The 72,089-nt window shown below is 32.0% G+C and overlaps 4 protein-coding genes across 4 annotated transcripts; 1 reads left to right on the top strand and 3 right to left on the bottom strand.

The window, feature by feature from the left end:
• Window positions 1-4,683: 4,683 nt before the first annotated feature.
• On the bottom strand, window positions 4,684-11,269 carry LOC145319944 (glutamate receptor ionotropic, kainate glr-3-like). The gene is made up of 14 exons (XM_080162345.1): window positions 11,228-11,269; window positions 10,481-10,524; window positions 10,295-10,392; window positions 10,133-10,194; window positions 9,048-9,148; window positions 8,509-8,549; window positions 8,240-8,306; window positions 7,707-7,825; window positions 7,389-7,468; window positions 7,235-7,287; window positions 7,030-7,122; window positions 6,108-6,787; window positions 5,285-5,339; window positions 4,684-4,813 (listed from the first exon to the last, which is right to left on the bottom strand). Exons 1-12 carry the CDS (start codon window positions 11,267-11,269, stop codon window positions 6,637-6,639), a joined length of 951 nt encoding a protein of 316 aa, XP_080018471.1. The 3' UTR covers window positions 4,684-4,813; window positions 5,285-5,339; window positions 6,108-6,636.
• Window positions 11,270-23,525: 12,256 nt separating this feature from the next.
• Window positions 23,526-26,138, bottom strand: LOC145318829 (uncharacterized). The gene is made up of 2 exons (XM_080160468.1): window positions 26,047-26,138; window positions 23,526-25,398 (listed from the first exon to the last, which is right to left on the bottom strand). Exons 1-2 carry the CDS (start codon window positions 26,052-26,054, stop codon window positions 23,526-23,528), a joined length of 1,881 nt encoding a protein of 626 aa, XP_080016594.1. The 5' UTR covers window positions 26,055-26,138.
• A 9,080-nt stretch (window positions 26,139-35,218) lies between these two features.
• Window positions 35,219-48,497, bottom strand: LOC145318828 (uncharacterized). Its single transcript, XM_080160466.1, has 17 exons — window positions 47,859-48,497; window positions 46,905-47,005; window positions 45,636-45,682; window positions 45,229-45,256; window positions 44,451-44,511; window positions 43,774-43,881; window positions 43,161-43,265; window positions 42,047-42,094; window positions 41,297-41,359; window positions 40,971-41,032; window positions 40,529-40,623; window positions 39,494-39,545; window positions 39,369-39,413; window positions 39,171-39,241; window positions 38,737-38,802; window positions 38,298-38,383; window positions 35,219-35,681 (listed from the first exon to the last, which is right to left on the bottom strand). Exons 1-17 carry the CDS (start codon window positions 47,918-47,920, stop codon window positions 35,630-35,632), a joined length of 1,152 nt encoding a protein of 383 aa, XP_080016592.1. The 5' UTR covers window positions 47,921-48,497; the 3' UTR covers window positions 35,219-35,629.
• Window positions 48,498-56,601: 8,104 nt separating this feature from the next.
• On the top strand, window positions 56,602-58,921 carry LOC145318802 (uncharacterized). The gene is made up of 2 exons (XM_080160389.1): window positions 56,602-56,754; window positions 57,116-58,921. Exons 1-2 carry the CDS (start codon window positions 56,697-56,699, stop codon window positions 58,816-58,818), a joined length of 1,761 nt encoding a protein of 586 aa, XP_080016515.1. The 5' UTR covers window positions 56,602-56,696; the 3' UTR covers window positions 58,819-58,921.
• Window positions 58,922-72,089: the final 13,168 nt, after the last annotated feature.

Below are 72,089 nucleotides of genomic sequence, written 5' to 3'. Positions count from 1 at the left end.
CAAGGTACATGAAATCTTTGGTCTATCTATTAAAACTCTATTATATAATAGAAATGATTTATAAACCAAGGTACAGGAAATCTTTGGTCTATCTATTCAAACTCTATTATATAATAGAAATGATTTATAAACCAATGTACATGTAATCTTTGGTCTATCTATTCAAACTCTATTATATAATAGAAATGATTTATAAACCAAGGTACAGTAAATCTTTGGTCTATCTATTAAAACTCTATTATAAAATAGAAATGATTTATAAACCAAGTTAGAGTGTTAATCTTTGGTCTATTTATTAAAACTCTATTATATAATAGAAATGATTTATAAACTAAGGTACGTGGTAAATCTCTAGTCTATCTACTAAAACTCTATTGTATAATAAAAATATTTATAAACCAAGGTACATAAAATCTTTGGTCTATCTATTAAAACTCTAGCGTATAAAATAAGTTATTTATAAACCACGGTTCAGGAAATCTTTGGTCTATCTATTAAAACTCTAGTGTATAATAGAAATTATTTATAAACCATGATTCAGGAAATATTTAGTCTATCTATTAAAACTCTATAATATGATAAAAATGATTTATAAACCAAGGTACATGAAATCTTTGGTCTATCTATTAAAACTCTAGTGTATAATAGAAATGATTTATAAACCAAGGTACGGGGTAATTCTTTGACCGTTTTATATCTTTACATGTTATCTTTCTATCATACTTTCTCATATTATTATAAAAATATTCATGATTTACTGTTTGTCTGTTAAGATCTCACTAACCACTGAACTGATTGAGTTCTTCATTTTAGGAAATCTTTTTCTAGATCCTCAATTGGCTTCTGAGCTTTTTCATTTTTAGATGGTTTTGAACATGTTTTCAGTCCTCTACCTCATCTTTTGATTACAAAGCACCTAAATGCTAGAGGCACAGTTGCTAGTCTTCTTATGTCATATTACCTGGTAAGAACGAAGTACTATATTGAACTTTAAGATAATTCATACTAGGAACTTTTTTATATAAGATTTTTTTAAAAGTAAAAATCCTCTTAAAAACTAACTTTCAACAAAGATGGTGGTCACTGGTGGTAGGTAAATGGGTGTTAAACCCCCCATTTTTTACAAAAATAAATTATATTTTGCCTCTTCTAAAATTCATGTTAAATTTAGAAAGGTATGAGAAATAGTTGTAATTAAACTAGATTGACAAAGTTTTCATATTACCTTGTGAGAAATTTGTCTAACTAATATGTTTTTTTGTAAAAGCCAAGCTACCTTATATGTAAACCTAGTCTGTAAATGCATTATTATTATATGATTCGCAGTAACGCCCCTAGAGGCCTCTAACAATATCCTTCATATGAACTTGTGAGAAATTTGTCTAACTAATATGTTTTTGTAAAAGCTAAGTCACCTTAAATGCAACTATGTCTGTGCAATTACATGCATTATTATCTTAGGGAGTAACGCCCCTAGAGGCCTCTAGCGATATCCTACATATTACCTTGTGAAAAATTTGTAATAATCGTGATTACACCCATATAGAAGCCTCTTGGGGCACTTGAGGGAAAGGGGAAGTAAGTTAACTTTAAATTTTAGATTTTTTAAAATAAAATTTTCATTTTTCATGGCAATATTTTCTTTCGCGGGCAATTTTTTTGAAAGAGTGGAGGTTCCCTTCCCAAAATAGTTATAAACCTTACCTGTACCAATAAAGAAGAACCATATTGGTTCCGCAATTAGCGAGATCTTACATAGCTCCGCTATTTGTGATGTTGTCATTCTTGTTCAACTAGAGACATGTTGTCAAGAGGAAACTTGTGATTATGTTTCAATTTTGTTCTCAATATCTTTATCATGGTTTTTTTAGCCTATTTTAGCAATCTGTAACCTGTGAGCAAATAGTTCCTTTAAGATACTTCAGATAATTTTAAAATTTTTTGGTTAATTTTTTAGGGGTGATTTCTCTTGGCAGGGTGACGTTACCCTTTCCCAAAATAGCTATAAGCCTTCACTGATAAGGAAATCCATATCAGATCAGCAGTTATCGAGATACTATTGTACATACACACACACACAAACACAGATCCTGTTACTCTTTACATAAGAATAACATATACATAGAAAAAAAATATTAGTTAGAGATCAATAAATAAAACATCAAAATCATTGCAGATAAAACAATACATAACTTTTTTTAGGAAACGAAATATTTTGTCAGCTTTCTTTTAAAAAAAACATGTTTTTGGGGAAGCTTTGGAAATAATGACGTAATACTGGCCTACCATTGGCCAATAAAAAATGTATACTGCTATTCATAATTTAGTCTGTGTATTGACCTATAATTGGTCATTTGTATTGTGTGACTTCATTTAGCTTTTAGAATCATTGTCCCAATTCAGAAATCCTTGTTACAAAACCTTTGACACTCAAACTCACACAAACACATATACACACACACACAAATATCACACATTCACGCACGCACACACACACACACAAACTATGCATATAGACAGACAGAGAGACATGAATAAAGCATTCAAACTAAAAAAAAATATGGAATTACTCTAAACAAAAAATGAACCCTACCCCGCCTTATTAAACTTTAAAGAATCTTGTGTATTATGGGAAGCTCAAAATAATGAAAAAAAACTGTTTTTTAAAAAGACAATAATCCAAAAAATGTTGTTTAGTGTCCACTTTCAATTGTGGGGGAATTGCCAAATTTTCTCCAACTTTAAATGTAAAAGTTTTCTATTTAAATTCTGTTCATACCAGAACCCGTAAATCAAGTGTGGTGCCCTTGGGTTATCTATCCATCTATCCGACTGTTTATCCATCTATCTATCTATCCATATATATATATCCATCTATCTATCCACCTATTTACCTACCTGTCCTTCCATCTGTCTATCCACCTATTTATCCATCTATTTATCCATATATTTATCCATCTATCTATCCATCTATATATCTATCTATCTATCTACCCATCTATATATCCATCTACCTATCCATCTATCTATCCACCTATTTATCCACCTATCCATCCATCTATCTATCCACCTATTTATCCATCTATCTATCTATCTTTCTCTATCTATTCATTTATCTAGTTATATACATATCTATCTTTCTCTATCTATTTATTTATCTATTTATATACATATCTATCTACATATCTGTCTAAATTCTGTTTATACCAGAACCCGTAAATCAAGTGTGAAGCACTATTATTATTTATCCATCTATCTATCCGTTTATTTATCTTGATATCCATCTATTATCTACCTATCTATACATCTGCCTTTCTCTCTATTAAAATAATGTTCATACCAGCAATTCATAAAAGAGTGGTACACATTTACATCTATCTATCTGCACATCTATCTGTCTATCAAGTTATTTATATGTCCATCTATCTATTCATTTTTCTGTTTATCTGTTTTTTCTATTTATCTTACTCTCTGTCTTTATTTCAGTCTTACCTTTTCACCTTTCTAAATTATCTTTCTATCTATCTATTAAATTATCTATTATTACAATGTACATGCATTATATCTATCTTTCTTTTTTTTTGCATATATATCCCTTACTTTCTTAAATATCTTTCTTTCATATTTTTTATCTGTCTATCTATAACTATCCATTTATACATCTGTCTATCTGTCTTTGAATGTTCATAGTTTTCTATCTAACTCTATCTATCTATCTATCTATGTATGTAATCTTATTGGATGATCAAATCAAAATAGAAAACAAGTTTGCAGCCAATTTTGAAGAAACTTTTGTGTTAGAGAGTTTTATATCCTCTACACATGGTAAAAACTGGTGTGATATAAGGGCAGGGTTATAGGACAATGGATTATAGATTTATTTCCTCCCCAAAAAATGAAAGTATGAAAAATATTTAAATATATATTTTTACAAAAAAAGTATTATGCATATCCTACTAAATAAAGTAACATTATATCTGTTTGTTTGTACCGAATGATATCGCTAACCCCTGAACCGATCGGGTTCTCCTTAACAGGGTAGCTTCTCATCCACTGGTCCCGGATATGTTTATAACTATTTTGGGGGAGGGTACCACCACCCTCCCAAGAGAAATCACACCTAGAAAAAAATGATCCCCCTCAAAAAAAAAAACATTAATCTTTTTTTGAATTTTTTTTAACAAAATTTAAAATGAGGGGGAGCAACCCCCCACGCCAAAAAAAAATTTTCCCACCAACATTTTTTTTCTTCTTTTTCTTTTAAAATCTAAAATAATAGATTGGGTTATCAAATTCGACTCTCCCTTCCTCAAGTACCCCCAAGAGGCCTCTAGGGGCGTAGCCGCTAGTAAAATTATAAAGAGTGTCATTTTTTTTGTAATATTCTGTAAACAAGCTTTTAGTCAAATGCGCTTATTAGGTCAAACTTCACTTAATTTTTACCAAGCTCATAGTTTGGCCTAATAGGCAAATTTGACTGGAATCTTGTACACAATATTACAGAGTATTGAGAATAAAATGACGCTCTTTAATAAATTTTGATTGGTTGATTCCAAACTAGTAATCTTGATACTTTTGAACCAATTATCTCAATCTACAGAAAGGGGAAATTTTGTTCTTATCTTTAGTAATATTATCGTTCATTGTCTTATCCCTTATAAGATCCCAGTCAAGTCAAATTACAAGAATTTTAGATGTTTAGAATTACATTTTGTATTTAACATTTATTTATTAGTACAATACAAATAGATGAGATATATGAGTTGAACAAATAGACCAAGAACTACACCAGCACCGAGCACAATAAAAATTCCTAAAACAAGTAAAATTTTATCTCAACCTAGCAAAGCCATACAAAATGAGAATGACAACATATATAAAGCAAAAGTATTTCACTGGATGGCTTTAGGCTATTAAATTCTTATATAAGTTTAGTTTTAGGCTATTTATTTACTTAATTACTCCTTCAATTACAGAGCTTCTAGATGATCAATCCCTTAATTGGATCAATAGAAACATGATTTAAATTATGACCCCCCCAAAAAAAAAACAAAAAAAAAACGTCTACCAGTTGGACAAAACAACAATGAACATTGAAAAATATTGAGTATCTACTCTCTACTTAAAATTTTATCCTAAAATTACTTGAATCCCTTATTTCAGTGTATTTAAAAAATAAGACACTTTGATGGAAAACACCATTCTTGTACAAATACATATAAACTTTTCATAATGACTAACATAAAATCAAACAAACAGTTGACAGTGAATTATTATCAATAACCTGAAACTTGTGCAAAAGTAAGCCGTCCACTTCCATTCAAAGCTCCATTTATACTCTTAACAAAGATGACACAAAAGTGATGAATGAATTTTTATATAAGATATGCAGTTGTTATACAGTTAGGGAGTTGAATCCATTTTTATAGAAGCAGAAATATAATCTATGATTATGGTTTGGACCCTCTAAAACTGTAATCTACCTTTCCACTTTCCCCTCTCTTGGTGAAGATATCTTCAACGCCGATACGATTTTTGAAATGTAAGATTCTACTTTTCCTCTTCTTGGTGAAGATATCTTCAACGCCGATACGATTTTTGAAATGTAAGATTCCACTTTCCCCTCTCTTGGTGAAGATATCTTCAACGCCGATACGATTTTTGAAATTTAAGATTCCACTTTTGCCTCTCTTGGTGAAGATATCTTCAACAAGAGAGACAAAAGTGGACTCTTATATTTCAAAAATTGTATCGGCGTTGAAGATATCTTCACCAAGAGAGGGGAAAGTGGAAGGGTAGATTACAGTTTTAGAGGGTCCAAACCATAATCATAGATTATATTTCTGCTTCTATAAAAATGGATTCAACTCCCTAACTGTTATAAGTAAAGAAAAAATTTAAACAAAAATCACAAAACCCTTCTCGAATTTTATTTCAATATGATTGACTGACAAAGAAGGGAAATTACATAATATGCACATTGGTTAAGAGGAAAAAAGCAGTAAAAGTCAAGAAAGTAAAAAAGTTTTCTAAAAATCTTATTTATCAAAAAGTTTTCTCAAACAGTATACAGCTTTGTTATATTTCATCAAATAGTTATAAATTACCTTGCATTTTTTTTCCTTTTTAATCCATTTATTGTACAGAATATCTATTTCATTACTTTTCTATAAAATAAACAAATCAATTATTAAGCTAATTAAGTTGATTTATAACTTATTTAGAGCTATGCTGTAAAATCATTGTATTTTAATGCTAACAAAATTGAAGTTAATCTTATATTTTTTTATTTTACTATCTGCAGAAAGCTGTTCATAATATAAAACAATACATAACTATTTTTGAATTCAAGAGGTACCTACCATCATATCTTGAAAATTCAATTTTACAGACATATTCTAATTTTTAGTGGAAAAATAAAAATAATTTCAATAAATGATTCATTAGGAGTATTATGCAAAATATTTTTATCTGTTGGATGTGAGCTTGGGGCTACCTATTTTTAAAAAAGAATATAGATAATTATTTTTTTTTATATTAAAAGTGGACTTGATATTCCTTGTTTTTGTGTTACAAATAATAATTATTTTTCTTATTTTATGTATTTTTACATGTTAAAGTTGAAGAAATGTTATATTATAAAGAAAATTGAATTTGTCTGTGTAAAATTCCTAGCAAAGCATCATTAAGTGGTGTAAGCAAAGAGGATCCTTTGTTCACAGCTATACCATAATACACTGTGTTAAGCTTCTCTCCAAGCAACTTCAAATCACAGTCTTGACTTGCCCTGAAATATTTTTTGTAAAAATTATATTTTATATTATTTTTTTTTATTTTAGTCCCCCAATAATCATGTAAAAGTTTGATGGTCTAAAACAACTAAGCTAATGTTGCTTGCTTCACTTCTTCAATTTTACTTTTCAATTTAGGTAAAATAATTCCATATTCAATCTACTAACAACAAAAATCATGGTCTTATAGTTGATAATATATTTTTATATTTAATCAAAATTGCTAAATTATTCTTACTTATATTCAAGATAAGTAGATTCACTAAGAAAGATAAATTTTTCATTCTTCATTTTCTTGTTTGCTTCATTAAATGATGCAACCTGGTTGTCTCTAGGATCAAAATCATGTAAATATCTGTAAGAATTAAGGAGGAGTAAAGGAACTATAGATGGTATAACAACATTATAAACATCAGCAAAATACAACATAAATAATTTTTTACTTTGAGTTGTATATTCTTTTGTATACTTCATTGAAGTCTCTGCGAGCAGAATCCTGAATTTTTATTACAATTTAACCTTATATGGAAAAAAAATATTGAATTTATTTGATATAACAAAACTTTTACAAATTATATCTATTAGAATATTAATTACTCTAAAAACACTTAGTGTGTTGCTGTTTTGTATACATCCAAATTTATATTCTGTTTGGTCCAAAAGATCCTGTACACTTCCTTAAAAAAGATAATTTACATAAATTCAAAAATACTTATAATAACTAAGATAAAACATTTTCCAATATGTCTTCAAATTGATTGACAACTGCCAGATTAGAACTGGTTATCTGCTATAATAAGCATGTATAGCATTGTTTTATATACAATTTTCTACAAATAGTAATATGAAAATTCATAATATTAACACCAGTTTTGTTAACCCTTGTAGCTTTTTCTATCCGAGGAAAGTTGTTACCTATGTTGATAGATAACCTTGACACAGTTTGAAAAGCAGCCAGATTTGCAGTGTAGGAGTTGACAATCAAAAGAACAAATATCCACCAAGAAGCCACAATAATTTTGACTCCTGGCGAACTAAAAAAGCAGTTTTTTTAAAGTCATTTTTACTAAAAGACTATTATTATAAACTCCTGGAAATTTTATGAAAAAATATAGGTTTAATGTTTATAGCCATTAATTATATGACTATACTAAGAATACAATGTAAATATTTTTTATTATTCCAATGAATCATTTTAATTTCTAAAATATAAATCAAAGAAATAATTCCTGTTTTATTGCTTGAGGCCTTTAGCATTTCTAGACCAAGAAAGCAGAAATTAATCCTTTTATTTTTCATAATATATTTGTGAATAACTGTATATGTTCAACAATTTATTAGGCTAATAGAAAATAACTCTTGTTTGGTACCTATACCTATCAAAATTTAAGTTTCAATGATTTAAACACCTCCAATTACTTGCATTGTTTTTGAAAAATTAATCTTACTTGTAGATGATATCAGACCCTTGCCCAACTAGAGATGAGAAAGAAAACCAAAAACTTTCTTCTATTCCTTTAAAACATGTACATTTTTTTTTATTTCATCTCCTGCTGATGTTATTTCTGATGATATATTTTAATTTCCAATACAAAAACGTAATCAATTTGCCCATTTGTTTAATCAGGCTAAACTAAGCAGTGAAAAAGAAAATATAATTAGATGCCATCAAATAATTTTGTTAGTTTGAAATAATAACTGTAGATATTTTATACACCTGATGGTGATGAAGGTTTTGTTGTTTTCTTATCATTGCATCTGATAAATAAATGATTATATTTTAAGCATAGAATAACTTCTAAGTAATACTGAAAACTTTAGAATATAACATTTTTATGACAGGATATTTCAGGTTTTAATGTAATGTGATATTATCTATATTCAACTGAAGGTCAGTAAAGCTTTCCAATCAAAATTTATTATTCTGAATAGTTATTGTATTAGTCAAATGCCTGTGGGGGCATTGACATCAATACAGAACATGAACTACGTAAGTGAAAGAACAATTATTTCTCGCATTGCATTATAAACAGCTTTCTGCGGATATAAAATTTACAATTCTAAGATTAAAACCAGTTTTTTTATCACAATGGTGCAGAATGCACAGGCTAAAAAAACTGGTTTTAATCTTATGATTGTACATTTATTATGATTAAAACTGGATATGATACAATGCTGGAAATAGTTTTTTTGTATGGATTAGAAATGGCTCTAATCCATGGGATTGTAATGAATACAAAAATATAATGTTCTTACTTTGATAAAACAAAGATGAGGATAGATATGAGCACAAATGCTGCTCCAATGCTGAACCATACTTTATCATCCAAGGGTAATGCAAAAGTAAAAAAATCTGCCTAAAAATAAAAAAATAAGACAGTTTAGCAGGCCTGATTTTTGTATTTTTTTTAGTTCTATATTCTGCACTACCAGTATCCTAAGAAAGCTAATAACTTATTATGTATGGATGAAATGAAAAAAATAATTGCCTTTTGCACATAAATGTCTACATGATTTAACCTATACTTATATCTATCAAAATAATTCAAAGAATATCACATTATTTTTTCCAGATTATGGTAATATGGGTAAAATTTAAATTCCTCCTGTTGATCAGGATTTTTGTAAATCATCATATTTCCCAGTGTAAGATAGGGAACTGTGAAATCCAAACTAGACAATCTCTCCTGAAGAAAATATGTTTGTCATAAAGCTTTATTTTATAATTTTAATAATTGAAAAGGTCTATAAAATACTATACATCATACTAGCTGCTGCGCCCCTAGCTTCTAGGGGCTTTGTATTTCAATGGGTAAAAAATAGCAGAATAGTCTAAAACCATTCCTAGACTTAAATTGAAAATAAAAAAAGATGCCTCAAACCATCCTGTATCTATATGAAGGTTCTCTACAATGGGGAACCTAATCGGTTCAGCGGTTAGCGAGATCCATTATTACAGAGAAAAAAAGCTTACTACTTTATATAATTCTAGCGGCTGCTCCCCTAGCATCTAGGAGCTCTAAATTTGAAAGGATTTGGAAGGGCAGAAAAATAGGTTACAACCATACAAAGACTTAGTTATAAAAATAAAAAAATAGCCTAAAACCATCTCTGGGCCTATACAAAACTTCCCTCTATTGGAGAACCATATCAGTTCAGTGGTTAGCGAGATCCTTTGATACAGACAAAAAAAGGTTAGTACTTTATATAATAGGATAAATCAATACATACTCGTACAGATTAAGTTTGGTAAGGAAATAAAAAAAAATACTATTACTCATCAAAATTGGTCAGTACAAAGGTCACATCCAATCAAAATTTCAAAACATATATACACAAACCTTTGTCATTGTTAGGTCTGACAAGATGAAGGTCGAATCTGAGTCAGATATCTTCAATTTTTCTGATAAATGGATTTTTGGTGTATTTGAGACTTTTTTATTGATTTTTCCAAAAATGTTTGTCTACTTATGAATTTGTTATAAAATAATGTGTGTGATTACCTATTGCTGTATTGTGACTGTCATATAATTTGAATTGATATGTCCAATTGTATTTAGCAGCAATTGTGTCAGCAATATCATTCAGAAATCCAACATGACTACAACAAAACATAAAACTAACAATTGTCAAAGCAGGAGTTTTAGTCATATATAAACACAAGTAGAGATCTGAAAGAGTTTCTTTACCTTATTCCATTTTCACCCTCAACTTCTGTCAAATATGGACCATCCTAAAATGTAAAAATTAAACACTCAATATTAAATTTTCTAATATTGATAAAAAGCCATTATAAGAAGCAGATTCTAACATCCAATAAAAAAATTTTCGTTCTTACTGTAGATGTCCAAATTGTAATATTCTTATTTAAAGACATAATATAACTAAATGTACTTTTATAACTCATATATTTGCTGTGGACTAACTAAAAAGCTTATTTACTTTTATGCCAACAAATTATTAATTTACTATAAACAAACATTAATTAACTGAGTCCAAAACAAACATTTATATTTATTTTACTTGTATTTTTGGAGAAGGGCTTTTTATTGCAGTAAAATGGGCCACATCACAGACATGCCAAAAAAATACAAAATAAGCTCTTTTTATAAAATACTACAGGTAGATTTGCTTCATAAAATAATGTTTTTCCTCTGTCTTGTTTTGTAAGATGATATTGGCCTTACCCACCACCAAATGATGATGGAAAATTCACCTTTCTATAAAGAAACATCCTTTAAACTGTAGAGTTAATACAAATACTTTTTTTCCTTTTAGAATAGTGTTTTACCCATTAAAAAAATAGTTTAAAACAAACCCAAAATCTGTATTTAATTTCCCTAAACAATAGAGCTTAATCAGTTGCTGAGATCTTAAGCTTCAGACAAGCAGACATAAATCATTATTCTACTTATTAAGATAGATATATAACATACCAATCCTCCTGCTAATATTTGAATATCCAATGCAGAACTCATTTTGTGACCAACTAACAGAAAGGTTTATTCAATACTAACCAACTGTCAAATAAAAAGAGACACACCTAAACCAATATGGGTAACATTCGTCCAACAAAATGAAACTGGTTTTAAACACAGGCTTTGTGAAAGTGTACTTTTATAAAGTCGAAGAAAGCTTCTAAAAAAATAAGTATGTGACGTCATCAATATGGGGGATTATCCATCTATTGTTTAGGGGTTTTCTTTCCCACTCCTCCTATCCTAATCCCTCATTTTATGACATCAGAATTTTTTTTGAGGGAATTTCTTCGTCTTCACTTTTATTGATTTACTTTTTATAACAGGACCATTAAATAAACTTCTGGTGTTTATGTTTCACCTAGTTTTAATTGGATTTAATTGATTCTTATTATTTTTTATTATAGTGAAGTTGACAAACAGAGTTATGTGAACAAAAGCACTTTGCTCTGTACATAATATAAGCATAAATATGATAGAAATATTCAAAATTTGATTTTAAAATTGCTAATAGTCTGGCTAGGTATTGTAGATCATTTGTACATATTAGATAGCTTCTCACTATACAAATAGCATATGTAAGTTTTATTGAAACATTTTGAAATCCATCCAACCTAGCGATCACATGAAAGATGCTTACCACTGAGCTGATAAGGTTCTCCTTCACAATGTAGCTTCGTATAGGTCTTAAAACCATTTACCATGCACAGTTAGGACTTCTCAGACAAAGGTTGTGCAATCAAAGGATGGTTGTCTGATGGGTGTTACTTAACCTAATACCCCAGGTGTTTGGACAGAAAAGGAGATATTCGGCTCCTCCTGGTATCATTGGTTATCCTGGCATTTGAATGTAATGGACAGCATCCCCGCCTGTATGAGGTAATTGACGAGACACCACATATTATGAAAATTTTTATGAATGTTTAGCATGGCCATCTCGTATAATCATATTGTGACAGACAGACATTACCTGAACACAGAGTAGTTACACTACTTTATTAAAAAAATACAATAATGTTTATCCAAACCAAACATTGACATTTACAGCTTAAACCATCCAGGGAGGGAGGGGACATTGGGCTGTTTATTAAACTAGTCCTCCAAGTTTTATAATACAGATTTTTCCTTTTCAATGGCTCAACAACTTTAAGGACTTTTGATTAGAAGGTTCATTAAGTTGAGTGACCAAACTTTTCAACTACTAGTTGCGATCAATATAAATTGTGATTTTGTTTATCATCATTGGGGATGTACATTAGTTTATTGGTCATTGTCCTATCCCTTTAGATACCTGGCTTAAACAAAACAATGTTCTAATGTAAATTAAATGTATAAAAAACGAAATCAAATTTTACAAAACTGTATCACAACATTTTGATTTTGAAAATTAACCCAAATATAGATTTTTATTTTGTTCAACCAACCCAGTACCCAAATTGGAGTAATAAAACTTTAGGTACAAGTATAATTTACAATCCATGTCCCCTCCCTTCCTGACCTGCTATACAAGTATTCCTAAAACTTTTTTACAAGTCAATACATTTCTGATATAAAATTTATAGAATAACTCATAACCCAAACCACCCCATATTTTAATATTGGTTGATATAGAGCCTCCCCCAAAATAGATATTTTACCAAAATACGTGTTTCAAACTAATAGGATAAGCTAGAATAACGATCGCAGCTATCTGTTAAGGACATACAGATGGGTGTAATCAAAGAAAAGCCTTGTTTTAAAACTTTGTTTAAGCACTAGCGGCTTCGCCCCTAGCCTCTAGGGGCTTCGCCCCAAGAGGTTTAATCAAACTAATTTGTCGTATTTTAGATTTAAAAGAAAAATTTTTAAAAATAATTTGGGGGGGAAATTTTTTTTTTTGGGGGGGGGTAGTCGACCCCACTATTTTAATTTTATTTTAAAAAGAAAAAAAAAATTAGGGGGGGGATTTTTAATTTTTTTGTGGGGTTGGGGGTTTCCCACCCCCCAAGAAAATAGTTATAAACCTTCCCGGGACCTATGAGAAGCTACTCTGTAAAGTAGAACCCGATCGTTTCAGCGGTTAGCGAGATCCTTCGCTAAAATCAAACAGACAGACAGACAAACAAACATCGTTCTACTTTGTATTATAGATTATTTTTAATGTAAATAACTTCTAAATTAAAGAGCACTTTAACTAATTAATCTTATAAATCTAAGAAATTAGGGAGAGAGCAATGAATGGGGTATTCCTGTCCAGTTTTTTGTTTAGGAATGAATATTTTTTACCAGTGGGAATAAATGATGGACCGATAGGTCATCATTTATTCACCATTCCCATATAAACAAAAATTTATGCTAAAATGTGGTTTAATTTTGGTTTTTAATTTTCATTTATTTCCCTGGTTTCATTTTTCTTTCTTTTATTAATTTATAAAAATTCTAAAATCTTCCAAAAAAAATTTAAAATCTTCTAAAAATGATACCCGGGATATAAATGATCATACCCGGGAAATAAATGAATATTTACATCCACTATTTAAGGGGTCGTTTATATGGGAATGATAAATTAATCTACATAAAAATATCAACAATTACAAGAAAGGAAGGGGACATTAAACTTAAATCTTACTGGTCCTCAAAGTTTCCTAAAATTGTTCTCTCCTTTCTTGTTTTGAAAAAAATAGTACTTTTAATATATTTAGATTGGATAGAAAAAAAAATGAGGTTAATCTACAGTAGGGATAAATAATCATCACTTGCCATGTACATTTTACATGTCATTTTACACAAAATTGATTATAGGTATAATACTTTGGGTACTAGCGTATTTTAGATTCCAATAATATACCCTTCCTCCCTGATATCGAAATATAAATTATAAAATTAAAACCAGTGTTTTTATTAGGGCTGACAACCGGTTCTTATTCCAGCGGATAAAAACGGTTTCGAAGCCATACTGGAAAAGATAGGCTTTGAATAAAATCCTCAAATTGACTCTAGACAGATGAAGGAAGATCTCGATCATAACTATTCTCGGATCTCTTCAAACTAGATTCACCCCCTCTCACCCCCTCTCTTTCTGCATTCCCTTTGAACTGGATGGTTCTGGATTATCTATTTCAAAACTTGTCAGCGATAAGGTGTTTATACAAGTGCGCCAATGGTTTTTTTTTTATAAAATTGTTAAAAAATGACATCTGTTTGGTTTTCCTTTGCAATTAAGCTTTTTTTAGGTACAGGGAAGGTTTTTAACTATTTTGGGAGAGCGTATCTCCACCCTCCCAATTTAAAATCACACCCCCAAATTTTTTTTCTGAATATTTCTTATTAAAACTCAAATTAAAAAGTAGAAGGGCGGTTGACTTATCCCCCTCCCACCTTAAGAACACCTAGAGGCTTCTTGGGGGCGTCCGTTGCCCCTAGTCTTTCGTAAAATAAAAGCTATGTCTTACATTTTTTTTCAATTAGGTGTTTGATCACGAATTTCATATGGTAAAAATATTTTTCTTATTTAATTGTTATCCTAATAAGATAAAAGTTATGCTTGAAAATTGTTTTAATAGCTATTATTATATGTTGCATTTTTAGATAAACGTGAGAATTGCGTTCAGAATTTGCGTCAGAATTTGCGTCATTTGCGTCATTTCTATTTTCAGATTTTTATTACCCGTCATCCTCTAGACAAACATCTCTAATTTACTGAAGGTATCTAAATAGATAAGACAATAAATGATAGACTATGATAAATTAAATTAACCCTCCTGTAGATTAAGATTATTGCTTAAAAGTTTTAATACTATTAGTATATAACCAAACAATCAAAATTCAATAAAATTATCCAAAGTTGTTGAGCTATCGAATAAGATTAACTTGTATATATAAAGCATTAGGTACAGTATGATTTACAGTCCAATGTCCCCTCCCTCCCTGAATGCCCTGTGCTAATCTCAAAAGGCTCATGAATACAGGGATAAGACAATGGACAATAATTAAACCTTCCCCAAATTTGCAATATCCTATTATATAAAGTAGTAAGCTTTTTTTCTGTAGCGAAGGATCTCGCTAACCGCTGAATCGATATGGTTCTCCTTTAGAGTGAAGCTTCTTATAGGTCCCAGGGTGGTTTTTGGCTATTTAATTTTTACAAAAAAAGTCGTTGTAAGGTTTTAAGTTATTTTTCTGCATTTTCTTGTCCCTTCTAATATCCCTAGATACTAGGGACGCAGCCGCTTGTATTGAAAAAAGTGAAGCAATTATTTTTTTTCAACATCCTTTATTACGTAAAAACTGAGGCTTTTGAAAAATTCATGTTTAATAATCATTTATTGTCCAAATGCAAAAGTTAATACAGTCAAAAGAATATATTATTAGATACATTGAAGTGCTCAAGGTTTTGCTGGGAGGTGTGTGTGCGTAAATCGTGGGGTATCCTTATAATAAAGTAACAGGATATTTGTCTGTGTGTGTTTGTAACGAAGGATCTCGCTAATCACTAAACGATCGGGTTCTCCTTAACAGGGTAGCTTCTCATAGGTCCCAGGAAGGTTTTTAACAATTTTGGGGGAGGGTACTACTACCCCTCCAAGAGAAATCGCATCTAGGAAAAATCATCCCTGAAAAAAAATGTAATTTTTTAACTAGAATTAAAAATGGGGAGGGAGGGTGGCACCAAAAAAAAAAAATTCCCTACCCCAAATAAAATTTTTTTTTTTACTTTTAAAATCTAAAATAATAAATTGGGTTATCAAATTCGACTCTCCCCTCCTCAAGTTTCCCTAGAGGCCTCTACGGGCTTAGCCGCTAGTGAATGTATGTAGAATAAACATTTTCTTATTAAGATTTTGTTGAAAATTAATTTATTTTCTGATATCTATTCCCTGCCTGGCGAAAAGGCTAAAGCAAGAACAAAAAGCTTATAAATAATTCCATTAATTTAACGCTTAGCCATTTCCACCGCACATGTATATCACATTATGAAATCATCAGTAGTGTATTCTATTACAACAGTTCTCTTGATAAGGGATCTAAAAGGATAAGATTATGGCCCATACATTGATATACACCTCCAATGATGAAACACAAAATTATCATTTATGTGGAGTACAATTAGTGTTTGAATCGTTTGCACATTCAACGTGATCAACCAACCAATTGAAATTTAATTAAAGGCCTCAAAGTTGTTAAGTCTACGAATAAGAAAACATTATTATAAAACTAGTGTAATAAACAGACCATTGTCCCCTCCCTTTCTGACTCTTAACTCTTGTCATTAATCAATACCTCCAAATAAATTTGCTATTTTACAAATATGAAACACAATGTAGATGTATGGAGAAAGGGGACATTGGGCTGTTAATACACTTGTCCCCAAAGTTTAGAAATAACATTTTCTTATTTGTTAGCTTAACATTTTTGGGAACTTCTATTGAATTTTGATTGGTTGTTTCATTAAGCCTAGTGACCAAATCTTTCAACCACTAATTGTATTCTAGATAAGGATTATTTTGTTTATCATAATAAGGGATGCACATTACCAGCCACTGTCCTATCCCTTTAGATCCTTGATGCAGATCTAAAAAAAATGGGGAAATGATAGGACACCTCATTTAGCCCAACTCTTAATCTCTCTTTCCACTTTTTGGATGACTTACAGCTAGTAGACAGAGAATGTACGCAATTATAAAATAATATATAAGGGCACATCCTTATATGAAAGTGACAGAATGCCAACTTAGTGTCTGCCTGTACCGAAAGATCTTGCTAACCACCGGACCGATATGGTTCCCACATTATCAATTCAAATTACTTGCTAGTAAATGATGGTTTCTAAAAATATTTGTAAAACTCGATAAAATCCCGATTGTTCAAAATAAGTAGTGTACAAAAAAGGAACCTTGACGAACTCATTATTTCTTACTCTAAAGAGCACCGCTCCTCTGTAAATGACATAATATCAACGGTAATATTTAACCTTTAGTCATTAACACTTTTTTCAAAAGCATAAATACATTAACTGTTTAAACTGTACGTCAGCAATTTACATTTGTTGTTTCGTCCCCAGTCGCTAGAAAAGGGCGGAGAAGGTCAGGAAAATAGCCTAAAACCCTTTCAAATCATTTATAACGCTTCCCTGAAAAGAACAATCAACTAGGACAAGTATTTTCTGAGATCTTTCGACTCATACAAAAAAAAACCCTATATTATAGGATTGAGTGTTCTAATTAACTGGTGAGCTATTTAACTCTCCCTCTTATGAAAGGAAGGGCTCTTATAAAAGGTTTTATCCCTCTAAAAGACGTGTGGACCACCGAGCCCTCTATCCTTAAATAAAAGTAAGAGAATATTGCTAGCTACATAACCGATATGTTTCTTCTTTAAAGTGCAGCTTTTCATGGGTCCTGGGAAGGTTTATAACTATTTTAGGGACCCCCCCCCCTCCCCCTAAAAAAAATAAAACATTGAAAGTAGATGAGACAATCCCCCCCCCTCCAACACCTCTATGGGCATAACTGTTTGTATCATTATATTTCAAATTTAAAAAGTTTTTTAAGTCCTTAAGAAAGCCAATAGATGATAAATTGATGTCCATCCCCAATTATGACAAACATAATTATCCCTTTCGTAGATGAATATTATATAGTTAAAAAGATTTGATCAACATACCCAAAGTTTTAATCCAATTGCAATGAGACAACATGTTTATCAAACTTTGGGCACTAGTATAATTTACAGTGCCATGACCCCTCCCTCCCTTACCTTACCATAACCATACAGGACATACTTCTTTACCGAACCTAACCTCAACAAATTAATCATCAAAATGCATTTTCAGAAAGTTTGGTTTTGGTCCAATTCCTGTTAAAGGAAAATTACTTGGCTCTTTAGAAAATAATTTTGTATGAAGCTGTATTTAGTATAATTTGCTCTCAATTATAACAATTCCTTGCTATACAGCTAACATAAGAATACAGCACAAAGTATAAAGATTTTAGACAAATTCAAAAATTGTGCTAAAAAACTTTGATTGGACGACCTTTGGCTTTATTAAATTTAATTGTTGGTTCCAAATTTAAAAAGAAGTGCCCATACTTCTCAACAAATGATTTTACCTGTATAAGGGTTAATTTTGCTTAACATCAATGGGGATGTATATTAATTCAGTTAACTGATTAATAAAACAACAAAAGCGCACATTTTAAAAAAAACCTATCTGACGTAACAGGATGTGTATCTGTCTATCTGTGCTTACAGAAGGAAACCACTGAACCGATATTTTTCTCTTTTACATTGTAGCTTGGAATATATCATGGTAAGGTTTATAACTATCGCTCCTAAAAAAAAAAACCACTTTTTTTAATTAAAAAAATACGAAACTAAAAATGGTGGGGCCGACTTCCAGGGAGTAAGGGAGGGGACAATGGATCGAATATTCAATCTTTAGGAGTCTCAGACTTTGGGGACTGGCTTAAAGGGAATGTGCAAGAATTTAGCAGTTTCTGACTGAGGTTGGGGACTTGCGCAAGAAATGCCGTTACTCGCTATGTTAGTTTGGAATATATATAGTTTTGCAGACAGAGAGTAGTTCAAATATAAATACACGGCCCCCCTCCCATACTATATTTCACTCCCTTCATCCCCACCTCCTTTTTAAAAGTAGACGAAAAAGGGAAATGGAGAAGGGAGGTGGAAAAATAAACAGGATAAAAAGGGGCAGGAAGGCGTGCGGGTCATATACTTGCCCATCCAGCTACACGCCTGCCTGCCCCTTTTTTCCGTGTTCACATCACTTGCCCCCAAATCTCTTTTCTCTTTCCCTGTCATCTGTAGAGTTCCAGGGAGATATTTCTAGTAATTAATTACAGAATGGTTATGTCAGCCTGTAATACTGGTAATCTTTTTTCTTAGTTTATGGTTTTCTAGATTTAATCAACAATCACTTTACAATTTCCACCATATTTTCGGGATTATTCTGGTTTTCATGGCCTTTCTTCAAAAAACTCTTAAATTGAATTAATTGCCCATTGTCCCCTCCCTTACTCCCTGGCCGACTTCCCTGAACTCAAATCCCCTAGAGACATATTGGGGCGTAGCCGCTAGTAATAAATAGAGGAGCTCACTACTAAAAAAAATAGGTTTATCAGCTGTTTTATATGACAATCTAATCTTGAGTGTTTGACCAGAAGAAATTCGCTAAGGAATTAAATAATTCAAGAACTCTTACAGATCTTAAAGGGATAAGACAATAGATGATAAATTATTGTATTTAACCCCAATTATGATAAACAAAACTACCCATTATGCAGATTAAATAAAAAGCTTCGCCTTTAGTGCTTAGTGTAAAATGCCAGTCTGCTACCCCATCAAAATTTTAATATTTAAATTTATAATATAGGATTTAATTTCGAGTATGGCTTTGAAAATGATTGATCTCCAGTGGATTAGAGCCGGGTCTCAGCCATACTGAAAAAAATATGTATAGCATTGTATAACAGACAATTTTCCACGAATATTAAAAAGAAACATTAAATCAATACCAGTTTATTCTTATAATTTTCATTTTGATATCCGCGGTAAGCTGTCTATAAATAACTATTAGGGAATTAATGTTTGCCCACAAGATGTAATTTACTAAGGAATTTAATAATTTATTAACTTTGAATTTAGTAATAGGATCTGTTTCTGTCTGTGTGTACCGAATGATATTGCTAACTCCTACACTGATATGGTTTTCATTTACAGTTCCTCAAAGGGCCCCTAGTTTCCTCCTGGGGCGTAGCCGCTAGTAATTATACAGTCTTTATTTTATTACTAGTTACTTTTATACATAAATATCTAGATATAAGCATATATAACCAAAAAGATAATCTATTTCTTTTATAATTTTCAGGAAAGTTTTGAAAAGTTTCAGAGCAGATTTTAGGCCATTCAGAACGAATTTAATGATTAAGTTTTCCATTTAAGATAAGCTTCATATAGGCCTTTGTATGGTTTTAGGCTATTTTTTGTCCCTTTTCTCTCATATCAAATGCAGAGCCACTAGCATAAATAGAATAAAATGTAAATACTAGCGGCTTCGCCCCTAACCTCTAGGGGCTTTACCCCAAGAGGTAATTAAAAAACCACCACAGTTCAAATTAACTGCCTAAAAAAATTGGGTTGGGGATTTTTATTTTGGGGGGTTGGGGGTGTCCCACGCCCCAAGAAAATAGCCTAAAACCACCACAGGACCAGTAGGTATATTCCCTGAAGGGTAGAATTCGATCGGTCCAGTAGTTACCGAGATCTTAAGGGACGGACAGACGGACGGAGAGACAGCATTCTAGTTTTTATTAATTACTAGCGGCTTTCACCCCTAGCCTCTAGGGGCTTTTTCCCCAAGAGGTAATTTAAAAAAAAAATTAAATACCCCCACTAAGGTACCCCCTCTACTTTCTATTTAAAAAAAAACAAAAAAAATGGGGGGATTTTTTGGTTTTTTGGGGGGTTGGGACGGACAGACAGACATACAGACAGACGGACGGACAGACAGACAGACATCGTTCTACTTTGTATTATAGATATTTAGATTACATTAATCTATAATTAATTATCTAATTAAAAGCCTTAATCTAAACAAAAGACTGAAGAGAAAAATTTGCAATCCAAATCTGTGCAAATAAAATAAAAATTCTGCCTGCAGACAATAGAGATACTGACGTGTAGTAATAGCAAGAACAAACAGCTAAATATTCTTATAAAGTGTATTAATTCAAGACAAGATTAACATACAATAATAATATTAATATTAAGACAACTGTTCACTTTTATGTTCGTGTCGTGTTGCAGAGCAATGTCTTGCTCCGAAACGGTTGACACAAGAACTAAAAGCTAAACTATAAAATACATGCATTGCTCTTAAGTCAGGAAGAAAGGGACTATACATCACAATTCTCCCTGGCTTTAACATGAACCTGGTTTTCAAACTGTAATATTTCAGATTAAATATAACAATAGGTTTTTACATGTTAATTATCATATATATATTATAAGTAGCGTTGAACGCTTATTAAATAGATTATAATTGATCTGGTATGACACCTGCCATATTTTTTTGTTTTTTTTTATATTTATATTTTTATTCCAGATCTTTAAACACTTCGTATACATTTTTTTTTATTTATTTTGGTTCCTTAGAACTCTTTTGTGTTTTTTTTATATTCCTTTTTTCTTTATGTGTTTTTTTTTTCTTTTTAATATTTTTTAAGAAAAAAACATTGATTAACATATAATCATTAAAAAATGCATTGATTAACACCTAATGCATTAATTACATAGTTATCATAAATGCATGATATAAAAATAACATTGGTTAACATATAACCATCAGATTTAAGCATGGTATTATAGAGCATTAATATGAAACTTTTTTTTGAGACTACTACTGCCTCAACAAATATTAAATACATAAAATAAAATAAAATATGAATTAATACACATAAACTATAATTATTACTTTCTTTTTCCAGACGTTCTGCTCTTCTTGCCAGATTCTTCAATATCCATGGGCATAATAGCTTCATCATCATTCACTTCAAGTTTTGCGGTCTCATCACACAAGCCGTCTTGAGACATCCTTGCCTCAGTATCACCAAGCATATGAAAACATCTTTCAAATCCACTAGTAACCGCAACCGAAATCGAGGTTGCAACGTTATCAACCTCCTCCTGATTATCCAAAATCTTTTGATGCTTACGACTAACCTCCTCTCCAAATTTATCAAGCATCATCAATATTCCAGGCGTGTGTTCCATCCTCATTTCCTCCCTCACTTGTTCATCAACACGCCATTGCTGATTTGACAATTCAAGGTCCAGACAAACAGGAATGTTTGGATTTAAGGGCTGATCCATCTGAACACAAACAGGATCCCCAAACCGAGTAACCAATTTGAAATCACCTTCGAACCACTCATTTACTTTGTGTTCAGGATTAAACTTCCACTCAATATTGGTTGTCAACAAACTTGTATAAACTTTTCCATCCAACTCCAATCTAATTTCCTTTACTACATTCTCTAAAGTGGTATCTGGATCACATAACAATATCTGCTTGGCTAGAGTCGGACGGAGACGCTTGCAGCGCATCTGCATTTCCCAGGTCAAAACTCTTGCGTCTACTTTATCATTCACCAGACTACCTGCATATGTGGCACTCACCAGGTTATCAATTATTTCTCTTTGACCATCCAATCTAACATAACGTATCTCAGCTGGCATCTCTCCACTGGTGATTAGACTCACCGAATTCACATTTACAATGCGTGGAATGTAGACTGATAAGTTCATGTATTCATTCACTTGAATAGAGTCAATAAACACTTTAGCACTCAAATCCTGTTCAGACTTTCCATCAAGCCAATCTTTCTGTAACTCGAACAAAGTTGTGGATGGCATTTGCTTCAGAATAAAGCTTACTTTATTCACGACATCTTTCCAATGTGCCAGGAGCCGGATAGCTGACACAACCTGCGTCTTCAACCTCAGATCAACGCTATTACCCACCGTTCTCAACACCGTCTGAAGGCTCATTTTACCATCTGCAGGTATGACGTCAATTTTTGAAAGTTGATGCCAATCCTCAAGTTCCCCCATATGTTTGATTATGGGTAACAATTCGCCCAACGTTTGACAGCTTTTTCTCTCATCTCCATCCAGGTATTCAATCTTAGCAAGCAACACCAAACTTGGTAAAATTTCGCAAACAAGCTTAGAGAGAAATATGGTTGCACTCAACTTATTCAAACTAGTTGTCTCGTTCCATGACAACTTTCTGTTTATAGCTTTAGAATGCTCACCAGCCGCCATCAGGTTGAGGTGTCTTGAATTCTGGCTGGTAAAGATAGGGATCCTGTCCACAGGCCAGTCTATGGAGTTGATGCATCTCCCCATCTCTAACTGCACCGATAACATGTTTACTAAATTCAACTTAAACCTTGGTTCATTATCAATAAGACGAGCTAAATCTGCCAGTGGCATGTCCTCACTGCTCAAAAATATGTTCCTCGTCGCCCTGCCCACACTCAACGTGGGCAGCTCAACGCGCGACATTACCAACACCAGCCGAGATGCAGAGTTGCTAACCAATGCAGATACCGGTAGACCAGGTTTGACTTGATTTCCTTCATTGACAGATTGTTTGTGGCGGCCATCTTCTTCGTTGCTCAATAACTTTTGATTCATTGTTGCCGCCGTAACCAACCTGCAAAAATACAATATAATTAAATTTCAGCATAAGAATTTAAGATCTAGCATTAAATTCTTCCTCAGTAAATCTTTTTTTATGACACCATGAACAACAACAATACAACAATGCCAACATTGGAATTATACCTACCAACAACATTAACACAATCAAAACAAACTTGGCAAACAATGGTAGTATATCTTTGAACAAATGTTCTAAACCAAACCAAGGACCTGTAACCTGTTCGAAAAATGACAACTTATGATCAACAAAATCCAACTTAGAAGCTTGTCCATGAAAATCCTCAAAATCCTCTAACCCCTGATATTTAATAGTCTTATTAAAATCAGCAATAAACACCTTTTCATCGTTCAGAAAAATCTTTTGTCCCACATGTTCAGATTTTTCATTGGCAATGTGCAGAAGTTCGAGTCCCTGCCCCTGATTCCCAAGGAACAAATTGGCTGTCAACTTCAAAAATACAGGACTTTGCGAACAATTTAACAATTTTATATCCTCTACTGCAACAATCATTCTACTATATTCTTGTATTCCAACTGTCTCACCTTTATAATCCACCATCAAATGTCCTACTGCACATCCATAATCCACACCTAACTTTACTGGAATTTCAACCGCTGTACACTTTTCATACTTAGCAATTTCTCCCAGGTATATAATTCTGAACCCATGATGCATCTGTACATTTGATCTAACTTCTGTTTGAGCACATCTAGAAATACTAAAAAGTTCCATCATCCTCTCATTCCTTTCTCTACTAGCCAAAAACATAGCATTCAAATCAAATCTAGCTTCCTGTTTTAACAAATCCCCAAAATAACTTCTAACAGCCGCCTTCGGTTCCTCTAAAAACTTGATACCCTCCAATTCTGTTACAAAAATGTTGAAATCCAGATGCTGCAAAGTAAGTTTCTCTGTTCCCATAATTTTAACTAAAATATTCCTTTCCAAGTTAGAAACAAAAAGTTGTTCATTCCACGTAGTTAAATTAAATGTATCTTGAAAAACTACCTTAAAATTACTGGCCGGTTTTCGTACTACATACGGAAAATATGGAGAAGTTGATGTTGCCCACAAATGATTTTCTTCAAAATTCGCCACAATCGTCTTTTTATCATAATCCATAACAACATTTCCCTTGATCAAAACGGGTGTATTTTTTACTAAAATATGCAAAGTCCCAACAGCAAAACCTAAATTGAACCACATATTGTGCGCGTATATTCCCAGTGTCTTGCATTGAATATTTTCACCACCAACATCCCAGAAAGGTGACAATGTTCCATTAACTGTGAAACTGTGAACAGTTGGCAAGTCTATGTTTACTTTAAAACTAATACCATCATGCTGATACTTGCCAGAATGAAAAATCCTTCTACATTCGTCCATACTCAACTCTACCTGTTTTTCATGTGGCACGTCTAGTACGTGCACATGACTCGCGGTGCCGCAAAACCAGCGCTCCAATTTTAGTCTAACCTCACAACTAATGGCTTCCGACAGTATAAAATCGGTTTCTGCTAACCCCAATAATTCCACAGATCTGACCGGTTCCATCCTATCATGCAAACAGGCAGCTGATCTAAGTTCAACATTACTTATTTGAGAACAATCATAAGCTGCTAACCGTGGATCCTGTGACGTATACATACCACCAACAATAATCAAACAATAAGCCTGCATCACAACAACAAATAACAAAATATCCAAGTACCTGACTCCTCTATCATCCTTGGATTTCTTCACAGGTACTGGTCCAGCACGTCCACTCTTTGAACTACAAGCGTCAGGCGACCTCTTGCGCATACCACGATCTCCATCTCGTCTATTCCGGTCATGTCTATCACCACCGCCGCTTCCTCTCTTGTCATCACGCTCCCGACGGTTTTCGTGGTAATCTCTTCTCCTGCAAATATTATACAAATTATTACAAATATTATTTTTTAATCAATTTTGCGAGGTTCCTAGTTACTACATCTGCTACTGAATAACGTTCTAATCTGTCTTTTTCTCTGTTTTGTCTATCCTCTTCCAATTTTTGTAATTGTACTTCATTTGTAGAACCTTTAGGACGACCTTTAACAGGAATAGTCTCAGACATTTTTTGCAATTTTGCATTATCTAACGATCTATCTAATTCATCCTCCTCAACATCTCTACCTCGTTTAACACTTCCCCTTCGTTGTTCCAAGTTTACAATTTTACTTTGCAGTTTTGGAAAAGTGTCCTCTAAAATACTCATCCGAGACTCTAACTCTCTAGCAGATTCCATGTTAACATCCTCTACACCCAAACTGTTGTCTACTAAACTATTATCAGAGGCATAATCTCCATGAAAAACACTATCCTTACTAATAGTAGAATATGTAGAGTCTAACTTAGTTTTGTCAGTCGTATCATTCGTCTCTACACTATCAGAAATATGAGTACTTTCCAAAGTATCACTAAGATCCTCAACTAAATCATCTAAATTTTCATTATCCTGAGATACATTTGACCTTTGCTGTGACAACCCAACACCCAAAAAAGATTTCTCCAAAAAATCTGGTGTTACCTGTCCATCCTTCCGCCTTCCAACCACCTCTGGACTAGCGCCACAACTATTCTCCTCTTCAGAAACGCCTGAACAAGTTAAATTTCTTAAAGTATTGGGAAAGTCATAGTTTACTTTCAAGGTATTATCCACAGAGAAAAACTCATCTGTAATCACTAAGTCAATCTTTTCATCTGGAGTCAAGTCTAAAGTACTCTCAATAACATATATTTTATCTCTTGGTACAATTCTTACCCCTTTGTCTTTCAATCTACACTTTTCTAGGGGTTGAACCTCGAATAAACTATCAGAAATTACTTTTGTCACTAGACACGGACCCACCCATAGCGAGCAGAGTTTACGAGCTACACCAATCGTTGTGACGTCATAAAAAATATAACAATAGGAATTTATAGCTATCGGCCGACCTATCCTTTCTGTATTTTCTACCTGTAAATACTTCTCAGTTCTCTCTTGTCCAGTTCTCCAATTTTTGTCAAGGCACTCCAATAACTCAGAAAAATTCATATGTTTAATTTTCGAGCGGGTTAACGGATCAAATGAGTCAAGCGGAAGCTTAGGGTTTCGTAGAAACATCTTAAAATACGGGGAACATCCTAACCTCCGATTGAAAGAAGTGTTCATACAAAATTGTGTAGCTTTAAGTTTATAAGCCCAATCTCCATCTTGAAAACGTAAATCAGTCTTAAGAAACGAATACACCGATTGGTTGTATCTTTCACTGTAATTCGAATTTGCTGATCTTGGAGGGATAAAAATTTGTTCAATTCCCAACCTTAAACAAACTTCCCTAAAAACTTTTGATTTGAAACTTTGTGCATTGTCAGTCCTGATTCTCTCGCATAGTCCCCAAACAGAAAATAAATTAAACTTCAAACATTCAATAATTGTTTCAGCTTTAACATCCTCAATAGCAAACAACCACACATATCTAGTACAACTGTCAACTACTATTAAAATGTGCTTACAAATGACTCCATTATATTCACACTCATTCAAAGGACCTAAAGCATCTATGGCCAACTCTGCCATAGCTTCCCCAGCCAAAGGAGAAAATTCTATATTATGATTATGTTTTGGTTTTTTACGTCTATTCAAACAAATGACACAATTTGCAACTGCCGCCGCTACATATTTAGACACATAGGGAAAAATGAAGTGACGATTAATCCTGCTCAAAGTTTCCAAATAACCCCTATGCCCCGCTGTAACATCTGCATGAGCTAACAAGAAAACTTTATTGTACATTCCAATAGGTACCACTACCCGTTCAATAAATTGAAATTCTTTCTGGAGCCGCATAGGTGAAGTCAAGATAATTAAACCATCTTTATAACTCAAATGTTCAAAAAATCTTAATATTTGTTTACCACGATAAGGCATTTGAGACAATTCTCTGGACGTAGGTTTGACATTATTTACAATAAATTTCCTCACCTCAACTAAAACAGGATCCTTCTCCAGGCTACGACTGAATTCTCTCGCCCTCAATCTGGATGATATTTGACTGGCCGTCTCTGCTCCAATTCCTGCAATAAGACATAATTTAGGATCTTCTAATTGATATACAGTATCCAATATTAACTCTCCTTGTTCGTCTGTCGATAATTTAGATATCCTATCTTTACTATCCTTTAATGCAGTACGTGACAATATATCAACATTAGTATGCATCTTGCCCTGCCTATGTACAACCTCATAACTGAAGGTGGATAAAAAGTTTATCCACCTTATGGTGAGACCAACAAAATATCCGTTCTGCCTCCAAGTAGATAGATGTTTCAGTGCAGCTGAATCAGTTCTCACGATAAACTTCTTGTGTCTCAAATAACATTCAAATCTTTCAACAGCATTTACTAATGCACATAATTCTCCTTTATGCGCTGCATAATTGGCTTCATGAGTTGAACAAACACGTGACCAACACGATATCATCTTCTCTTGTCCATTTTGTTTTTGACTTAACACCGCAGACATAGCTGTAGATGACCAATCTGTATCCAACACAAATGGTTCAGCCTCCATCCTCCAATCCGGGAACGATTTACTTATTTCTTCACAGAACAATTCTCTAGTCTTTGTAAAAGCTTCCATACTTTTTTCATCCCATTCTATTTTACTACTGTTTCTGAATTTGTTCAATGGTGCCGTAATATCAGAAAAATTCTTGAAATATGAACCATAATAATTTATGAAACCAGTAAATCTTTGAATATCTTTACCTGTTTCAGGTACTGGCCAATTCTTAATCTTTTCAATATATGCTTGGTCCATAAATATGCCTTCTGCATTTATAATATGGCCCAGAAATTTCACTTCCTCTGCAAACAATGTACATTTTCCAAGATTAATCTTGAGGCCTGCTTCACAGAATGTTCGTAGTAGAATATTCAAATGCTCCAGATGTTCCTCCACATTCATACTATATACAAGAACATCGTCCAAATAAACTAGGCAAAATGCCCTTAATTCAGGACTCAAATCCATTACTCTATCCATCAACTTTACAAATGCACTTGGAGCATTGGTCAATCCGAACGGAAGCCTCTTGAAGCAATATTGCCGTCCATTAGAACAAAATGCTGTATATTTCCTGACAGATTCCTTCAAGTGCATTGAATTATACGCTGAAGTTAGGTCAATAGACGTAAAAATCTTCTTTCCTCCAAGTTTGTCAAATAGCTCACCAATATTAGGCAAAGGGTAACAGATCTTCTCAGTTATCTCATTTAACGAGCGGTAGTCCAGGACAAAACGGACTTTCACCTCGTTAGTATTTCCAACCTTTTTCTTAACAGCAAAAATTCCAGAATTAAACGGTGAATTACATTCTTCTATCACATCTGTTTCCAACCATAAATCAATCTGTTCTTTTAGTTTCTCTGCATGATGAGGATTGAGTCTAATCATCCTATTTTTGAAAGGTTGAGCTCCAGGAACCAACTGAATATCATACTCCTCCAAAGTACAAGATCCAATATCCGTAGGATCAATCAATAACGCCTTGAAATTCTTTAAAAACAAACCAACTATTCTTCCTTTCAAAGAAACATTATCTTTTAAAAACGGAACTTTATCCAACTTCAATTTATCCTTAATAAAACGAATCTTCTTTAATGTTGTTGACACATCTTCTTTAACTCTGTTCTCTTGCAGCATTGCTATCTTCTCCGCCAAAAACAAATTTCCAACCAAAGTACCAGCAGGAACAGATTTCTTAACAGTTTCAAAATTCGTGATTTTAGTCATAATTTTACCGTTCTTTCCCACCTCAGTAATTCCTTCGTTTATCAACAAGTTGTTTCGGCTACAGTAACCTTGTCTAGGAGCTATATAACACAACTGTCCTTCAGGCATATTTCCCTTAGTTGAAACTTCTACCACCACTGTACTCAATGCAGGAATTTCTATTCGATTTTTCAATGAGCAAATCCATTTTTGGTCTTGTAACTCAGCTACATTAATCTCAGGTTTCTTAGTTCTTGCTTTCTCCATTTTCTCCAAAATTGTATGAACCAAATTCTTCACTACAATTTTCCGTTTAGCTACTAAATTCACACTGATTCCATGCATCTCAATCCTGTTGCCGTCTTTGGCAAATATCGTCTTCACGTTATTTTTGTTCAGCCAATAACTGCCTAGGTTCATAGGTACAGTCATGCCGGAAATAACAAAGCAATCTTCTTGAAAACTGTGACCTCCAATCTGAAATTCAACATTCCGAACAACACCATCAATCTTGATGCTGGAACCCTGCACGCCTGTTGCTTTCGAATCCGTTTCTTCAATCACACAATCAAGCTTTCTAGCCAACACTTGAGATATCAGGCAGCCTCTTGCATTGCCGCTATCAATTAAGGTCAGGATTTCCATGCCACCAATCTTCGTTGGAACATAGACTTCAGCCGCTCCAGCCGCCATCTCAGAATCTTCATGAAACTTATAAAACAGCTATCTAACTAACACCAGCAGTTATGAGGTTGTAACTATCCAATTGTCTATCAAATAACTATCTATCTGTCTACAACAAATAACAAAATAACTGAATAAAACAATTCACTCACCGACAATATTTCATCCACCAACAGAAACGTCCAAAATATCTCTTAATCCACAATCAACAAAACTTCTCTCCGGCCAACAGAAACATCCCAAACTATTTGTTAATCCACAATCAGTAAAACTTCTCTCCAACCAATCTAAAATATTACAAACTTTTAGATGCCAATTGATGGATAAATCACTGTACATAAGAATTAATATCGATATTAATATATATATATAACAAATTTTACAAGACTATTTTTCGAACAGCAATATATATATATATAATGGTAATCAAATGTTAACAACATGAAACAAAATCTTAACAACTCACCATCAAATAAATAATGATGACAGTATCTCCCAATCACCACAAACACTCTTCTCAGCCAATCTAAAATAAAATACAATTATTTTAGATGCCATAAATAAATGTTTTCACTGAACAAATAAACTTGTAACACAATAAAAGAAGTTGTATTAAGAAATATGACATGATCAAATATTATCAATCACCAAGCAAATTAATCTTTCCAAATACCATAAGTTCAATTCTTTTGTAATTCAATAAAATATTACCTAACAAAACTATTATTGTCAGATTAAAATTGAGATGTATAAAAGGTTTAAAAGTCGAAATTCAACTAACTATATATCTCAATACCTGAGAGCACCTTCTTGCGCAGCTTTGCTTCTCTGCGCAGCTCAACTTTCTGCGCATGGCGCGCTCCACGCCCGATAATCATTGCAGCTACCTCTATACACCACCCCATTTTGCGCATACCAGCTCTGAGAGATAGTGCAAATTTCTTTGCAAATATGGTCACTCCCCCTTTTTCTCAAACAAAAGAGACAGCTCCCCCATATCTGCGCATACCAACTCTGAGAGGTAGTGCAATCTTCGTTGCAAATATGTTCACTCCCCCTTTCTCCTCCAACAAAAGAGACAGCTCCACCATATCTGCGCATACCAACTCTGAGAGGTAGTGCAATCTTCGTTGCAAATATGTTCACTCCCCCTTTCTCCTCCAACAAAAGAGACAGCTCCACCATATTTGTGCATACCAGCTCCGAGAGACAGCCCCTCCCTTCCTTCATAGAAAGAGACTTCTCCACGATTATATCTAATGCATTATAACAATTTTGCTTCATGAAATTCTAAACTTCATTAAAAATTTTGCTGAATCAACATTACTAAATCGCAATATAATTGTTTTAAAATCGAATACTTTAAATCACAATAACTGACTCAACTTTTAAAACAATTTTCCACATTTCATCAAAATTTAATACTTTTCAAATATCTAATTTCACATTTTTATCAAATTTAATTCAATTTAAAATTCAATTTAATATTTTTCAATAGCAATTTTACAAAATTGTATTCCTAATTCGTTTTTCATTTTCGCTTTTTATTATTCTTATCTCTGTTAGACTCCACAACAGTCTGAAACAAAAATGAATTTTCCTAATTTCAACAAAACATAATCAAAAACTAAATTAATTATTTTGATTTCCATTATAACATAATCTCATAATTTCATATAGGCTTATAAACAATATGTTATCTTTTCATAATTCAAAATAAACCATCAAAATAAATTATCACAAAATTAGAGTTGCTTCGTTCACTCTTTATCATTAATTTTGTTTTGTTGTTGTTTATTTACAATGCGCATAAATCAAAACAATGCCGCGTAACAAGTAGAAAATGGAATAAGGTTTTATGATTATAATACATACAAAACATTAAAACCATAAAATGTCATCTATAATAGCATTATTCCATGCCTCGACTTCCGCTACAAGATCGTCTTCATAATCGCTTACCCCTAAACCATCGACATGCGCCACTTCCTTCGTATCCTCCCCTTCTTTCACCTCTCCTTCAATTTCACCAACCAATTTCTTTTTATCCATACTATTTTCATTCTTTTTAAAACTCTTTTGCCCCGTCTTATAAGGAACAAAAGGCTTGTTTCCCCACCGCAAAAAGTATTTTCCTTTAGGATTAGGCAACTTTTTATCTCTAATATCAAAACAATCCCTCATCATGTGACCCTTTCTGTTGCAATAATAACAAATAAAACCACCTTGAATTGCGCCAATTAAAGGAATAAGTTCAGCTGGTCCACCAAATTCATCAGCTAAATCAATTTCACATTGATTTATTTCATATGACAAATTATCTTCATCACTAACCTGATCAATAGTTACAGGATTTGACTTGGAACCAACGCCACCAACCATCGTTTTAGCCAAAGCCATCTGGTTTGTTGTACATCCTCTAGCCATTGACCCTGAAATTTGATTAAATTGTAGCCCTTTAACAATCAATTGTGCTTTAACTATTAACTCTGTCCGAAACTTCGTTATCATTCGCACTTGTCCGTCACGCTCCAAATCCAACGCAAATTGACGCATCTGATTAGCCAAAAGTGGAGATAAAACCACATTACACACTTGAGAATAGAAATCCATGAACATATCATCAGTTGGTTTCGGATACGCACGTTTCCAGAAAGATAGTATCTTATCAAAAAATGCATCAATCTTATCATTCTCATGTTGCTTAACACTCAAATACGCATCTTTACACACATTTTTCATGTCGGGTGGTAAAAATGTCTCTCGCATCTTACACAAGTACCCCTTTAATGTTAATTGTCTATTCTCCATATCAGCAGGTTTTAGTGTATAACCACAAGCGGTTCTTACACCCACACATTTATCAAACAAAATTTCCTTACACACTTGATGATTAGTCATATGATAACGTCTAGTAGTCATCCAAAATCTCTCCAAATAATCATCAAAGAAAATCACATCATCGTCAACCGCAAATTCAGGCGCATTTTTTCTGAACTGATCATCAAGTTTAGCACACGTTTCATTGTACCTATGCACATTCTCCTCCCCCTGCGAAACATACAGAGATCTATCTGGTACATAAACAAGAGATTTACACCAACTAACCTGCGAATCACTCAGTCCAGCTTCAAAGAAATTGAGCGTATTAAAATCCTCCGCATCAACCTCAGAAAGGGCTGGCCACCACATGAGAACTCCATTGTAGATATTATCCACAGCATCAACTCTAGACAATTCCCAAAGTTTTATGATCTTATCTTCATTTCCCTGCATACCACCAAAAATAGGCCGAGAACCACCAGCAAACAATTTAGGCTTCTCTTCTGATCCTCCAAATCCTCCAGATCCACCAGCCGTCCTCTGCCACGGCATAGAGTTATTTAAACCATTCTGCTGGTTATTCGACCCATTCTGCTGGGTATTCTGCTGGTTATTCGACCCATTCTGCTGGGTATTCGAACCATTCTGCTGGTCATTCAAACTATTCTGCTGGGCAATCTTTTCAAGAATTCGCTGCTGGCCAGTCATAAACTCATCCACAACAGTCACATTCTCAGTCTTGATATCATTATCAACACTAGGCTCCACCACCTTATTAAGACGATCTTCTAAATCGTCCATCCGAGTAGCCAGTCCAGTAACCGCAGCAACATTAGTATCAACATTATCCGTCAACTCTTGAATTTTCGTCTCCAGTGGCGCTATACGCCCACCCAGCTCCGCCGCCACATTATCAATCTTAGTCCCAATAGCATGAATCTCATTCTTGACCGTACCCCAAAAAGTAATCATGTACTCATCCTTCTCCACCTGAGACATCTTCCTCCATTCAGAAATGTCCATCCTGGTCACTACAAATATCCTGAACAAAAACCAAAAGCAAAGAAATAATACAATTAAAAGAAAATCTGAGCTATAGATTCGTACTACACTACTGCGCCAAAATGACGTGTAGTAATAGCAAGAACAAACAGCTAAATATTCTTATAAAGTGTATTAATTCAAGACAAGATTAACATACAATAATAATATTAATATTAAGACAACTGTTCACTTTTATGTTCGTGTCGTGTTGCAGAGCAATGTCTTGCTCCGAAACGGTTGACACAAGAACTAAAAGCTAAACTATAAAATACATGCATTGCTCTTAAGTCAGGAAGAAAGGGACTATACATCACAATACCATGAATAGAGGTATATTAATAATTATCATGGAGTAACATTTACGATTATCAGTAAATTATACTAGTACCGAAAGTTTTATAAACTTCGGTTGTAAAAACCTTCAGTGTTTAAACTATTCCACCAATAATTTGGATCTACAGTTACGGAATAATCATAATTGTAAGTGAAAATTATTGTTATAATACTCCAATGTATCTCTATAATATGAACTATATGTGTATTCACTTCAACACATGAATCACAAATCATCAGAACTACATATAATTAAACAGCACAAACTGTCCCTTCCCTTTTGTCTTACTCTCATGGGTCATAATTAAACACCCCTTTTTATTGGTAGGTTCCAAGGTTTTCAAACAATATTTTCAATCTACAATTTGGCAATTTGGTTGATTATTGTTGGGGATGTATATCAATATGTCGTCCATTGTCTTATCCTTTATGATTTTCTGATATAAAACACACTCTAATGATATGATTATATGTAGAAATGTGGAGACACCAGAATGTTTTTATCTATTCAACTCATGCCCCACACACAATATAAATCTCATTCCAGTCATAGATAGATAGATAGATTTTAAAAAGATTGCCATACTGTAATTTTTCCTATAATTTGGAATGATTTTGATTGCAAAATTATCAAAAATTTAGCCAGCAAAATTCAATTCAAAAATAAACTTAAAGCACATCTAATTGAATCTATTAATATTGAATGTTCAAGACTACTCTGTCCTGTATGCCATCTAAACCTTTAAAATTTTATTGTTATTTTTATTTTTTTCTTAATTTTTCATTTTTTTCTCTTTCAACTGAAAGGTTTTCAGTACTAAATTTTTTTCTTTTTTAAAGAACACAATATAAGTGTAGAAAAGGGGGGAACTGAAAAGCTGCACGTGGGAAAACGGGACCTGATATAAATGTGCATATGTACATTTTTCTAGCTTCAGAAACCATAGAAGTTGACTTTTTTTCAACAGCTAGAGACAACACCGCGACATCTTAGCTGCCAATGTAACTGCAGAAGCAACACAAATATGAAATTATATAATTATAAATATATGTATGCTTATTTTTATCGTATATTATTTTATTGTCTTTTTTTATATTGGAAAATAAATCTACTACTACTGCTACTACTACTAGTTGAAGCAGCAGTAAAACCAGTTGTAGCAGCAGTAGAACCAGTATAAAATTATGTTGTAGTTGTCTCCTCAACATCTTCTGTTGTTGAAGGCTCAGTAGAAGTGGTTGGTGAATTAGGTGATGTAGTAGCAGCAGAACCAGTTGTAGCATCAGCAGTAGTAGTTGCTATAGGCTCAGTAGAATTGGTTGGATTGGTGGGTGAAACAGGTGATGTTGAACCAGGTGAAGAAGATGGAGCAGGAGTAGAAAGTGAAGCAGTTGGAGCTTTGGTTGGGGATTCAGTTGAGGCTACAGTAATTGATGAAGCAGTTGAGGAATCAGTTGGTTCAAAAGTTGTTTAAGCTTTCATTAAAAAAGAGGCAGGAACTTTGACAACTCCATGTCTCACCCTAAATAATCAAATTGTAATTAAATTTTACAATTTCAAATGGTATTGGTTGTACACACTTATTCAATTTAACCAACCAAAGAATTTTTTATCCAATGTTAACCAGACAAATGCCATCTAGCTAAAAAAGATGCGTAGATTTCATTTCTGGCAACCAGAAAATCCGCAGAAATCGAATTAACGAGATCCAAAAAAGTTTCATTAAAAAAAAACCTTACACCAAAAATAACAAACAATAATTATAACGACGACTTAGTTTCTTTTTCCTGTTTAATTCGAATATTGAAACTAATTTTCAGGTATGCATGTTTGTTGGTATAGTACTTTTTTTAGAAACCAAAATAAAGACATATCTAAAACTACGAAATTGTATATTAGTTACCAGAAAGATTATATTTATTTTCTTGCTTTAAAACAACTTTTTGTACATAAAAACCCGTAATGTCTTAATTATTGACACAAACATGCATGCTGTATAGTTTTTAAAAATTTAGTCAAATAAAATACCTGATTAGAATACAAAGCAAGAAATAAAGGTTATCAATTTTTTGTGTTAAATAGAATTATTAATAAGAATAAAAGAGTTTCAAAAAATAGTAAAATAACAAAATGTTAGGTGAATTGTTAATATTAAATCAATCAAAAAATGTTTTACATTCTTATAATTAATTTCAATAAAACATATATATGCTCAAGAAAGGTTATTTATAATTATGAATTCTACCAGACTAAAATATAAAAGGGGAAATAGTTTATGAAGACGACACAAAATGATTTTAAAGATTACTTATTTTTATCTTTTTTTTTAATCTTTAACAATTTTAATGTTTTTATTATGTAAATATATAAAGTATTATTCAAACTTAAAGGATTTAATCTTTTTCTTTGTAATTTATATGTCTAAACAGTGTAAAAATGAAGTTCTTAATTATGAATTTTCAAATCATTAGATTTTAATACAGTTTATTATAGAAACAAAGAATAATTTCAACAAAAAAAAATTGCTACAAAAAGGCTTACTGTATTATTAAACTGACTTAATTGTATAATTGCATTCATTTTTTTTTTTACCTTGAAAAATGAGTGTTTAAGTGCTGCATTGGTTAAAATCAAACCTAAAAGTGCTCTTTATTCAGTGACAGAGTGAAAAAACATATACCTTGTTTTATAGTTTTTGATCTCTTTTTTATATATTTTTATCTGATATGTATATCAAAATTTAAAAGTATCTATTTCATTAGATATTCATACTTTGCTAAAACGTCTTGGTTACTTTTTGCACTATATTTGCTCTAAAAAGGATTCTTTATCTAACTTCTACATTTAAAATGAAAGATTTTATCCCAATTATTATGTTGACTGTAGAAAAAAAAAATTATTTTGTTTATATGCAATTTTCTATAATAAAATGTGAGAAATGCCTTTTTTCACATGTAGGGCGAAAAAAGTAACACTGAAAATATTTTTTATGTCTTAAGCATGTCCTAAACTCATAGATAATAAACTTGAATAAAAGATTTATTTCAGAATATGTCATTTAGGGCATAAAATTAATTTTGCAAATTAACATTGCAAATGTTTGCCAATAACTTTTAAAAATGATTTCTGCGGATTTTCTAATTTACATAGGTGTTTTCTACACATTTTCCCCTTTCTAAAAATACCTTCCTCATAAAGATTGGCTTCCGGAAAGTATATACTTTCCAAAATTGATATGTGAACAGTTACTTAAAGGAAGAAATAACACGCTTTAACTGCTGAAAGACTGCCACAAGAAGATCCCAATACCCCAAATTTAAAGCCTTCAGCTTCAATAACAAAAAAGTTCTAGGCATTTCAAAATAGCATTTTATGTACAATGGAATTTTTGAAAGATTTCCAATGCTCATAAAAGAAAAAACAATATTAAATTACGTCGCCTAGACACAAAATTTTAACCTTATCTTTGTCAGAAACTTAGATTGCCTGTAACTGATTATATTTTTACAATAAAAACACCACATTTCATAGTCAAAATCTATGAAAAAAATTCGATTTAGATGGCATTTTAAAACGAAAATCATAGCGGAAACAAAGGGGTAAACTAATACAAGCTTAGCTGTGATTGGTTGTTAAGCTGATTCAGCCTTCTGATTGGCTACAGTACATTCGGTACAACGCAAGTAAAACTTAATTTTTTTTAATGATTTTGACTATAAAAAGGGGTATTTTTATTGTAAAAATATAATTAGTTACTGGAAACCTAAATTTATGACAAAAATAAGCTTATCCTTATAATTTTGTTTCTAGGCCACGTAGTTTAATTTCAAAGTTTTCAACATGAGCATTGCAATTCTTTCAAAAATTTTATGTACATAAAATGTCATTTTAAAATGCCTAGAACTTTTTTGTTATAGAAGCTGAAGGCTTAAAATTTGGGGTATTTGGTCTACTTGTGGCAGTCTTTCAGCAGTTAAAGCGTGGTATTTCTTGCAGGCTTCCTTTAAGACTAAGGAATATTCTGATAGAATGGGAAAAGTTGATTAAATTCAATATTTCAATTCCAAATTTTAATTTCATCAATTAATTTCTGTTCTAATTTAGGTACCTTATTAACAATCACTGATAAATAACTTGCCTAGTCTTAGACATCTCCTTAATAGAAGTCCAAGTATTGGTGTTCAAATTGTACTGTATTACATAATCCACAGCTGTGTTAGATTCCTGGTAAAGATTAACAAGGGTGACACCATCCATAGCAAAGCACAAAAAACATCAAGGTTGAAGATAAGGGAAAAGAGCAGATGTTAAATCAAAAAAAGATTTGTTAGAAAAATATCAAAATTGAGTTTTTATTTAATTTAATATTTATATTTTTGACTGCAAGACCTATGGACCAAGTAAATCATGTATTGGATGCTCATTGGTATAGGGAGTCTACTTAATAAATGGCTGCAAAGAAAATAACTTTGTACTGAAGCATTATGGATAAATAGATTCTGATGTACAAATTGTCTTTTAAAATACTATTAAGTTATACAAAAAAAAATTTTATATGGTTTCAAACTGCAACTTACATTATGGACAAAGCCTCCAAACATAGTGGGTTTTGAATCAAACTCAATTAACTCTCCCAATTTTATCTAAACAAACATATGTAATAAATAAAACTGAATTCTTATTATAAAGTAACAGGATGTGTGTCCGTTTGTTTGGGGGAGACTACCACCACCTTCCCAAGAGAAATCACAAAATATCGAGAGAAAAAAAATTTAATCTTCGTAGACTTGAACGTAACATAGATAGGTATCGTGGAAACTTGAACGCAGGATAGATAGCTAGGTATCGTAGAGACTTGAAAAAAAAATACATTTAAAGTGCCACTATAGGCCTCTATGGGCGTAACTGCTGGTGGAACTATATAAAACAACTAATAATAATAGGATCTGGTAAAGTTTTTGGTGAAATTTTGTTGCAATCAATATTAATGAATAAATTATAAAAATCTTACAAATATGTCATCATTAGGTGTTAGTGCTTTCCTCTTCTGCCATGTACAAAGGTCAGGGTCTGACCCAGCACCTTATATTCATATGTAAATTAAAATTGGTTAGTATGTGAACAATAGCACATCCAAATTAAACAATTATTTTTAGAATAAATAGAAACAATAGTTGCTTGTTAGAAAATAAACATTTAGATTTCTTACCATTCCTAATATGACATTCATCAACCCTAAATATTTTGACTGCATCTGAAATAATTAGAAAACATTTGAAGAAAAATTTATATTAAAATTGTGAATGATAAATGATGTATTTGATTATTTCATACCTATCAATGTTCCACTAGGTACTATTATAACAACTTGATAACCAGAATCATCCTAAAAAACATCATTGTTATTCCTATTATATAAAGTAGTAAGCATTTTTTGTCAGTCCCAAAGGATCTCGCTAACCGCTGAACTTATATTGTTCTCCTTTACAGTGAAGCTTCTTATAGATCCTGGGAAGGTTTTAAACTATTAACCCTTCTCCCCCCCAAAAAAATATTTTTGTAACTCTTAAAAAAAATTATTTAAAATTAGTGGTGGCAGCTCTAGAGGTAATTTTTTTTTATCAAATTACCTCTTGGGGCAAAGCCCCTAGAGGCTAGGGGCGAAGACGCTAGTCTATAATACAAAGTAGAATGATGTCTTCTGTCTGTCCCTTAAGATCCAAGCAACCACTGAACCGATTGGGCTCTTCTCTTCAGGGAATGTAGTTACTGTTCCTGTGGTGGTTTTAAGCTATTTTGTTGTGGGGTGGGACACCCCTACCCCCTCAAAAAACGAAAAATTTTCACCCCCCAAAATTTTTTTTTCATTTTAAAATTTTCTATAGTTTTTAGAATTTTAATATTTTATGAATTTTCAAATCATTTTCTTTTCTGTTAAACTTTTTTTAAATCACAAAATATTAGGGAAACCTTCCTTCGCATGTAGGGATGAAGCCCCAAAAAGGCTAGATGCAAAAAACATTCAATTAAAGCAAAATAAAAATGATATAAAAAGCTTTAAAAATTTTAAAATTCAAAAAGTTCAAGAAGTTCTAAAATGTTTTTAAACGTTCTAAAACGTTCCAAAACATTCTAAAAAGTTATAAATGTTCTAAAAGTTCTAAAACATGTAAAGGTGCTAGGGGCGAAGCCACTAGTATATAAAAAAGGTTAATAAATTAATTTACTTTCTACCTAATTAACTTGAAATTCTACAGCTTGTTTATTGAAAATTCAATAAATACTTGTTGCTACTTTGTCAGACTCTCACACAACTACTAGGCATATTATTAATAGTGATGCCAAAAGAGATGATAAAAAAAATCTTACAGGAAAAGTAGTGCAGGTGGCCGGTCCAATCGCTTGATTATACTCATATCCAACAGCAAGTTCCTTTTCAACTATCTTTACTCTTTCATCTGTACCTAATAATAGTTATTTCTCGCATCGTATTATAAACAGCTTTCCGCTAATATAAAATGTACAATTATAAGATTAAAACCAGTTTTTTAGCCCAAAGATGCTGAACCAATTCTCAGCCATACTGAAAAATTATGTATCAGATTGTATTACAAACAATTTTCCATGAGTATGAAAGTAAAAATAATATAATTAATATCAGTTTGGTTAGCCAAAGCTTTTGGCCCCTTGGGGCTTATAAAACTGGTTTTAATCTTATAACTGCACCAGGTTGATTAAAAGAGTTATATATAGAAGAAAACTTTTTTTCAATCCAGTAAATTTATTATTAAAGTTTTGCTAATATTAATACCATTGCACCAAGGATGAAGAACTGCTGAGTTAGGACACACTGCTACAGGGTACTTTTGAGGACTGAAAAATATAATCTAATTAATTTAAACTTTGGGGGACGGGGATTGGAGTGACCTTAGCTTCGTGGATGCAATCACTATAGGGGGAATTCCTAAGTACCCTATTAATGTATTTTTAATTTCCATCAATTTGTAATTCAAGATGGGTAATTTAGGTACACTTTTATGACTGTGCCACTTTAGTTCAATGTATAGCAATGCCTTAACATACATTTGATTTGTTGCTAAAGTATAATTAATTTTTTTTTGTAAAATATATACTTACTATTCAGTAAACTCATTTGGATAGCTTTCACCTCCAAGATGCAAAATGACAGGTTCTTCTGTTCTAAATATGTATTATTTGTTAGAATATTTATATATCGCATCATACCATAAACAGCTTTCTGCAGATATCAAAATATAAGATTAAAACCAGTTTTGTTAGTACTGAGTGGCCAAAGGCCCGGACAAAAGAAACTGGAATTATTCTTATAATTTTTATCTAAATATTTGTGGAAAATTGTCTGTTATTTGATGCTATACATAGTGTATTGCTGAGTACCGGTTCTAATCCATCAGATTTAAATCGGTTTTGAAGACATACAGAAAAGGTTTTTTTATTAATCCCAGTTTGTCAACCCACCAAGTAAACTGATTGGGTTTTTTTTTACTTCCAGTGGGTGTTTCCTTCTCATTCTATAGGGATGTTCCAAAGCTACTTGAGTGGTTAGCTCACCCTGCTGTTGTAGGTCAAGTCACCCTTATAGAATTTGCACTTGGTGGACAAATGCCTTTTCAAAATTATAGATATTTGTAATTGGTATGAAGGTAGAATTATTAGGAAACAGGATTTTACATCTCAATAAACTTAAATAATCTTTTATCTAACCTCATTTAAAAATAAGCTTTATAAGCCTGGACATTTGGTCTCTAGGGGCTAAGAAAACTGGTTTTAATTTTACGATTTTTCATTTAAATATCTGTGAGCAGCTGTAAATTATAGAATTGCAATAAATAACTATCCAATACATACCCATCAACGTTTATTTTTACAGAACAGTATTGACTACTAATGTCGTTCCTGAAACAAGATACCAATAATAATTTCATTGACAATTTGTGAAAGCAAAGCTTTTCTATAATTAAGGTCGGTCAGTTCGTCCGTCTGTAACGGATAGCTTTTTTCGTTAATTTAGGCATGTTAGAATTGTCCTATTAATTTCAAACTTTGCATTGTGATTTCTGTAGTAGTTAGGTACGATTTAGAAAGCGTAGCAACTCTATAATCGTTGCCAGAATGTCCGTACGTCCATTTAATTTTTAAGCTTTTTATTAACAATTTATTATGTGATAAAATCCTCTGATTAATCTGATTTTTTTATTACTGATTCCTATTACAATAAGGTACAATATTTTGAGCGAAGCATCTCTATAATCAAGTCCTTAAAATGTCAGTATGGCATTAAACAGAATTCTGTATTTAAAAAGTTTTGCAACAAATTAACGTACAATTTTGTCAAAACTTATATATTCATATTTTGTATATTCAGTTTTGACACTCTACAAGAGTTAATGTTCGTCTGTTATATCATTTCAGAGCATTGCTTTTATGGATGTTGTCATACTTTCAAACATGCAATTTAAAAAAATATGCTAGATAATAACAAATAAAAGGGTTGGATGAATGAGAATTAGAAAATGAATTGTGATCCTAGTATGAAAATTTGTATTTAATTAGAATGTTCAAGTCCAATATTATGTCCAACTTACTCTTACACATACTTTGTTGGGTAGCCCTTATAGTTAGTTCATGATTATTAAATGCAATTAACTCCTATACTCTAACTCTTATTGTAAGTGCCTGACATAGCAGAATTGGGATTTTATAGCCTGGTTCACAAAAGACAAAGGTCTGGAAATTTTAGGTCGACCTAAAGAAGCTTTAGGTTGACCGATTTTTTAAAGGCAATTGTTAGTTGTACTTGTTTGACCTACAGACTAAATCGGTCGACCCCTAAAAGTTGTTTGTGAACTGGGCATATGTATTTAGGTATGACTCAGTTTCAGAAATGACCCAAACATGTAACCAACCCATAAACAAGAATCATGTTATCAATTTCATATAGATGTTCAAATTAAAGTCTTACTCAATTACTGATTCACTAAACCAACTCTGCAATCCAGAATACCAAAACCAAGCTTTGCCCTTCCTTGCCATGCTTTCATAACAGTAAGTTCTTGGATGTGTTTCTCTAGAAAAAAATAAAGAATATAAATCAAACTGATTTAATTGAACAATTTAAGACAATTTTTTGACATTAATAACATAGTTAGTAATACTGACTTAACAAATATGCAACTCATCATGGTGTATATTTTTGACTACAGTATTCAGATTAAGAAGAAGCATATCAAAAACTTGATAATTTGTTGGGTATTTTATCTTTCCGTTGTCAAGTTATAGTCCCTTCAAAATGAGAATCTATAAATTTCTCGTTCTTTAATATGCCCAATTTACTAGTTTGTATATTTAGCAGTTTATAATATCTTCTAGGGGCACTGTATACAAAGTTTGAGAAGAAGTCTAAAATCATAGGAAGTGACTGTTAATTAAGCTACTATTCAAAATTTAATGCAAAATGCTTATCAAAATCTATTTCCCAGATACTAATGTTTGCCCGATATACCTATGATTCATATGGAGACTTTTAATAAACAGCCCAATGTCCCCTCCCTTCCTGTTTAACACCCTTTACTAACGTTTTAACTTGATGAATAAGAGAACAATATTTAGTGTTGATAGTATTTCCACTGAACCCTTCTTGCCATACTAGTTCTCCGTCAACTAGAGTCAGCTTGAAACATTCCCTAAACAGTAAATCCTTATAATAAAGTAACAGGATGTGTGTTTGTCTGGTTGTCTGTACCGAAGGATCTCGCTAACCGCTGAACCGAGCTTCCATAAACCCGGGAAGGTTTAAAATTTTTTTAGGGGAAGGTACCACCACCCTCCCAAGAGAAATCACAAAAAAACGAAAAAAAATTTGATATTTGAGACACTTGAGATCTTCTGAGATCTTCTCAATATTTTAGGTCAGATGGTCCAAGGACAAACGCTTGAGTGGACACTTAACCTAACCTAACCAATTTTAAACCATATTTTTATTTTTTAAATTACTAACCCCTGCGGGGAGACTTATTTGTATATTCATATCTTAACCTAACCTAACCTGTATAGAAATGCTTACTTAAATTAATATTTTAACACTCCTGCGTTTGACCACTCCGACGTTTGGGACTCCTGCGTTTGTCCTGGAACATTATATTGGGTACTTGGTAACCTTGTAGTGTTGTGACACCACAGGGTTTGGGCCTCCCGAATAAAAAAAACTGCCACTAATAGACACTTTGATGAAAAGCACAAAATATTTACTTACATATTATCATTAGCAGGATTAGTTAAACCACAAGCAAGAACTTCACCCTGTCCATCTTCTCCTATATATATAGAGTAGCGGCTATGCCCCTAAAGGCCTTTAAGGTCATGTAAAATGTTTTCTTTCAAATCTATGTCTAGATCAGCTGTTTAACAAAACAAAAAAATTTCGCTGCTAGATTTGGTTAGTTCTGTTTTTTTTTGTGATTTCTCTTGGGAGGGTGATGGTATCCTCCCAATAAATAGCTATTAAACTTCCCAGGGCCTATGAGAAGTTACACTGTAAATGGAGAACCATATCGGTTCGGCGGTTAATGAGATCCTTCGGTACACAGAGATAGACATCCTGTTACTTTATCATAAGGATATATAGTTAGTAGATGTCTAGATGGCAAAGTATTTGTCTATCTGAGTATTATTGAAATATGGATAAAAAAATTAATGTCTATAAGAATGACAACATCAATAAGTAGCTGAGGAAAAAATTGTATGATAGACAAACGGATGAAGTTAATTAATGGGAAGATGTTTAGTGGTTTTAAAAAAAGAGAGAGAATAAAAAAAATCAGGTAACCTATATGAAAATATACAACATATTTTGTATCATGACCGACAAACCGACATATCAAGTAAGTTGTTTGCTCTCTAATAGGAGAAGAATAATTTAATTTTTCAAAGCAGCAGAAAAAATCATATTTTTCTTATAGGATTACAGAGTCACAGACACAGAGAATTAAAGATTGCGCTTCGTTACTATAAAAGATACATAGAAAACTTACCTTCCCGATATATTGCTTTAACAAAACTAGTATTTGGCAAATTTTCAAAAAGAATATACATAGTTGTTGTAAAGCTACTCTTAACTTTATATGTATGTCTGTGCTATAATATTATCATATCCCTGCATAGATATCTTGTCTTGTATAATATAAAGTATAACGATGTCTTTCTGTTTGTCTGTCTAAAGCTTTAGATATTAGTAACCACTGTTCTCCAAAAAAGAAAAATACCCCCACAAAAAAAATAGTACTAAAATTTAAAAAGGCCAAAAAAATTTTATATTTTTTTTGAGTTGATCAAATCCAGTTTACTCCCTCTTGGGGCAATGCCCCCAAGGGCTGGGGCGAAGCCACTAGTACAGATATACAGTAACAAAACTTCTTCTAACTAAATTTGCTAATTTCCTGATGTGTTGTTTTAAATTGGGGACTGGTAGGAAACTGTCCAATAAATCTAAACAAGAAATGGATCATATGCACATGCAGCATCAAAAGGTCCAAATCGCGTAAAAACAAATATTTTATCCAATACCTTGGACGTAGATGTCAACCTTAATTTTAATAAATAAAGATTTAAATAGGGGAGGGGGTAGTTTTTAGTCTCATGGCAGTGGACAACGCCACTGCTGTGTTTCCACCTGCAGCACCTTAACCTTGCGGGGCCATCCATAACCCATCACAACCTAACCTAACTTGACCTAAAATGCTAAGCAAACCATCGATAAACTACTCAATCCCCCCAATTATTAACTAAAGGGTGAGCAAAAAAAAATGCGTACCTTTTTAAAATTGAAATTGCGCGGCTTGTGTTAATAGTAGAAAAATGTTATGCATATCGTTAGAACCGCTATGAAGTCTATTTTTAGGAAATATAAAAACGATTCATGTGCTATGCATAGTTTAGGAGCTACATGTTAAAATGTCCCAACTGACTTAAAACTTGACTTGCGAATAAATTTTGGGACATTTTACCATCTGACTCCTAAACTATGCGTAGCACAGGAACCGTTCTTATATTTCCAAAAAATACAGTTCATAGCGGTTCTAACGGTATGCGTAACATTTTTCTACTATTAACACAAGCTGCGCAATTTGAAATTTAAAAATGTAGGCATCTCTTTTTGTAAAATATCTTCTCTAATTTTTAGTTATATTTTAAAATTTACTCGCAAGTCAAGTTTTTCATCAGTTGGGACATTTTAACACGTAGCTCCCTAACTATACGTAGCAGAAGAATCGTTCTTATATTTCCAAAAAATAGAGTTCAAATCGGTTCTAACGATATGCATAACATTTTTCTACCATTAACACAAGCCGTGCAATTTGAATTTTAAAAAGGTACGCATTTTTTTTTGCTCACCCTTTAATTTAAAAAAAGGGGGAGGGTAGGTTCAGTGCTCAACATGGAAATTTGAGGGAATACGCCAATTTTTGGAGTCGATATTCAGGTTTGTTACAAACAGAGAGAGGGAACAATGGACTGTTTAATACACTAGACTCCAAAGTTTTATAATAACGGTCTCTTCATTGTTGGCTTAACAATATTGGGAACTTTATTAAATTAAGTGTTCAAACGATTCAACCACTAGTTTTAATCTACAGAAGGGGTAATTTTGTGTGTCTTCAATTCATCGGTTATTGTCTTATCCCTTTAGATCCCTGGTTACCAAACTTACCTTGACTGAAAGGAGCATACACCTCCACATCTAGAATTTCATTAGTAATACCCCCGCCATCAATCTTCTCAACGCCGCCAATAATCAGAGCAATTTCTTCACTAAATATATCATTTTATAATAAACACGTTGCGCATCCGTTTGTCGCCAGGTAGGTGATAGGTTCGAATCTCGGACAGACATCGTGTCATAACTAAAGACTATTGCTGCTAAGTCAGGTGAAAGACATAAATAATTTGAGATGTGGGAATGCCTTGACCCATAAACACGCTTAACTCATTACCATGCACAGTTAGGACTTTTCAGACAAAGGTCGTGCAATGAAAGGGTTGGTTGTCTGTTGGATGTTACTTAACTTAATATCCACCAGTGGGCTTATAAGTATTGCATCCAATTACAAGTGGATGATTCCCTTAGATTCTCTAGATGATCACTTGAAATCAAAGGAGAATCCCGCCTCAATTGGGCAATAGGTAATAAAAATATGTATATCATTCCTTTACACTTACAGGGTGCATGCAAGGAAGGGGTACCGAAAGGGGGAAGGGGGTAAAGTAGTGTTTATACCCCTTAGTTACATTTGGGTGGGCAATAGGTACCCCTCATTTGTTGGAAATTAATATATTATATTATACCTTAGTGAAATTTTTCAACTAAATTTTCAATTCGCGCGGATTAAAGATTTTAGTTTTTAATTTTATGGTAAACTAACATCCCAGAATATTGGTTTTTAACTCCTATCCACCAAAATTTGGGTAGAGTCACTTGGGCAAGGGGAGGGGTTTTAAAACTTACCCCTAAAAATGTTTTTTTCCTTACCTATTGAAATTTGGTACACCCCAACCCCCCTCCCCCCTGAGAAGGAGAACCATATCAGTTCAGCAGTTAGCGAAATCCTTTGGTACAAACAAACAAACAGACATTCTGATATTTTATTATATGGATTTTACTAACCTCGACTGAGCATTAACTTGTAAAGTAAGGGTGGAAAGAATTACAGCAATTAATTTCATCATTGTTTATTCTTCAGTATAATTAAAGCATCATATAATATCTGTTAAAACACAAAATAAATTAATTATCAGTAATGGTGCTACCCTAACCTATAGAACCTCTATTCCAATAGGGGTTTACCTTAACCAAATATATTTTTTGTTGAATTCGATAACCGATTTTTAAATTTAGATTTAAAAACCAAAAAGCAAAAAACTTAGGGGGAGGGGTATTATTTCTAAGGGCGATTTATAATGGGAGGGTGGTGTATCTCTCCCACAAAATAGTTAAAAACCTTCCCAGTACTTATAAGAAGCTTCCAATTAAAGAAGAACCATATTGGTTTAGCGGTGAGTGAGATCCTTGGATACAAATACAGAGACAAGCTGACATCCTCCTACTTTATTAGAAGGATTATCAAGAAATTAATTTTTTAATCATTTTCACATTGAGTTTCGACGACTGAAGCGGTCTACGGTGGCCGTCGGCCGCCCCTGGCAATTGGTCAGCGTAAAAAATGGCGGTTTGTAGCGACTGTATAGTAAACATTTTAGGATCAAACCTTTAAAAACAAATAATTGGGTTTGACAACAACATATCCTGGTCTAAGAACCCAGTAAAAGTGTCGGACTGATTATGACGTAAAAGAAATAATTAGCCAATGAGAGACCACTATAAATTTTACCATTGGTCAATAATGGCCTCTCATTGGCTAATTTTTTTTTTACGTCATAATCAGTCAGACACTAATACTGGGTTTCTGGTCTAAAAAAAAAATTTTAAAAACTAAAACTCACACCCACTTCTTCGCCTTTTTTTCAATTTTGTTTCAAAATAAGGGGGTTGGGTTGAGTTTCTTTACTTTACAAGACACTTTGAGGGTAAACGTCCAATTTATTAGAAGACTATCCAATCATACAGTTTGTTGTCTGCTGGGATTCACTTATATTACTCATATGAGTAATGACAATCAGAAACTTAAATAACATTTTATAAATAACTTTTATCTTGACTAAATGTAAACAATTACTAAACACGTTGTAAATCACCCCGTATCTAAAAATTATTCTATTAATCTTTTTAGTGCGCATACGAAACAGTTGAGTTAACTACAATTATTTACAGTGAGGGAGGGGACATTGAGCCGTTTATTACACCAGTTCCCAAAGTTTTTCAATAGCATTTCCCTTTTATTTTGACTTTATAACTTTGGGGACTTTTATTGAATTTTTATTGGTTGGTTCATTAAGTTGAGTGTCCAAACGATTGAACCACTAATTCTATATAAGGGGTGAAATTTTGTATAATAATTGGGGATGTACATCAATTTACCGGCCATTCGTATCTCTGTAGATCTATAAAATATTTTAAAAATAGTTAAAAAATTTTGTACATCCATCCACATGATGATTTCCAAAATTACTTTTTTTGTAAATCAAAATTATTGGTTGATTAGTTTGGACACTACTAGTTGTGAGCCAACCTATCAAAATCAAATAAAAGTACCCAAAGTTTTTAATCCAACGTGGCTTAAATCTTTTTGTACCGTAATATTTTTGAAGTCTAATGTCCCCTCCCTCCCTGACTTATTTTTCACTAAGTAAATCTGACAGTTCTTAAACTTTCAAGATTATCTCATATTGCTACAAGATTCATCATGTAAGTTTGAAATAGCTTGACTGATTCTGACTTTTACAATTAGATCTGTACGTTCAAACAGCCGGATTTATTATTATTATAGCATAACTTAGCAACTAAAATTAGGTGAATAATGATGACAACATCCATAAAAGTTCGAAAATAGTAGAACAAACAAAAATTAACACTTATAGAGTGTCAGAACTGAATAATCAGAATAAAAACGTATAAAAGTAAATTTGTTGAAAGACTGATCAAATACAGGATATTGTTTATGGACATACTTATATTTTAGAACTTGATTATAGAGATGCTTTGCGTATAACATTGTACTTAGAAATCAGTATTCCAAAAATCAGATAAATCGGATAATTTTATCACATAAAAATTTGTTGTAAAAAAAGTTAAAAATCAACATCTTAAAATGGATGTGCGGACATTCTAATAACATATATAGAGCTGCTACGCTTTCTAGATCGTACCTAACTACTACAGGAATCACCATGCAAAATTTGATATCGATAGGACAATTAAAACCTGTTTAAATTAAAGAAAAGAGCTAACCGTTACGAACCGACGGACCTAATTATAGAAAAGCTTCGCTTTTTAAAATGAAGAAAAAATGTCTTTTTAAACTACATTGTAGGGTAATTTGTAAATACGTATATCAGGATGACATGAAATTTATGGTCCGATTTTGTACAGTTCACATTTAGTACATATTATTTTTTCTCGAGTTTTACAGATATTTTTAAAAAGTTTTATTTACTAAAATGTACAATTTAAATAAAATTGTTTAAGCTAATATCTATTCAACTTTTTGGATCAGTATTTTAGTTGATAAAATCTTGTAGTTATTTTACTTGGGTACATTTTTGAGGTATTGGGTAACTGTACACCGTATTCGAGTTAAGTCTAAAGGAAGATAACAAATACAGAAAAAGTCAGATTTAAAAGGAAACTATTTTATTTCTTTTTTAGTTTTTACAAGCGGCTACACGCCTTTAGGAGCGCTTAATTAATGGATCAGGAGGGGTCATATCGATCATCCAATTTCAATTTAAGCTTAGAAACGAAAAGTAAAATATTTGTTTACGAGTAGGGGATATTTGGTAAGGGCGATTACTCTTGGAAAGGTGGAGTTATCCCCCCCCCCCAAAAAAAAAAAATAATTTTATACCTTAACTGGACATATAAGTAGCTTTATTGAAAAAAAATATCCATATCGGTTCAGTGGTTAGCAAGAAATGAGATATTGATGGGTCTAAAGTACAATTCTGCGTCATCACTAAAGACGTTAAAAAATGTGCCAACTGCGCTGCTTTTAGTAGTATGGCTATTAATAGTGTGGGGCAATGCCATAGCTTAAATTTTGGTTGATTTATTGCCACGCTAAATTAGGACTTCCTAACAAGGATTGAGTATTAAAAGTATTGATGTCTTGAGGAGGTTTAACTCCACTCCTCCCTTTTTTAACCCTTAACGGTCGGAGAGGGGGGGGGGCGTTGAACGCCCCCCACCCTCCGTTTTTTTCTATTCCATTTTCTATGTGTGAAAGATAAAGAGCCCAAACTGCGTGACTTTTTAAGTATGGGTATGACATATAACTGAGAGTTGGGATTTTTTGAATATCTCCATCCTGGCGGACACAGGATGCCAGCAAACCTGGCAGGGTCATCCAGGTAAAGAGCAAAAATATTTTTTGACTAAAACAAAGCATTTTATCATACCAAAATACTAAAATATCCTCTAGTAGTACATCCTGATATGAAATACAGGTGTTCAAGTCACTTTCAGGTTCCAGGTAAGATCCTGCAGGTTCTGATCCTCCAGGTCTTCAGAAATCTTTAAAAGGCTCCTGTGGCCGCAATTTTTTACTTAGAGACTTCAAATTTTAAACTTAAGCTTTTCTTACATGCCTACATAACGTATTATAAAGATCCGCCGCCGTTTTCCCGCCGACCGCCGACTGCGACGGCTGGCAGCTCCCAAGTACAGCTGCGGCTGCTGAAATTTATATTTTGATAATTCTAATGTAAAATTTACATATAGATAAACATTTTTTGGAAAAAAATTGTTATTCTAGCTTCAAAAATCAGAAAATTACAGCCGTTTGAAATTTTTAAGTAAAAAAAGACTTAAAAACAAAGGTTGTCAAATAAAAGGGTGAAGGAAGCGAAAATTGACTTAGACTTATAAAAGGTCGGAAATTCATTATCAAACAGGGGACTTGCACAAAAAAAATTAGCCCTCTAGCTCTAATAGGAACTGACATAAAAGGGGTGGGCGTTGAACGCCCCCATCCCCCCCAACCGATTAAGGTGCGGCAAGGGCCCGACTGTAAAGGGTTAAATTATTTTTTCTAATTTTGTTAGGTGTTATAACTTAATCCCCCCCCCTCTCCAACTCAGAAATATTACTTTCTTCCTTCATGAAGTTAAAGATATTAGAGATACATGAAGAAAATATGATTTATTAGGTAACATTTTAGTTCCGTTAAGTCATTTTATAGTTTAATTTTTAGAATCATATTATACAATACAATTTTCTTGTTAAATATAAAAATATAATATTAAAGATATTTTATATCTATTAGAGGTAGAGGAGAAATTACACTGGTACCCAAAGTTTTATAACCATGTTTTCTTATTAATAGACTCAAAACTTTGGGTACTTGTAATGAACTTTGAATGTTAAGTTCCCAACTTCTTTGCTTCCATGGTTTGAGTCAAACTTGTTTATAGGAATTAAAAGTAATAAACCCTTCTATAAATGTTATCTTTAAAAGGGCAGTCTTTGGTGTTATTTTCATTAAATGACATTTATAATTTATTTCATCATTATTTACATTAGATAACAACAGAAATTTGATTTATTTATTGGTAATCTACTTTATACAAAATTAAGTAAAATTTGAATTTATCAAAGTAGAGTCTGCTTGTTTATTTGTTATGTAATGGGTTTATTTACCAACTTATGCTTTTATAGGTTTCAATTTATATACTTTATAAACCAAAATAACAAACAAACAAAAAGATTAGGAGCAAAAGACAACATAAAACCAATTCCTTGATTCTACAACCTTTGTCTCTTATTTTTAACTTCATTGCACCATTTTTAGGGTCTTTGGTATATCGCGGTGTTGTCTGAACTCAATATATCTGTAATTGTCATAAGATTGGAAATTTCAAGTACCACCCCCCCCCCCCTTCTGCAATATTAAAGTAAAAATAGGGGATGAGCTATATTGAACTCTACCCTCAAATAGTCTCAAAAATCTCCCATGTGACGTCATAAAAAAGAGGGAGATGAGAGGAGAAGTGGGAAGGAAATCCCCTAATCCGTCATTCTATGACGTCACATTGCTGATCTTTGTCCCGCTATCAATTTTGTGCTGGGTCTTTGAAATTAATCAGATAGAAAGGAAATATGAAAACACAGCCAGGTCAAAAAGAACAAAATAAAATTGGCAGAAGAAAAAGGTATCTGCCATTTGTCTCTATTATAAATCTATGTTTATATATTTATTCATATAATAAATGCATCAACGTTTACACAGGATTTTTACGCATCATCAAAAAAAAACAAATATTTTTTGTTATATTTTCTTGGAAATTTTTTCATAATCATAAATAACAATTTTATTTAAATTTAGAAAAGTTAATTCAGCCACTCAATGAATAATTTATCCTCCAAACCAGCTATAACAATCTCATCCTAATATGAAAGCATGTTTATTTTTATCCAGGGAATAGGTACTGCTATTCTAACAAACAATTCTAAAAGAAATTTCTCCACAACCCTCTCCCCTTATTTCTTCCCCTTCTTACCCACCTCGCTTCAGTTACATCAAAAAACAAGTTTTAATATTTAATTTTCAGCAATTTCAAATTGAATAAGTTCGCTGAATGACAACCCCTGATTTTATCTTTAAGAATAAGGACCATTATGTCCATTATTTACAGAGATTTTAGGAGATAAGAATAGTGACGTGCCCAGGTTTTAGCCAGTGGGTGAGAAAAGCATAATTGAAATTTTTACCCCCCCCCCCTCAAATCAAAACATAGATTGGTGTAATACAGACAACAATAAATAAGTATATTAGTAGCATGACCGACAGACTGACAGACCAAGTAATTTGTTTTCTGGTAGTTCTTTGGTTAGGGATATCTTTATTACAAATATATTAATTAGCAGCCAAGAAAATTACATTAATTCACCTAAAGCGTTACAAACAGACACATGGAGAGACAAAGTTTATTAGATAGTATATACTCTCTTTCTAAACTAGAGAAAGAAAGCGAGAGAGAGAGAGAGAAATAATAAATCTTGATGCTTTCCTTGGTAACTTGATTATCACCATTTGCATCCATTTTCTCAAACAGAGCTTCCACTTGGAGTGTCTCTTTAACATTTCCTTTACCACTCTAGATAGATAGATAGATAGATAGATAGATAGATAGATAGATAGATAGATAGATAGATAGATAGATAGATAGATAGATAGATAGATAGATAGATAGATAGATAGATAGATAGATAGATAGATAGATAGATAGATAGATAGATAGATAGATAGATAGATAGATAGATAGATAGATAGATAGATAGATAGATAGATAGATAGATAGATAGATAGATAGATAGATAGATAGATAGATAGATAGATAGATAGATAGATAGATAGATAGATAGATAGATAGATAGATAGATAGATAGATAGATAGATAGATAGATAGATAGATAGATAGATAGATAGATAGATAGATAGATAGATAGATAGATAGATAGATAGATAGATAGATAGATAGATAGATAGATAGATAGATAGATAGATATATAGATAGATAACATTAATTTCATTTAGAAATATATCTTTTAAATTAATAAAAATAGGGTAAATGTACTATAAGGCCTTTAAAATCTAGCTGTTTTATTACAATAAAGATATGGTAATCCAATCCAATTTTTTTTTCAATGGTCCTTTTAAAAATATGAATAACACTCTTATTCCTCTAGTTTTTGTGAATGTTACCGCGTAGACTGAGAATGTACATACGTTTTAAAAGTACAAGGGCCAATAACCACTAGAATACCGATTTTACAAGTTTAAGTAATTTTTGGTTTCAAAAATCTCTGTTTTTTTACATTTTAGTAAAATATCATTTTAAATATATTTGTAAAACACAAGAAATCCCCTAAACAAATATACTGTACAAAATCGGATTTGTATTTGACTGTAACTCCCCAGTTTTGTCCAAAGGGAGGGGACATTGGCCTGTTTATTACAACAGTACCCAAAGATTTATAACAAAGTTTCCTTATTTGCTTGTTTAACAGTTTTGGGGACTTTTATTGAATTTTAATTGGTTGGATCATTAAGTTGAGAGTTCAAACGGCTTATCCCTTTAGATCCCTGAATTATTTTTTCTAGACATACAATATTACATGCAGTGATGTAATATTTTAGTATTAACTTTATTTCATCAAGTTGAGCGTTCAAACTAATTGTAGATTACAGAAGGGATACTTTTGTGTATCACTATTGGGGATGTACGCCAATTTATCGGCCATTGTCTTATCCCTTTATCTCCCTGGATTTCTGTAAGAAATTGAATGTCAGTAACATTACACTAAGGGTATGATTGATTATTAGTTATGGTAATTTCCCTTTTAGCCTCTAGTGGAACACGCCCAAACCCTCAACCTCACTTATTAAATCTTTTGGTATTAACAAAGGGATATTAAATGATAATAAATAAGATTACCCTTTTGGTAGTTAAATTTATATGTTGAAAAGTTTACACACTACTAGTTTTTAATCAACTAATACGAATTTAAGAAATACCAATATGTATTTGGGTTCTAATATAAAATTACAGTTAATTGTCCTCTCCCTCCTTCTAGATTAAAGATGACTCGAAAAATAATTGAGTTCTTTAAAAGTTAGGTTCATGGTTTGAAAGCAAGCAATCAGAATTTACTAAGAAATTCTAAAGATTTTGAGCCAAAGGGAACATGTGTAATATGAAACTTTGGAAACAAGTGTAATTTATAGTGCAATGTGTCTTCCCTCCCCGAATAAAAGCAATAGAATTTTTTTTAGAGTTTAGTTTAATGTTGGTGGTTAAAAAGACACTGATAATATGCCAAATAAACTTTTAAAAAGATATAAAGAAATTTTTTTTTTTTGGGGGGGGGATGGGGTGGAATTGATACATTTTCAATTAAAGGGTTTTTGCAATGTAATACTTCTTATACAATGCAATATATTTATTTAATATATATTATAATGAATACATAAAAGTCTAAATCCATAATTACTTAATCAGACCAAGAGGAATACAGTGTAAAAACAATCGGATCACATTATTGGTTAATTTTTGGTAAAAAAGTGCAATTATTTTTTGTTTTTCAATAACATTGTAGGTTAACTGAAATGGTTGAAAAAGTGTTTACCCTCCCTTTATACATTGTTGTCAAAATAGCTAAAGATCAGACTTAAAAATGACTTAATAACGATTTTTTTTTTGCAAAGATAACTTATAAATTATTTATGCTTAAAACACACATTCAAAATGTATAAAAAAAGTGCAAGTGTTTCAAAAAAAGTCAAGGCTACATTATTTTTATAGTTTAAACTATTGTAATATTAGAAAGGGTGCTAAAATATTTCATATTTTTTTGTCACATTTCAATGTGTAGAATAGAACAATGACTAAGATTTCTTTGACTTTTTAAAAAGGTATTACATTTTTTGTTGTTTTATCTCTGTCCTGTGTGTTTTGATTGAAATACAACAGGCTTATGTTTCGAGAAATAATGACAATAGGACATTTTTTTAAACATAAATGTTCAAAGATCATAAAAAAAAAACAATCTATAAAATATTTTTTTTGTACACTTTTACACTCTTTATTCCTATTTTTCTTTATTTTAGCAGGCTTTAATTCAGAGATATTCATTAAAATATAAAAGTCAATAGTAAAATTTATTGAGAAAAAAAAACATATGTGTCTCAAGTAATATCTAGTCCATCTAACTTGATTTTCTTTATAATGAATTCATTTTCTGTGTAGTTTTACTGAAGACATTATTTCAAAAAGATATAAAAAACTATAAAGAATTAAAAATCTAAACTTGAAGAGAAATTCTACCAAGATGTCAAAATTTGATTGTATCAAAGTAGTTGTCCTAATTGTGGCTAATCTCTTACTAGGTAAAGGAGTTATTGAATATCATATTGACAGCTTCTCAAGTAAATAAATAATGATATAGTAATCAAAGTCATTAACATAGGTGAATAGGTAACTAATTATAAATTGTTATTATATATTATAAGTTTATTTTCACTATCAATATTTACTTGCAATTGAACCATTTTTTAGAGGGGGGGGGGGAGGTCTGACCTATACATGGTTTATTAGGATTGTGTTCATCAACTAATTCTACTCACTTATGCTGATTGCATTAGAAATTTTAAAGGTGACATTATGAGAAATACTTGACTACATCTTGGGATTTTCAATAAAAACATATATATATTTTATTCCACTTTTTTAAAATTCTATATTATTTAGGTTCCCAAGGAGGATCCCTGCTGAACCCCACAACACCAGTAGATAAGAAGCTCCCCTGTTGTGATGGAGAACAAATTGTTTCTTGTCAACAAGTCAAACTTGATCCTTCTGTTCTTGGCAACACAGAACTAGAAATCAAACAGCTTGATGTAAAGTATAATCTAGTTGAGTCTAGAAATGAAGAATTTAAGATTTATTACTATAAAAATAAGAATGCAGATTTAAATCTGAATTATAATTCTGTAACTGGGGGTGTTTATGCGTATGGTTCACTAAATAATGGTTCTGATTTCACTATAGAGTATTGTGGTGATGATATACATGTCATAAAGAGGATGGATTTCTCCAACATAAGAGATGATGACCCTATTGATGCTAAACCTGATGATTCTCAAAATAATTTTGCTCCAGATATAAGTCAGTCAGATTCTAAAACAATCGCTAACTATTCTATTAAATTTTATTACACCCCAGAGTTTGCAACCAATAATGTAAACCAATATGTTGATATCCTAATCAATGAACTGAACAAAGGATACATAAATTCAAAAGTTTATATGCGAGCTCATGTGCATTGTATTGAACCAGCAACAATTAATGATGTTGGAACTGCTGATGATATTTTGCAAAAATTTAGAAGTATGAAACAATCCAAAAACAATGATCCAGTAACCAACAATAAAAATCTGCGTGGATCAGCTGATATTGCATTTCTGCTGGTCAAATCATATCCAGATTCTCCAAGAATTTGTGGTATGGCTTATATGACCTTGGATTTAGGAATAACAGTAGGAAGTGCTAGATACAACTGTATTCAAACAGTTCCACATGAAATTGGGCATATTGTTGGTTTGCACCATAATAGAGAAGCCTTAAAAAATATTCCAAATAGTGGTGATGGTTATGGTTACCTTATAGAGAAAGACTACTATACCTACATGGCATATCAACAATACCCAGGTTCAAGACGAATCAGCTACTTTTCCAACCCTGACGTGATACACCCTGAATCAGGACAACCCACTGGAGAACTGAAAATTGCAAACAGTGCAAGGTATTTAAATGAACGAAGGTTTGAGCTTTCAAGTTTAGGAGATGAGAGTATCAAATGTGGGGATGCAGCTACAACAAAAGTATCTACAGCAGCTTCAACTACTATAATTTCTACTCCAACTACCTCCTCAAGTCGTACTATAGAAACTACATCAACTCTGTCAACAACCAACACAAATGTTCTTACTGAAACATGCTATGTTGACAATGCTTCAATATATTTCCGACAACAAGTAAAATTTGGAATTTCATCAGAAGCAGAATGTTTGTCCAGTTGCAGAAATTCATCAACTTGTTCAATTTGGGAATGGACACTTCGGAAGATAAATTGGTGGACACCCCAAATCTATATATGCAAGCACATAGTGTCTGTAACTGAAAGTAGCAATGATTTTGCTTATGGCCCTGATCAATCCAACGAAAATTGCTTAATCAATGTAACAAACTGTATTGAGAAATTTGCTGCATATTTCAACCATAGATACATAAAGTTTATTTATACAAGAACTGTAGAAAAGTGTGAGGCAGCCTGCAAGCTAGAGCCAGCATGTCAACTGTGGACATTAGATAAAAATAGTCAATTATGTGGATTGGCCACTGTTAAAAGTTATCCAGACAACAATGGTTCTTTTGGTTTAAAGTGGTGCTAACATAATTGGAAATAAAATTTGTTTTGTGTTGTTTTCAGTTTCATTGTGTGCTATTAAAAAATGTTTGATCCAATAGATATCATAAATATATCTTAATTGTTTTTATAAATTTGTATTATTCTGTTTACATAGATAAGATAGTCTTTTAGATTTATCCACGACCATGGCTCAACACATAGTACATCTGCTCATCATTAATAAGGTTCGAATATTGGTCTGACACTGCGTCATAACTAAAGACGTTAAAAATGGTTCCTAATGCTGCTTTGACAGATGAGCAACATAATTAGTTAGACTAGGGGAAATACCCTGGCCAAAAATAGGTGCAACGCATTACCATGCACAGTTAGGCCTTCTCAGACAAAGGTCGTGCAATCAAAGGGTCAATTGTCTGATGAGTGTTGAGAGGACTTCGACTTGTACCTGATGCGTCGCCACGCCCGTAAAGTCAATAGTCTTTTAGATTTTTAGATATTAAAAGGTTTTACTCTATTGTTTAATGAATGAAGAATCTTAGAGAAATATTTTTTTATTTATAAGAATACAAAATCATGACGAAGAGGTAAAACAAGAAGATTGATTAGACTAGGTTAGTAATTATCTGTCTTTACATTGTTTTAATAAACATACAAGGAGAAATGCTTACACATGATACTAAAGCAGTCCATGTGTATTTTTTTAGGTAATGTAAGATAACTAGTTTAAAAAAAAAACATGTAATCTGCTTTGTAATATCACTATCGTATACACCCCCAGCTTCTAGGGGCTTTATGTAATCAAAAGGGATAGAGCAATGAGAGAAAAATAGCCTCGAAATATCCCACGACTTAAACGCAAACATTAAAATAGCTTAAAGCTCTCCAAAAGACCCATGTGAAGGTTCCCTAAAATGAAGAACCCAATTGGTAAAGTAATTTTCGAAATCTTAAGCTAGAGACAAATTAAACCTTACTTCTTTATATTATAGGATAACTGCATCTTCCCTGGTAGCTATGGTAACTATTATTCTAGTTCAGATGTGATGAGTCATAATTAAGGAAAGTCTTAAGGCATAGTCAATGCTTTTTATAATTTCCTACATTAAATTGAATCACCTATTTAATCTTTCATTTAAACATGGCTTTGTTCCAAACAATTATAAATGCGCTAAAATTTTGCCAATCTTTAAATCAGGAAGGAATAATTCATTTGATAACTATAGACCTATTAGTATATTAAATGCCTTTTCTAAACTACTGGAAAAAATAGTTGCCTGTCAAATGTTTAAATACTTAAATAAGTTCAATATTCTTTATAAACATCAGTATGGATTTAGACCCAAGCACAACACAACACAGCCCTTAATTCATCTATTGAAAATATACCAAGGTCTTGATTCTCAAACACCAGAATACACACTGGGGTGCTTCATTGACTTTAAAAAAGGCATTTGATACTTGCAATGTCCAAATTCTTTTAACCAAGCTAAACCATAATGGTTTTAAAGGTTTATCAAATAAATGGTTTCATTCTTATTTAAATAATCGTTCTCAATATGTAGAAATTAATGGTGTCAAATCATCTATTCAAAACATAACCCATGGAGTCCCACAGGGTAGTGTTCTGGGTCCTATACTGTTTTTATTATATATAAATGACTTGCCAAATGCAATTGATATATTTTCTTCACTTTTTGCTGATGACACAATTTTTGCACACAGTGATAGCAATTTAAAAAGATTAGAGGAGAGGGTAAACATTGAACTAGAAAAAGCTAAACTTTGGTTTCAAGCAAATAAACTTTCACTTAATGTTGCCAAAACTAAGTTTATGGTTTTTAGAACCAAACAAATGCAGTGTGTTCAAGATTCTCTAGACATAAAATTTGGTGGTGAAAAGATTGAAAGAATTGGGAATGATTGTAATATTAAATCTTTTAAATTTGTAGGTGTTCATCTAGATGAGTTTATACCGTGGGAACACCATATAAACTCAGTTATTAACAAAGTATCTAGTGCTAATTTTGTATTAAATCAATTGAAAAAGTTTGCACCAACTAAAATTCGTAAATCTATATATAATTCCCTTGTAAAATCGCACATGGAATTTTCTATTATAACATGGGAAATGCTAAATGTGAGGGAATGAATAGATTATTATTAAAACAAAAGCAATCTGTGAGATATGTCGCTAATGCAAAGTACAATGCTCATGTAGATCCATTACTTGAAAAACTTGATTTACTTAAACTTGAAGATATTATGACTGTTAATATAGGTAGCTTTATAAAAAAAGTTTCCTTGCAGGACAAATGCCAGACTCATTCAATAATATTTTTGAACCAATGTTATCCAACAGAGTAATGAAATTAAAAGTACCTTTACCTAAACATAAAGCTCTAGAAACTTTTCCTAATGTTTGCTTTGTTAAAATATGGAACAACCTAGACATCGCTATAAGGTGTGCTGAAACTAAAAATTTCACTAAAAATCTCATCAAAAAGAAAGCTTTAGATAAATATAAGAGTTTTAATTGTAATAAGCAAAAATGTTTTGTCTGTAAAAATAATTAAAATTTGCCTTAATTTACTCTAAAAATTTAAATTTCTCTAACCCCATTGTATCATAGTGTAAATAGCATCATGTATACCTTACTATTTATTTATACTATTTAAACCTATTTATTTGTTATATGTATTAATCCAATATAATTATCTGATTAAAATTTCTATGTAGCTAGAAACATTAAAAATTCATTTGAATATGTTTGTCTTAAATCGGTACTTCCAGCTTTTGCAACGGCCAACCCATGTTATGAAAGTACCAAACTATGCATAAAATTATGTAAATATGTGTAAAAAATATTATTATCATTTTGTATGCTTATGTTGAAATACATCTATCTATCTATCTAAGAAAATTATATCCGTTTTCATTTAATTTATTAGAAAAGAACATAATCTGATTTATAGGTTTCCTTTTTATATTTTAATATTCATAAACAAAAAAATTTTACAACACAATTACAAAATCTTTTCATTACACATTATATGAACAAAGTAGTTTAATGAATCTACAACAAACAATAATAATTATTATATAATCATAGAAAATCAAGAATTGTATTTCATTTTTACAGTCTGCTGCAATTCAGGGATAAGGGATAGGAAACCTGGCCATTAATTAGGTCCCGGCCTAGATTCTAAAGGGATATTGCAACTTTTACAAATTCCTATCAAACTGGCGGACGCTCCCAAGTAGCTATCGCTCTAAACCAATAAGAATCGGCCTGTTTTGTATCAACCAATCACCAATTGGTGGAAATTTTAGAAGCAGACAATTCTAGAAAAAATAATGATTTGTCTGCTTCTAAAAAATAAATATAAATGGTGTTAGATCACATTAGCTTAATTATTAAATCTGCTTAGAGTTAAACATTAAAAAAGGGCCATATAGAAAAAACAAAAGTAATGGGATTATTTTTTGGAAAGAAGGTAGCTACGAATTTTCACTTGGTAGTTTATGAATTATATGTTGTATTTTGAATTTAAAAAATTTTATACGGAATTGATACAACACCTTAACCCTAATATTTTTACAATACAACACAGTACAAATCTATCATTACATAATAGTATCCAAAGAACTTGATAGAATGTTACCCAAGTGCATATTAATTTATTTATTTTGAATTTTAATTAGCAATGAAATTTTCAAATAAAATTTTTACTCATTAAGAAAAATGCAAATAATACAAATTAAAATCTGTCTGAGGGAAACCCAGTGATAGCTTTCTGACAGTTCAAATTACCAAAGTAAAAGATAAAAAAATTTTGGGAGAGAAAAAACTTCATTTTAACAAAAGTTATGTTTTTTTACTTTAAACTAGCTACCTGAATTTGATTCTATACTTTATCTACACACACACACACAGCTTTTTCATTAGCGTTTTTAATGAACTACTGCGCCATCCCAAAACTGGTTTATTAGGCCTAGGCTTGAAATAGGCCTGAAATAATATTTTCCTACGTTTCCCATCCCTTATCCCTGGCTGCAATTATTGATAAATACTCAACAACTAAAATAATTTATTGTTAAGCAGTATCTGCTTGTCTTCTTCTTCATGAGATGCTAATCACAACAACAAATGTGCTAAGGACAATATTCAGTAATTCAGCTGCTAAACTTGAAATGTGACAAGGAATGCACTATTTATGAGCACTGTTTTTGTTATCACTTTTAAGCTGGGTTCACTCTTACATCAATCCCCATTACTAAACAAAAATTATATTGGTAAATAAAGCAGTGTATGGATTTTAAATGATATTTAAATACATTTATAAATTAGTTTAAAATGAAATAAAGGATGTGCTTAATTTTTAAAAATTCAAATTAATTCGGGAGATTCTGTTTACATACTTATCTTGATATAAAAACTTTACATGGTGCATCTGATATTAAAGCTAAAGCTGTTTTTGATCCTACCTGTATCATAGTTATTTAAGAAGAAGTGATTGATTTTTCTCATGACAAAAGCTCTTGAATGTTCCTTTCTAAGCAGCCAGTACAATGGCAGAGTTGATCCAAAAGCTCTTTCAAGAGCAGTATTAGACCAGTCATAGATGGAAACTACAAGTATTTTGTGGTCCTCTTTCAGATCTAGATTCATAAGATGCCTTACAAATATTATAAAGCAAAATATTATTACTAATACAAGCAGACCGATTGTATCAAGGTTGTAATCCATTGCGTTCTGAGTCACATTGTTTTGGGTAGGAATGTTTCTATTTGAATTAGCTTCATTATTTCTGGTATTAGATTCATCTGCAGACAAGTTGACTTGATATTTGTTTATTGGGATAGATTTCCGCCTAATTAAAATAATTAATCTTGACAGTAGAACAGCAAAGCAGGCAAGGATACATAACGCTATAGCAAACTTTGATCCTTCTTCATAAATTTTAAAATCTTTGTCAAGAATCTCATCTCCAAATGATTTAGATATTTTGTATAAAAGACTCTTTCCACAAAATGATACAGTCCACTTTCCATACAGAATAATAAACAGGCAAATAGCATTGAAACCAGAAACAAATATCTTGAAATGAAAATCATCGCAATCGATAAAGATTCTAGGGTGTATAGTAAACAGGGAATAAAGAATGATTATCAAGATCATATTTATGAAGTAGGTGAAATGAAATATGTCAGCTGAAAGTAGAAAGCAAACTGTTGATGGATAAGACTGTAACCATTTCAATCCAGTGTTGGGAAGGATGTTAAATAGAAGTGATGTCAACCAACTGAAAAAATATATTCCTCCATAAGTTGCTGCAATAGCTTGGACCAGAAAATTGAGTATAGTCTTCTGAGACTCTATTATTGAGTCATGATATTTGATAAGTGCAAAGCACAGGATTTCAGTGACACAGGTTTCTAAGGTGCCTATAACAGCATTGTACACACTAGGTTTAGATGTAGGTGAGACAATCACTATCATATACACAGTGTACAGGATGATCAGACAATATTTCATCCTTTTTGTAGTCATCATTCTTATTCTAAATTCTGAAAATGATAGTATTTGGTTTTAAAACTTTTGTTGGTCAATTGATTGTACTGTTTTAGAAATGTATGTATGTATTATTTTGGTTCTTTCCAACAAAGTGTCCTTTGAGCACTCAAACCCACCGTTCCTACATTCACTTTTTAAATAAATTACCAAGGGCACTAGAGGAGGAGGCATTTGAATCCCAAAATCCACTTTTAAAGTTTAGATTTTAAAAAAGTAAAAAAAAGGGAGGGGGCGGAAGTGACACTTTTTGAAACCAAAACTGAAAGTCAAAGGAACTAAATAAAGAGTTACAGCTCTGAGATTTCACATGGTAGTTGCTATATAGAGGTACAATATGGAACTGTTAAAGGGCGAATATAGGTTTGATATGATATGAGCTTATATCAAAGGTGCCATTACATACTTTTAGAATATCTATGCCAAATTTAAAAATTCAAAAAAATCCTTAAGTAGATTTTGCAATTTTCTGTTTCAATTGAACATATAATAAATGAGATTACCGACAAAATCGTTTATTTTAGCCCTTTACAAGACTTTTTTTGACTATTTTGCTTAAGTTTGATTGACTATTACATTGGCACGCACCTTAAAAGATAATTTAAATGTTTATTATTTTAGATTATATACTAGTTTATTTAATTTTTTAAAAAGCATAAAAATAATTTGCGTAGAAGTGCGTCAGGAGTATTGACAGGGTAAATAATACGTCTTAAAGTTTATTTTCTGTACAGAGATCTTTGATTAATTCATGATGATATAAACAACCCTTGTGTACGCATTTTCAACACACACACACACGGCCACAAAAAAACAGGGATTTGAAATCATTCTTCCTCCAAGAAAATTTTATCGTTTTTTTTTTTTTTACTTTTTACATTATTTGATGTTTTTTTTTAACTTTTAAATAGTTTACTTTATGAAGGTAGAAGGAGGGTATATTTACCCCTGATTAATTGGTTTCCACGTTATTACGACTATCATTTAACAAAAGCTTTTTAATTCAACCTTGCCACGAAGCCTTGTGTAATGCTAGGGTGTTTGAGTTCTTAGGGAACCACACTAATTACAAAATATTTTCTTCGAGATTGACGGGTTTTAAGCTATAAACAGACTTATACAATTGAATATGTCAATATTTTTAAGTTATTTATAATCTATGGAATTGCACCTTTGATATAAGCTCATATCATATCGAACCTATATTCGCCCTTTAAGAAACGGCAGTGGAACCGCCGCTCCCGCCGAATTTTATTCTTGGCTTTTCTCGCAATATTAGATAATTTTTTTTCATAAAAATTTCCCTTATATTTTCACTTGACACTTCTCATTAAACATGTCAATGTAAAATATTAAAAGTGTCAAGTGCAAATATATTGAACGGCATCATACTTCTAGTAAACCACACTTTTCTTCTACTGCATTAGCAGCCTTCCACTTTCCTGTCGTTCCCTATATTTGTATTTGGAGAGAAAAGGCGAAAAAAATTCGGCGGGAAACAGCGGTTTTCAGCGTGAGCAGCGGTTCCGCTGCCGTTTCTTCACAGTTCCATATTATACCTCTTCAAAGCAACTTCTATGTGAAATCTCAGAGCTATAACTCTGTATTTAGTTGAGTTTTTCTTTCAAAAAGTGTCACTTCCGCCTCCCCCATTTCTTTAGGGGAGAGGGGTATTTTTTAGGGAAGTTTCTTTTGGGAGGGTGGTGGTTCCCTTCCCCAAAATATTTATAAACTATCCCGGGACCTATGAGAAGCTACCCTGTTAAGGAGAACCCAATCGGTTTAGCAATTAGCCAGATTCTTTGTTACAAACAAACAAATAGACAGACAGACATTGTTTTACATATCTAAAACTAATAATTCAAAATCTAATTAGCTTATTTACATATATAGCTTTTATTCAAATTCTGGGGAAAATTTTATAAATTTCTCAAAAAATAATTAAATAGTTAAAATACACAGTTAGCTTTACAATATGTCTCTTAACTAAATTCAAATATTACTAAATGCAGAATAAAAGAGAATTTATTTTTTTTATTTAAAAAAAAACTGCTCTTACATTTTTAATAATTCAATCAATAATTCCAGAGAAATGAAATATACTGTATAAACAATTTGTAAAATTTGCAAACAAAGTACTGCTAGAGGCCTCTAGGGGCATTTGAGAGGTAGTGATGTGAAGTCACCCCACCCCGAATTTAAGTTTAGTTTTAAGAAGAAAATTTTGCAGGTTTTTTTGAGGGCGATTTCTCTTCAGAGGGTGGTACCCCAAAATAGTTATAAACCTACCCAGGACCTATTAGAAGCTACTTAGAAAGGAAGAGCCATATTGGTTCAGCGGTTAGCAAGATCATTCAGTGCAGACAGGACCTATTAGAAGCTACTTAGAAAGGAAGAGCCATATTGGTTCAGCGGTTAGCAAGATCATTCAGTGCAGACAGACAGACATCCTGTTACTTTTACATAAGAATAAAACCTAATATTAATCTTATTATTGTGCATTTTCATATCCACAGAATCCAGTTTATAATATGATGCGATAATAGTTATTTTTTTTTCATCGTATCATAAACAGCTTTCACCGGTTTCTAATGAATACAAGAAATAACTATTATTATAACGTTTGAATACCTTGACGAAAAAAAATTGTATTCGTTCTCATCACAACTGTTCTTGTTTTGAATTAATTCTTTATAAGTACTATTTAAATTTGTAGGTCTGAAGTGTTCTGCCAAATTTCAATATTAAAAGCGAAGATCTTCTATAAATAGGTACGTACGTATCGCTTTTGCTCTATTTATCTGATTTTTGGAATATTGATTCCTATTACAACAAGGTACAATGTAATAAGCTAAGCATCTCAATAACCAAGTCTTAAAATGTACATACGTATAACCTTAAACAGTTTTCTGAATTTAAGCTATTTTACAACAAATTGACAAATTGAAAAAGATCTTAGAAAAATAAAGGGAGGTAGTTGTCTGTATAAACATATAATTATAGATCTGTTGTTCTGACACTCGTAATAATAATCGTTTGTCCTACTATTTAGAGCTTCGCTTTTATGAATGTTTTCATCCTTGTTTTGACTGAAAATTATAATACTTTGGTAAAACCAGGGAGGGAGAGGACATTGGACTATAAATAGAACAGAGACCCAATGTTTTTATAGGCTAAAAAACTTTGGGTACTTTTTGGTTTCAATATGTTATTTTATTTTAACCAATAATTTTGATTAATTTATTGGGATAATTTTGTTTCTTATTATTGAGGTTGTTTATCAATTTAGCAGCCATTGGCTTATCCCTGTTTTTGGTGAACATCCTTTTTAAAAGCGAAGCTTTTCTATAATTAGGGTCGGTCCGTCCGTACGTCCGGATCGAAAATCTTTTTCCGTTAATTTATAATTGTCTTATCGATTTCAAACTTTGCATGGTGATTCCAGTAGTAGTTAGGTATGATTTAGAAAGCGTAGCAACTCTATAATCATTACCAGAATGTCCGTATGTCCATTTTAAACATTTTGCGTTTTTTACTTTTTTAATAACAAATTTTTATGTCATTTAATTATCCGATTGTTCTGATTTTGGGTATACTGATTTCTGGGACAACAAAGTAAAATGTTATAAGCAAAGCAACTCTAAAATCAAGTCCTAAAAATGTAAGTATGTCCATAAACATTATCCTGTATCAAGAAGTTGTTTAATAAATTTACTCACAATTTTGCTTCTACTCTTATACATTTATATTCTGATTATTCAGTTCGGACACTATACAAGTGTAATGTCCATTTGGCCTACCGTTTCTGAGCTTCGCTTTTATTGATGTTGTCATCCTTCTTTTGGTGAACATACTTTTCTGTTATTTTAATCGAAAACGATCAATAATTCTGTAGAAAATTATCTATATATATATATCTGCGACACAACCCAATCTTTCCCGATTTTGTATAATTTTTACGGAACACGATTCCAGTGACGTCATATTTTTCTTTCCCGAAAAAGGGAAGGGGGGGAAGAAAAAAAGAGATGGGAGAAAAGGGGGTTTTCCCCATCTTTTTTGAAGAGATTTTCTTCCCCCCTTCCCTTTTTCGGGAAAGAAAAATATGACGTCACTGGAATCGTGTTCCGTAAAAATTATACAAAATCGGGAAAGATTGGGTTGTGTCATATCTGCTAGTATCTCTATATATCAATTCAAGATCACAAAAAAAAAATCCTTGTTAGGTAGCTAAAAGGTTTAAATCTTGGCCCGACACCGCCTCATAACGAAAGTAGTTGAAAATCGTTTCTTACTGCTGTTATGTCAGATTTGTGATATGTATTATGTATAGTAATTTTGTGTATTTTTATTAGGAATATACATCAATTTATCGGCCATTATCTTATCTCTTTAGATCCCTTAGTTTTTATCTTTGTATTTAGAGTAGGGTATTATGGAATAAAAGTATAACAATATCCATAAAAGCAATGCTCTAATTTAGAAACTAATTTTTAAGTAAATTTGTAGTAAAACTGCGTAAATACAGAATAATGTTTAAGGACATACTTACATTTTTAGGACTTGATTATACAGAGGCTTCGCTTATAAAATTATACTATATTGTCCTAGGAATCTGTTAACCAAAAATCAGATAAATCAAATAATTACATTACAAAAATATTTTCTGTTAAAAAAGTTGAAAAGCAATATGTTTAAATGGACGTACTGATATTCTGGTAACGATTATTGAGTTGCTACGCTTTCTAAATCATAACTAACTACTACAGGAATCACCAAGCAAAGTTTGAAATCGATAAGAAAATTCTAACATGCCTAAATTAATGAAAAAAGCTATCCGTCTCGGACGTATGGACGGACGGACCGACCCTAATTGTAGAAAAGCTTCGCTTTTAGAAAATAGTCTCCCAATAAGATACCTTAACATCAGGGGCCGTGAGCAAATTAATTCCATTTGAAATTGGTGAAAATTTGGATTTTTGGGAGTCACTATATGGAAGTGGGTAAGAATTGGAGGTATAAAGAAGGAATTTGATAGTGAGAAAATTGTTTGTCAGAATCTTTGTCCCTTCTCAATGAATAACATAAAGAAAAGATCAACTGAAAATTGATTTCCCATTTCTTCCCTAATTTTCGAAGTTGTACGACAGACCCTATTATTGCAAAATCTATTTTCAGCTACATCATTATTATTTTAAAAATATATAATAAGACGACTTATAATACATCAAAATTTAAATTTTTCAAATTTAGATTTTTTGGAAGTTTGAAGCTTTTTTAGCTAGTAGTAAATATTGAGATAGGATGAGGGTGATATGTACAAAATCGAAAACTAATTTTCAGCTGACCAAAGAAAAGGTTAAACAGATTTGTTATTATGCCAAGTAGATTGATTTAACCTTTTGGCAGACAAGCTTAAGTAATTATATTCTTTACATAGTCCATCCTTACATACAGACAAACATACTTACATATTATCTTATCAGTAGTGAAGCTACTCTATAAGTAAGGTATGTATGTATGTATGTCTATTAATTATTTAATTAGGAGACAAGCTTAAGTAATTATATTCTTTACATAGTCCATCCTTACAGACATACAGACAAACATACTTACATATTATCTTATCAATAGTGAGGCTACTCTATATATAATGTATGTATGAAAGTATGTCTATTAATTATCTAATTAGGAGACAAGCTTAAGTATTTACATAGTTTCGTTAGAACAGACATACATACAGACAAACATACTTACATATTATCTTATTAGTAGTGAAGCTACTCTATAACTAAAATATGTATGTAAGTATGTCTATTAATTATTTAATTATCAGACAAGCTTAAGTAATTATATTCTATACATAGTTTCCTTAGAACAGACATACATACAGACAAACATACTTACATATTATCTTATTAATAGTGAAGCTACACTATACCTTGTATATGTAAGTAGGTTGTAGATTCGAACAGTCCAAACTATTGGACAATGGATGATAAATTGTTATACTTAATAAATATATAAAAACAAAATTACCCTTCTGTAGATTAAAATATTTAGATAAATAGCGGTTTAAACACTACTAATTTGGAATAAACCAACCAAAATTCAAAGTTCCAAAAGTTTTTGAACCAACGATTAAGATAACGTTGTTATAAAACTTTGGATACTAATAAAATTTACAGTCCAATGTCCTAGGGAATTAGATGGATAAGACAATAGAAGATGAACTGTTTTACCTTCCCAAAGGTGTAAAAACAAATTACCCCTTCAGTAGATTAAGATTATTGGTTGAAAAGTTTGGACACAACTAACTTGGAACTAACCAATCAAAAAAAAAGTCCCCAAAGTTTTTGGTTCTAAATCTTTGGGTACTAGTTTACAAATTTACAGTCTATTGCCCCCTTCCTCCCTGTTGATTACTACATGTAAGATTGTATGTCTAGAAAATTAAGCCAAGATTAATTACTAATTAGTACTTGTAGTAATTGTATGTCTGTCTGTCTGTCTGTGTGTTTGTTTGTATGTATGTCTGTAATCATAAATACCTACACTATATTATAATTCGTCCATCTGTCTGTAACTAGTGGCTGATTTTTTTTATGAAAACTGCTTTTACCCAGGGATCTAAAGGGTTAAGACAATAGCCGATAAATTAATGTATATCCCCAATGATGATTCACAAAATTAGCCATTCTGTAGATATTACAATTAGTTGTTAAAACGTTTGGACATTTAACTTAATGAACAACCAATCAAATTTCAAAGTTGTGTCCAACAAATAGGACAACCACTTAACTACTTTTGGATGTTGTCCACCTTGTTATTTGTTTGTATAATGCAGTAAAAGTCTCATTAGTGAGAACTAAGATTTAATCTCTTTATGCTTACAGGACTTTCTTACATAATAACTTGTCCGCTCTATGTTTATCTTTCTGTCTGTCTGTCCATCTGTCAGTCTGTTTTGTCTATCTGATTGTATTGTCTGTAAAATGTTTGTATAATGCAGTAAAAGTCTCATTAGTGAAAACTAGGATTTAATCTTTTTATGCTTACAGGACTTTCTTATATTCTAACTTGTGTATTACGAACGTATAGCAGACAGTAGTTAGTTATAGAGAAGATTCGCTATTCCTACCAATAAAATATTCACTATATTTGTTCATGAACTTTATGAACATATAAAAATGCATGCAAGTAATAATATCAATAACTGATTAACTCTGGAATTATCCTGTGTTGGATTTATAAAGTAACTGTGGCGTCCTCACCTAGGAACTCAAGCCTACAGCTACAGGGGCGAACCTAGCTATGCTAAATTAAAATACCAACTAGCTGAAGACCCTTTGATTTGCACATTCTTATTTGCAACCAGCAGCTTGCCATACTTTATTATGACAGCTAACCCCTTTAGCATTTTCCCTTATTTAGCTGTCTATTTATATTAAAGAGGAGCAAAGCTTCTCTTTAATCCACACCACACTTGTCTGTCTGTCTGTCGGTTTGTCCTTCTGTGTCTATGTCTATGTGTGTGTATGTATGTCTGTCCGTCTGTTTATCTAACTATGTTTATCTGTCTGTCTGTCTTTTTGCAGGTTTGTCCTTCTGTCTGTTTGTGTGTCTGTAAGTATGTCTGTCTGTCTGTTTATCTATTATGTTTATATTAATATTTATTTATTATGTTTGTCTGTCTGTATTTCTGTCTTCTTTCTGTTTGT

This window comes from Acartia tonsa, chromosome 5 (assembly GCF_053477335.1).
Source record: "Acartia tonsa isolate MP-2025a chromosome 5, ASM5347733v1, whole genome shotgun sequence".
NCBI classification, from domain to species: Eukaryota; Metazoa; Arthropoda; class Copepoda; order Calanoida; family Acartiidae; genus Acartia; species Acartia tonsa.
Note: the sequence above shows the minus strand (reverse complement) of the source record. Positions and strands in the feature narration are given on the sequence as shown.

Coding starts and splice junctions, on each gene's coding strand:
- LOC145319944 (XM_080162345.1), bottom strand. CDS start 11,269: ATGAGTTCTGCATTGGATATTCAAATATTAGCAGGAGGATTG. Junction 8,307..8,508: donor AAAACCTTCATCACCATCAG/GTGTATAAAATA, acceptor CATGTTTTAAAG/GAATAGAAGAAAGTTTTTGG. Junction 7,288..7,388: donor ACACACTAAGTGTTTTTAGA/GTAATTAATATT, acceptor ATAAAAATTCAG/GATTCTGCTCGCAGAGACTT.
- LOC145318828 (XM_080160466.1), bottom strand. CDS start 47,920: ATGATGAAATTAATTGCTGTAATTCTTTCCACCCTTACTTTACAAGTT. Junction 47,006..47,858: donor CAAGTTAATGCTCAGTCGAG/GTTAGTAAAATC, acceptor TGATATATTTAG/TGAAGAAATTGCTCTGATTA. Junction 45,683..46,904: donor GTATGCTCCTTTCAGTCAAG/GTAAGTTTGGTA, acceptor TTTCTTGTTTAG/ATTTATTGGACAGTTTCCTA.
- LOC145318802 (XM_080160389.1), top strand. CDS start 56,697: ATGTCAAAATTTGATTGTATCAAAGTAGTTGTCCTAATTGTGGCTAAT. Junction 56,755..57,115: donor TGTGGCTAATCTCTTACTAG/GTAAAGGAGTTA, acceptor TATATTATTTAG/GTTCCCAAGGAGGATCCCTG.